Below are 72,089 nucleotides of genomic sequence, written 5' to 3'. Positions count from 1 at the left end.
AAGCGTCACTATAAATCACAAAATCTCATTTTCCTTCCGGCAACTCCAACACAGGGGCCGTCACCAATCTATTCTTCAATTATTAGAAACTGTTCTCGCATTTCTCTGTCCATTCGAACTTCTCAGTCTTACGAGTAAGTCGGGTTATAGGGGCTGCGATCCTCGCAAAATCCTGAACAAACCTACGATAGTAGCCGGCCAATCCTATAAAACTTCTTACCTCTGTGGGTGTGGTTGGCCTTTCCCAATTTGAGACCACCTCTATCTTGGAGGTGTAGACCAATACTCCTTCCTTATTGATCACGTATCCTAAAAACTGTACTTCATTCCGCCAGAATTCGTACTTCGAGAACTTGGCATACAACTATTCCTCTCTGAGTATTCCTAGAGCTATCCTCAAATGCTCCGCATGTTCTTCCTCGGTCCTTCAGTAGATTAAAATGTCATCAATGAAAACTATCACACACTTGTCCAAATACTTCTTGAACACTCTATTCATTAAATCCATGAAAGCTGATGGGGTATTGGTTAATCTAAAGAACATCACCAAGAACTCATAGTGTTCATACCTAGTATAGAACACAATCTTTGGAATATCTTCGGGTTTAATCTTTAGTTGGTGATATCCAGTTCTCAGGCCGATCTTAGAAAAGTAGACAACATTCTTCAGCTGGTAGAACAAATCATCTATTCTTGTTCAACTCTCGATAGTCAATGTACAGCCTCATATGCCCGTCCTTTTTCTTAACAAATAATACTGGTGCTCCCCACGGGGACACATTGGGACATATCATATCTTTCTCCAATAGTTCTTGCAATTGGGTAGCTAATTTCTTCATTTTTAATGGGGCTAATCGGTATGGTGCCTTCGAAACTGGCGTCGTCCATGGGGCTAACTCAATAGCAAATTCAATTATTCTATCGGGTGGTAGTCCTGGAAGATCTTGTGGGAATATGTCTTCAAATTTGTTGACTGCGGGGATCACCTGCAAGTTGGGCACCTCTCTCTGGGTGTCCCCCACATAGGCTAAGTAAGCCTCATTTCTTGTAGCATCTTCTTGGTCTGGGCCATGGTCAAAAAAATTTGTGTCTGTCTCTTTCCTCTGAAAATGACTTCTTTCTTCCCTGAGATATTCAACTTAATTTTCTTCCCTTTACATTTTATCTAAGCATCATTGCTAGATAGCTAGTCCATTCCTAAAATTACGTCAAATTCCCCTAATTTAAAATGGATCATATCAACGCTGAAAGATTGTTCCCCTATGCCTAATTCGCAAGTGAGTGAATCTGGTTAACAGGGATAACCTCATGGTTGGTTAATTCTATTTGTAAATATTCTAATAAGTATTTAGCTTTAAGTCTTAATTTATGAGCAAAGTCCCTCGATATAAAAGATTTAGCCGCTCCCGAATCAAATAAAATATTTGTACTAACTGAATTTAAAGAAAGGGTACCTTCTATCACATCTTAGTCTTTCATAACATCCTGAACTGGCATGTTAAAAGTCCTTGCAGTAGAAGTCTTATTGGAGGGAGCCCTGTTCGCTCCTGAAGCTGCTGGTTTGTTTATTGGGCAACCTCTTCATGTGGCCCTGGCCTCGACACTGATAACAAGTGGAGGTTGGGTTGACACTAGGGGTTTGCGAAGTACACTCGTTAGAATAGTGACCCTCTCGGCCACACTTAAAGCAGGTTACTAGCTTCCCTTTACACTCCTCGGAATGCATCCTTCCATAAGTGTTACATGATGATAATGGGGGTCGATATTGGTTGGAATAGGACTCTCATGATTTATGGCCACTCTGGCTCACATTCACACTCATGGATCTCCTAAACCCAGCATTCCTCCCTAGTAGGGACACAAACTCTGGCACGAATCTCGACAGCTCTATGTGACTTAGCCTCATAGTCAGCTACTGATAAGTTATTCTGCTTTAGCTTTAAGAACTTGAGCTCCATCTGGTTCTCCATAAACTACTTTCCCAGAAATAATTGACTAAACCTTTCCCAGGTTATGATGGCATTGGTCTCCATATTTTTCTTGGCCTCCCACCATTAGTTGGCCTCTCCCATTAGAAGGTAAGTAGCAAATACAGTCATATGTGACTCATCGATACTCAGAATCTCAAAGGATTTAATTATTTCCTTTAGCCATGCTCTTGCCTCAACCGGGTCAACTGATCTATGGAACTCAGTGGGCTTAAGGGACTTAAAAGCTCTGAAAGAGTTTGCCACAACATTGTTGTTTCTTTGAGGCGGTAGGTTCGGTTGACGTTCCAGGTTTTGCCTCAATAGCTGCATGAACTGCCCCATGGGATCCATGCCTAGGTTCTCTCTCTGCTACTCAACCTCAGTTCCCCCTTCTTCAGCCTCTATTTCAAATTCTCCAACATCAAAGGTTTCCTCATCTGCTCCATACTGGGAGTCATCCTGTTCAACATAATCCCCGTCTTCCTTTTTACTGTGTTCCTCGTTCCTTTCCTCTTGGTCATGGCTTCCCTGGTCCTCAAACCTCGGGTTCGCCCTAGTTCATAATCTTCTTGGTGGCATATTGCTGCTAATTTTTGGAAAAAATTAACATTAGGTCACAATCATACATATAAGATTGTACCACGCACATTCGCTACAATAAGGAGAACGTATCTTGCAGTTCCATATAAATTAGACAGTTTTAGTAGCAAGAAGTGCAGAACATAACAAGGATAAATTAGTGGTCTTGTCACCAAAGAACTAAACTGAACTGAAAGGAAACAAATATAAACTATTATTCCCAGTGGACTAACAATGAGATTTACAGAAAGGGGGTTGAATGTAAATCTCAAAACTTTTTCAAGTTTTGAGCAGTTTCTAAGGTTAAGTGTTTTAGTGAACAAATGTGTGTGAATTGCTTGAAGCTAATACAGACAGATATATATATTCAAACACAAATGTAAAGAACACAAAGAACTTAAAAACTTTTCTGGTGGATTTGTTGTTCCACCAGAGATGTGTTATTTCAGAAAATCTGTGATTCAAATAATTAAATCATAGCTGCGTCCTAGTACAAACTAGATGATTTTCTCTCTGGATTTTTCTAAACAGCTCTGAAAAATTCACCATCTAATTACTAGCTGCTACTTGGTTTATATATCACCAAGTTTATAAGTGAAGACAAAACTGTAAAATACAATTAAAAGATTCTTCACATGTTTCTTCTTCATTTCTCTATCCAATGCAATTTAGGTTTAGCTGTGAATCTTTGAATACTTCCTTGTTTGCACCAGAATGGAAATGCTGCATTTTCTTGATTCCTCCTAGAGGCTGCCACATTCCAGTTTGTCTCTGTCAACCCATGTGCCTCTGTCAGCTTATGAATTGTCACTATCAACTGCTATTGAACTAAGCATCCGTTGAAGCTTTCATCCGTTGATGACTTTATCCGTTGATGCATTAGCAGTTGAAGCTTTATTCATTGAAGCACTCATCCGTTGATGGATGTTATCCGTTGAAGCTTTAGAGACATCTGTTGAAGCTTTGTTTCTCATCCGTTGAAGGCCTTTAATATCAGTTGATACTACTTCACTTATACAAAATTACAAGGCATGAAATATTTACAATTAGCCCTTCTATTTGCATATCCACTAGTAGTCAACATGACTGATAATTTCCCACAACATCTAAGAATTACAACTTAAATACAGAGAATGAAATGTGCTACAATACTAAACTTATTTCTAAGTAAAGCTACTCCTTCAACGGATAGCCAAAATGGTCTTATCCGTTGAGGCTACAAACATTAGATTTCTACTTAAGTGTTTTGTTTAACTTATCATCAAACTAATACACATATTCCTAACAATCTCCCCCTATTTATGTGTACTAGAACTGTAGGCATAAATTTGGGTTTAACTTGATGATAACAAAACACTTATCAAACATATGAACTGAAATAAAGTAGAAATTCAAAAGTGCTGCAAAAATGTGTATACTGAGATAGAATTGAAGAATTACATTGTTTCCAAGGGTGCTCCTTAAGCCTGAGTAGATTAATTTCTTTTCCTTTGATCCCTTGTTTTCTTCCCTAGCCTCCTGTCATTCTCCTCTATTTGGAGTTGGAGTTGTCTGTAGAATTTAGCTTCATCTTCTTCATTGATGTCCAACTTAGATTGCATATCCTTGAGAGTTTCATTACTGGCAATCTTGAGCTGATCTTCAAGTCTGAAAAATCTTCTAACTCCTTTATTGTCTCTGAACTCCATCAACCAATGAGGTGATTTATGAACTGTAATTCCTCTCTCTGGGATGAGTAATGTTCTAGGCAAGGCATTGGGCTCCCATCAAGTTTTCCTTATGCTGGCAATCTTGTTGAGAATCTCAGTTTTGGCTATCCTGGTAAAGCCAGAATCCCTTTTTATAGCTGAGTAGACTCTAACCAAGGTAGAATAGCCTTCATCCAGAATTCTGTAAAGAGGGCAAGTCCTTTCCCCACTTCCTTTATATTTGAACACTAGTCTTTCTGGAAGCTGTCTGTAGGCATCTATTCCCCTTACTTCCTCCAGCTCATCCAGATAGAGTTCAATGTCTGTAAATTCCTTTATGTCACAAATGTGAACATAATCATCCTTTGAGGCTTGTGGCTTAGACTTATGCTTCTGAGTGAATTTGATTGAGGTTAGAGGAGGTGTTGATTTGATTTTTCTTTTCTATTTCTTTGATGGTGGAGAAGTGGTTAAGAAAGTAGGCAATTTGATGGTGTCCCAATCAATTGGTTCCTTCTTAGGAGTGATTGTTTCACCATGGATGTTTATGAAGGGGTCAGGCAAAATGGGTTCAGGAATAGAAGGTAGTGCTTTGGATTTTGATTGGGTTTCTTCAGTTTCATCTACAATCTTCCTTTTTGCATTGGCCTTCTTTCTGTTCCCTTTCTGCCATTCCTTTCTTTCCTTGCTTCTTTCTTCCAAATCATCATTAAGCATGTCCCCCATACCTACATCTTCATCCTTGTCTCCAATTTCTTTCTTTTCTTCAGCTTGACTTTAGCTATTTTTCAAGCTTTGTTTGTGCTCTTTTGTCAGCCTTTAGCTTTTTAGCTTCTTCTTTCAACCTTCTGGCTTCTTCCCTCTTGGCTATTGAGAATTTGGGATGTCCTTGTATCACACAGATACTCTTTCCCTCTCTAAAGATAATAGCCATGCTCATTCTTTCAACTGCATCCTTGGTCTCCTTGTGCTTCATGATATTACCACCCAAAAGCTTGTCTTCATCAGGCTTTGGAAGAGGAAAATCCACTCCTTTCAACTGAGCAAGGCTTAGAGGGTTCTTTGTAGAGTCCTTGTTGGATCTGTTGTTGGGCTTGAGAACCATATGTTTCAGATTCTTGGAAGAAGTCTCTCCAACCTTATTCCTCCTTACTGGCTTGAGCTCCATAATGATTGGCTCCACCTTTGTGTTATGCTTCACAGATTATGATTTTGAAGTTGTAGAACCAAAAATTTGTTGCATCCTTTCATCAATTTTCCTCCTTTGCTCTTTGACTTTCATCTCAGCTGCTGATATCTGGATTAGGTCAATTCCATCAAGCTTTCCTTTGATTTGAAGTGTTGGAGAAGTGGTGATGGCAGGAACTAGCACTTTAGATATTTGAACTTTTATTGATGGCTCTCCTTCCCTTTCCCCTTTATTCTCCCCCTTTTTGTTATCATCAAGGATATGGGTCAAGCTTTGTGCTTTTGCCAGCTGCAATAGTAGACTTGTCTGAGATTGTTGATTTTGAAGAATGGTGACCACAGAGTCTTCAATGACTTGAACTCTGTTTTCCAACTTGGCCAGTCTCTTGTCAGCATCAGATTCTCTCCTCAATCTCAGCAACAAATCTTGCATTGTACCATAAGGCATGACTGAATCCAACTTCTCAGAATTGTAGGATTTCGGATCAGCAATATCCTTTTTGAGTTCATCCACACTCAGATTATGTCTGATGTGCTGCAACTGCAAGAGATGCAGAGAGTCTAGATGAGCTTGAAGAATAGCCTTGGTACCAGCATCTGAAGTATCCTGAAGGGCCTTTTGAATAGCCATAACCTGCTTGACCAAAGCTACACCAAACTGTCCTGGTGTAAATTTCTTTGTCCATGCCCATTCAGGTAAATTTGGAACAGAACTTGGGCCTGCATCTCCCCCTAAGTTCATGCTCCCATCCAAAGAAATAGAGTCATCATCATTAGAATTTACTTCAAATTCTTCAGATGGCTCACCAGCTTGAGAAGGCATCCTATTAACAACAGCTTTATCTCTTTGAAGAGATTCTGAAGTGTGCACTATGTTCAAAGTCTGCTCTGCCTCCACATTGCCCTGAGCAGCCAACAGTTGATAGGATGAAACAGGATGAGTAAAAGTGTCAGCATCCAAGGAAATGTTATCAATTTCAGCTTTGTAATGTTGCTGAAATTGTCTTCCCTTTTCAGCATCATCCACAATCATTGACTCACTAGCAATGGCTGGATCCACCCTTATAGCTTTTGTACCTGCTTTTCTCTCATTTTCTCTATATTCTTGCATCAGGGGCTCCCCCTGGCTCACACACACCCTCACACCCTCACCCTCACCTACTAAGGAGGCACTCCCCTCACTCACTTTTGCCATGCTGGAAGAAATAGCATGCATATTTTGACTCTCAACCTCTCCTTTTGCCTGGGAGCAACCCAGCCTCTCACTCAAATTATCACTCCCTTCCCTTAATCCTAGAAGTGATTGTACAGTAACCATGTCTTCTACACTTGGAATTGATTCAGTTATATGTGTAGAGACCATCAACGAATAGGGAGTATCCGTTGAAGTGGAAACTGATGATATCAACGGATAACTGCTGTTAAGCTTATCCATCGAAGAACAACCACTTGTCAACGGATGAGAGATATCCGTTGAAGAAGGAAAAGATGTAGATATTGAAAGTGACATAATTGTTGAACCTGTGTGAATTGATTTTAAGTGAGGTGACACAGATTCTTCAACTAAGTCTGAAAGAATTGGCTAATGATCCAACAAATCATCTAAAAGATGATGATCACCAGGATTTGAGTGGGGCTCCTCCCTGAATTTTAAAGAGGGAGAATCAGGAATTGATGTGAATATCATATCCACATCCAGAGATGGTGATGGAGAATTTGGTGATTGATGTGTGTCTATTATGAGAGAATGGGGATGTGACTCCACATTTGTTGGAGCCACATCAAGCTGAATTTGAGAAGGCAAAGATACAGGTGGATGTATCTGTGCAGTGTGTGCCCCCTGTGTTGAAACTAGGGTTTTAGCCTTCTTTCTTCTTGAAAAGGCTTTGATAGGTGAATGTGTGGCTTCAGTGTCCCTCCCTCTTTTGTTCTGTGTCCCTGGTTGGGGACTATTTTCAATAGTTGTATCCTTTTGGAAGGATGAAACTAGGGATGTGTTTGACTCCTTTTGAACCACCACAGTCTTTTGAGAAACTGTGGCTTGGCTGGCTAGGGTACCACTCACCTCTCCCACCTTATCCTGGGCGGTTTCTTGATGTTCACCCCTCCCCTCACCACCCACACCCTGTTCACTCCCTTCAGGGTTTATGGTAGTTGTTACAACTGTTGTCTTTGAGAAACAACAGAGGTGGTTTTCTTTGACTTGTGTTTTGGAATTTTAGTTTTGGTGGCTTTGGTAGGAATCTGTTGGGACAAAGACACAGATTCCATTGCCACACTAGAAGGCCAAGAAATAATAGGGTTGGAAGAGGTAGGAGTTGCAGAAGTATTTACCTCACTTACCTGAGGTTCATTCATTATTGGTAAATATACCAATGGCACCGGGCTGTTGAGGTTAATTCTCAAAAGGTCTGCAAGGACCCTTTTCTCTTGTGCCCAGCATTTGAGTTTATTGCTCTCATTAGTTATGACCAAACCTTCAGCAACATGGTTAGCCAATAACATAAAGAATCTAGCATAGTAGATATTTTGAGGTCTATTAGCTTTGTTACCTAACCTGGAACCTAATTCTAGCATGACATAGTTGCTAAAATTAAAGTATCTATCAGAAACTAGCATATAGAGCATATTAACAAGAGATGAAGTTATGGCATCAAAATTGCTAATCTTCCCAGAGAAAACCTTGATAAAGGCATCTCCAAGAAAACTCCATTCTTTCCTAAGGCCCTTTCTTCTAATGCTCCCTAAACTAGCAGAATCAAAAGAATAGCCTATGGAATCTAACATAGCAGATACACCATTATCAGTGTGTGGTGTCATGGCATTATTCTCAGGTAGCTTAAAGCAAGACTGTATATCATCGCAGTTAATACAGTAATCCTTACCTTTGAGAGAGAAAGTAATGGTCATATATGTGGAGTTGAACTCTGCAGTTGTCCAAATCTCCTCAATTACCTCACAATAGATAGTTGGGGCTTCCAGCATTGCATAGCTTAGTTTGCAGTTCTTGATGAAGTCCATCATCTTGTGATAATCTGAGTGGGCTTCATTCTTTTCCACCAAGGCTATGAAATTTTTCTTTTCATAAACAAAGCCAGACTGAGACATAATCTTGACTACTGGTGCCATTGTTGTGAGTAGAGGTTGCAGAGAAAAGATTGAGAGTTTTGGGAGAGAAAGAGAGTAAAAATTGCAAGAAAGCGTAAAGTGAAAATAAGAATTCAATGGGCTTTTATACTTTCTCGAATTAAAATATAAATAGAATGATTAAATAATACTTTTAAGTAAATTACAACCGTTTGAGAATAAAGAAAACTGTAGAAATTCTGAAAACTGCCTTTAATATAAATACATACAACTGTGTATATATGTATCAACGGTTAAGTAAATGAATCAACGGTTGTGACTCACTTAAAGTAACTGATGTGACACTTCAACGGATGAGGTAAATAGTTATCCGTTTAAGATTAATACTGTTTTTATCCGTTGAAGGATAAAATTACCAGAAATGTATTTGTCTTTCAACGGATAATGAACATCCGTTGATAGAACAATTTTGGCTTTCAACGGATAGGGAATATCCATTGATAGAATAAACTTTACTTAAAGCCAACTTTGTTCTTGCCACAAATTCATTTCAGGCTTCAATGAAGATTATAATGAGGACATGAATTTATGAATAATTAAGCATACCTAGCTCACTTACTAATCTTGTGAATGTTGATTCATCAAGTGGCTTGGTAAATATGTCTGCAATCTGCTTTTCACTTGGAACAAAATGAAGTTCCACTGTACCTTTCATCACATGTTCCCTTATGATGTGGTATTTGATGTCAATATGCTTGGTTCTTGAGTGCTGCACTGGATTTTCAGTAATGGTAATGGCACTTGTGTTGTCACAGAATATAGGAATTTTGTCAACAGTTAGTCCATAGTCAAATAGTTGATTCCTCATCCACAGTATCTGTGCACAGCAACTACCAGCAGCAATGTACTCAGCTTCAGCTGTTGATGTTGAAACAGAATTTTGCTTCTTGCTGAACCATGACACAAGCTTATTCCCTAGAAATTGACAGGTGCCAGTTGTGCTTTTCCTGTCTATTTTGCAACCTGCATAATCTGCATCTGAGTAGCCAAATAGATCAAAACTAGACTATCTAGGGTACCAAATTCCTAGATTTGGAGTCTCTTTGAGATATCTGAAAATCCTTTTAATAGCCACTAAGTGAGACTCTTTAGGGTCAGCTTGAAATCTAGCACAGAGACATGTAGAAAACATTATATCAGGTGTACTAGCAGTTAAATATAAAAGAGAGCCAACCATGCCTCTATAACTTGAAATATCTATAGACTTTTCAGCCTTGTTTAATTCAAGCTTGGTGGCAGTGGCCATGGGAGTTTTTGCAGATGAACAATCCATTAAGTCAAACTTCTTTAAAAGATCATAAATATATTTAGTTTGACTAATGAAAATTCCACCACTAATTTATTTAACTTGTAAACCAAGAAAATAAGTTAGCTCTCCCATCATGCTCATTTCATATTTACTTTGCATTAACTTAGCAAACTTTTTACAAAGCTTATCATCTGTAGAACCAAATATAATATCATCTACATATATTTGAACAAGTATTGTAGATTCATTAACATTTCTAAAGAAAAGAGTTTTGTCAACAATATCTCTTGTGAAGTGATTATCTAGAAGAAATTTTGACAAAGTCTCATACCAGGCTCTAGTAGCTTGCTTTAGTCCATAGAGTGCTTTCAACAGATAATACACATAGTCTGGAAAATTTGGATCTTCAAATCCTGGAGGTTGGCTTACATAAACTTCTTCCTCCAATTCCCCATTCAGAAATGCACTCTTGACATCTATTTGATAGACCTTGAAATTGGCATGGGCTGCATAGGCTAGAAAGATTCTGATGGCTTCAAGTCTGGCAACTGGAGCAAATGTCTCATCAAAATCTATTCCCTCTTGTTGAGAATAGCCTTTAGCAACCAATCTGGCTTTATTCCTTATGACAATGCCATTTTCATCCATCTTGTTTCTGAATACCCATTTTGTGTCAATAGAACTCTTGTTCTTTGGCTTGGGTACCAGCTTCCATACTTTGTTCCTTTCAAATTGGTTTAGCTCCTCTTGCATTGCTAAAATCCAATCTGGATCCAATAGAGCTTCTTCCACTCTCTTAGGTTCCTCCTGTGATAGAAAGCTACTATACAGATATTCATCTTGAGTAGCCCTTCTAGTTTGCACTTTAGATATAGCATCACCAATGATCAGTTCAAAAGGGTGATTCTTGGTCTATTTCCTTTGAGGTGGTAGATTAGCTCTAAATGAGGTTGCCTCAGTATTGTCATGATGTGAGATAGAATGTTGATTGGTTGAAACTCCCCCTGAGTTGCTGATCCTTTGAAAGGAATTGGGAGTTCTATCAACTGATGAAGTGAAATGATTATCCATTGACAGACTGTGATCAACGGATGCTTCATTATGAACTTCAACGGATGATGCACTTTGTCTTTCAACGGATGATGCATTGCTTCTATCAACGGAAGCTGAATTATGACTTTCAACGGATGCAGCATTCTGTGCATTATCCAAAGGCAGATTTTGAATTCTTTTCGAGGTGTCTTCTCCATCATTCTCATCTTCACTATCATCACAATATATCTCAATGTTGTCAAATTTGAGTCCTTCATGATGTCCCTCATCTGTTAGTCCATCAATCTTTTTATCATCAAACACAACATGTACAGATTCCATGACAATGTTGGTTCTTAGATTGTAGACTCTATATGATTTTCCAGCAGAATAACCAACAAATATTCCTTTATCATCCTTGGCATCAAACTTCCCTTTGTGATCAGGTTGATTCCTTAGAATGTAGCATTTGCAACCAAAGACATGCAGAAAGTTTAAAGTTGGTTTTCTTCTCTTGAACAATTGATAGGGAGTCATGTCTTTTGCCTGATTAATTAGAGAAATATTCTAAGTGTAACATGCACAGTTAACAGCCTCAGCCCAAAAGTATGTTGGGAGTTTTGACTCTTCAAGCATTGTTCTTGCAGCTTCAATTAGTGATCTGTTCTTCCTTTCCACCATACCATTTTATTGTGGAGTCCTTGGAGCTGAGAACTCATGCATGATCCCATTTTCTTCACAGAACAACTTCATGGTTGTATTCTTGAACTCAGTTCCATTGTCACTCCTGATATTCCTTACTTTGAAATCTGGATGATTGTTGACTTGCTTGATATGATTGATAATGATTTCACTAGCTTCATCCTTTGATCCAAGGAAATAAGCCCATGAAAACTTTGAGAAATCATCTACAATCACTAGGCAATATCTTTTCCTTGAAATTGACAATACATTGACTGGTCCAAAAAGATCCATGTGTAGTAGTTGTAATGGTTCATCAATTGCTGATTCAAGCTTCTTACTGAATGATGCTCTCTTTTGCTTTCCTTTCTGACAAGCATCACACAGTCCATCCCTTGTGAATTCCACTAGAGGGATTCCTCTAACTAAGTCCTTTTTGACTAGATCATTCATTGTCTTGAAATTCAAATGGGACAGCTTCTTGTTCCATAGCCAACTTTCATCTGGACTTGTTTTGCTGAGAAGACAAGTAATTGATTCTGAATCTGTAGATTTGAAGTCAGCTAAGTACACATTCCCTTTTCTAACTCCAGTTAGAACCACTTTGTTGTCCTTCTTACTTGTGACAACACAGGCTTCAGAATTGAAGGAAACAATATTCCCTCTATCACATAGTTCACTGATGCTCAATAGATTGTATTTGAGACCATCAACTAATGCAACTTCATCAATGATGACATTTTCTTTTGAAATCAAGCCATATCCCATAGTGAACCCTTTGCTGTCATCTCCAAAGGTTATGCTAGGGCCAGCTCTCTCCTTGAACTCTGTGAGCAGGGTGAAATCTCCTGTCATGTGTCTTGAACAACCACTGTCCAAGTACCATAAATTCCTTATTTTTCCCTGCACACAACAAAATCAATCAAGTTGATTTTGGTACCCAAGTTTCCTTGGTTCCAGCCTTGTTAGTCTTTTTCCTAGACTTCATTCCTCCTGCATCTTTTGACTTAGGTAACTTTGGGTCAACCTTGGTCTCAGATGTAGTTGGTTAAAGTGTAGGGTTAGTCACAGAATCATTTAGCACATTTGGTTGAATTTGATAAGGCATGGATTGTGCAAACATATTATTCCACCTAGGCATGTTGTATGGCATCTGAGGCATACTGAATGCAGTAAAATAAGGATTATTAACATATGGCATGTTTGCAAAATGTGCATGAGGATTCTGATGAGACATAACAGGCATAGCATGCAGAGGTGACATAGACATGTTAGGCATGGAGGGAGTTAAAGGCATGGGAGCATTCTTAACAGATTTGTAGTTATCAGATAGATGATTAACACTTTTACAATGCACACAGCTTTTTCTAGGAGCATACTTATCAGGTGTGTAATTGTTGTGTTTGTTAATCCCTACCTTCCCATTTCTATTAGATTTTCTTTTAGTTTCCTTTTTATCCTCAACCAACTTAAGCCTATTTTTCAACTGATCTAAAGTCATGTGTCCTATATTCACCTTACTGGCATCTTTGGATGTGCTAGCTCCTTCTTTGACAAAGTTCTTGAAAGTTGAACCAACCTTCTTATTGAGATTTTTCTTTTTAGAATCACTTGCCTGTTTTAATTGATGAGCCTTCAACGGATGCTCTTTTTCTTCCTTCAACGGATAACTTTCATCATCCGTTGATTCCACATCCGTTGACAATACATCAATTAATTCTAACTCCTTTTTGTTTTTCTTCCAGGCATTCTCACAGAATGATTCAATTCCCTGAACCTTGACAATCTGAGCACTAACATCCCTAGATGTTTTCCAGGCCTGGATTACCTCTTGCTCACTTTCTAACTGTTTAGAAAGAATTTCTACTTTCTTAACAACTTCTTCTAGTTCACTCTCAACAGTCAAACATTTAATTTTAATCTTTTCAAGCTCAATTACCTGATCCTCTAACACAGCATTCCTATCACTTAAAAACACATTATTCTCTTTGATTCTTGTGTTTTCTTTAGCTAGTGATTTAAGGGAAACACGCAAATGATATAATTCATTGGACATATCATTTATGGCTTCATTGCATTCAATTTTAGAAAGCTGAGAGAGGTCAGTAGTAATTACCTGGTTGCTTGATGAACTAGTTTCATTTTCATCAGAATTAGCCATCAGGGCTAGGTTGACATATTCCATATCATCATCTTCATTGGTTCCATCTGCTGCCCAATCATCTTGAGTGAGAAAAGCTCTTTCCTTTTGTTTGAGCAAATCAAAATACTTCTTTTTGTAATCAACTTGCTCAAATTTCTTCTTATCAGAGGTTGGCTTCCTGCACTCATTTGCAAAGTGTCCACTAATGCCACAGTTATAACATTTAAACTTAGATTTGTCCACCATGTTTTTGTTTGACTTAGTGAATTTTATATTTTTCTTGAATTTCATCTTTGCAAACCTCCTGGACAGAAAAGCCAGATGTTCATCAACATCATCAGAGTCATCTTGACTGGAATTGTCTTCATCCTCAGCTACTTGCTCATTTCCCTTGCTTGATTCTGATTTGCTTGAGCCAATTTTGAGACTTGGCATTGTCTTTTCCTCATTCCTGGCTTCAATCTTCTCATTGTCAACTACAAGTGCAACTGATCCTCCTTTTCTCTTTCCCTTTTCCAACAGCTCATCTTGCTCCATCTCAAGTTCATAAGTCTTCAAAATTCCATATAATCTTTCAAGTGTGAAGTTCTTGTAATCTTGAGAATTTCTTAGAGAAACAGTCATAGGCTTCCATTCCTTTGGTAGAGACCTCAGAAATTTTAAGTTGGAGTCCTTAATTTGGTACACTCTACCATACAGCTTCAATCCATTTAACAGTTTCTAAAATCTGCTGAAGGTATCATTTAATGATTCTCCTTCTTCAAAATGAAAATATTCATACTGTTGAATGAGAAGCTACATTTTGTTCTCTCTAACCTGCTCAGTACCTTTATAAATAATTTGCACTGTATCCCAAACTTCCTTTGCAGTTTGGCTATTAATGACATTGTCAAACATATCTTGATCTAAGCCATTAAACAGAATGTTCATGGCTTTCTTGTCCTTGCGAATCTCTTCAATATCTTCAATAGTCCATTCTGCTTTTGGCTTGGGAATGGACTGTCCAACAGCAACTGTTGCAGTAGCAGCTGTAGCCACCTTGTGAGGGATGTGAGGGCCATTTTCAATGCAGTTGATGTAGCTTTCATCCTGAGAGAGTAGATGTAAATGCATCTTCACTTTCCAGTGATGATAGTTATCTTTTTCCAGGACTGGAATCTTTATACCAATATCCTTCCTACTTATGATGGTAGCAGGAGGATTCTTCTGACTCATGATGTTAGTAGAATAGATCTTTAAACTCTTTGTAAGTTAAGAGCTTGCTCTGATACCAATTGTTATTCCCAGTGGACTAATAATGAGATTTACAGAAGGGGTTGAATGTAAATCTCAAAACTTTTTCAAGTTTTGAGCAGTTTCTAAGGCTATGTGTTTTAGTGAACAAATGTGTGTGAATTGCTTGAAGCTAATACAGACAAATATATATTCAAACACAAATGTAAAGAACACAAAGAACTTAAAAACTTTTCTGGTGGACTTGTTGTTCCACCAGAGATGTGTTATTTCGAAAAATCTGTGATTCAAAGAATTAAATCACAGCTGCGTCCTAGTACAAACTAGATGATTTTCTCTCTGGATTTTTCTAAACAACTCTGGAAAATTCACCATCTAATTACTAGCTGCTACTTGGTTTATATATCACCAAGTTTATAAGTGAAGACAAAACTGTAAAATACAATTAAAAGATTCTTCACATGTTTCTTCTTCATTTCTCTATCCAATGCAATTTAGGTTTAGCTGTGAATCTTTGAATACTTCCTTATTTGCACCAGAATGGAAATGCTGCATTTTCTTGATTCCTCCTAGAGGGTGCCACATTCCAGTTTGTCTCTGTCAATCCATGTGCCTCTGTTAGCTTATGAATTGTCACTATCTACTGCTAGCATCCGTTGAAGCTTTCATCCATTGATGACTTTATCTGTTGAAGCTTTATTCGTTGATGCATTAGCAGTTGAAGCTTTATCCGTTGAAGCACTCATCCGTTGATGGATGTTATCCGTTGAAGCTTTAGAGACATCCGTTGAAACTTTGTTTCTCATTCGTTGAAGGCCTTTAATATCAGTTGATACCACTTCACTTATACAAAATTACAAGGCATGAAATATTTACAATTAGCCCTCCTATTTGCATATCCACTAGTAGTCAACATGATTGATAATTTCCCACAACATCTAAGAATTACAACTTAAATACACAAAATGAAATGTGCTACAATACTAAACTTATTTCTAAGTAAAGCTACTCCTTTAACGGATAGCCAAAATGGTCTTATCCGTTGAGGCTACAAACACTAGATTTCTACTTAAGTGTTTTGTTTAACTTATCATCAAACTAATACACATATTCCTAACATAAACATAATGCGAGAAATACATAGTCCGATATGTTCAAAAGCGCTACAGTGCTACAGCCATCTGCCCAAAAGTGAAATACATAAGTCTATCTGTCTAGTCAGAGAAAGGGATAACTATATACAAGTTAACTATCCCGAAATATTGGCACTTTATTATGGCCTCTAGCAACTAGATGACTAGACTACTACATCACCGATTCTGAATCAATCACGAGAGCGGGTCAACTCCCACACTCTCTCCATCACGCGCCTAATGTTGTAATCAGCCTGCCTCCGGGACACTCTGTCGTGCCTGTCTCCATGAAGTCCTTGGATCCTCACGCGAGTCATAAGCTCGATCCTGGTCAACTCACGCCTCACAGATCACGAAATGACAGCTCTCTCCTCGATGATAGGTGCACACCTCTGAGATCTCTCTGCCTCTAGATCCCTCCTAGCCTCATCTAACCTGGCCTCAGCAACGGCTAACCGTGAACTCAGTCTGTTCTAAACAAAGTCATGAACTAACAAGGATTGTCTATATGCAGGTTTGAGGAGTGGGGAATCTGGATCTGCTAGGGGTGCGTTCTCAGTCTACAGGGGCTCTGGAGTAAGAATCTCGGAGCCATCATCATAAGGACTCAAGGGAAGTGGTGGAGGGGTAGGGGCTTTGACCACAGGGAGTGGGGGTAGGTGGGTTCCAGTGTACTCCACAACAGCCTCAAACGGCTCCTCAACAGTGGCCTCAACATCTACATCATCCAGGTGCTCAATATCCTCAGCAACTGGGACCTCCTCCGGGTCCTCATCATCAGAAATCTTGATAACAACTGGCTATGTCTCCTCTAAGGGGTCCTACTCGTCATCCAGATCAGCAAATGGTTCAGTGTCCTCCATAGAATCCTCCTCATCAGTCTCCTCATAAACAAGGGGCTCAGTATCCTCTGAGGGGTCCTCCTCATCAGCGACATCCTCATCAGGCTCAACCTGATCCTTAGCACGTAGCAATTCCTCATCGTGCTCCTGCTCATACATCTCTAGATCCTTGACCTCATGCTCTATTGAGTGGCATTTATGACACTTTATTACGCTCCGTAAAACTTTGAATTGGTGTATTTGTACTCAAGTTATTGGTATTTTAATGTGTTTTCTAGTGTTTTTGCATTTTCAGGCATTATCCAGGTAATCAGGTGAATTAGCATTGTTTTGGTGCTAATTTGGTGTTAGGGAGGTATTGGAATAAAAACTCTTGGAAAACCAGCTAGAATCAGCAAGGAAAAATGAAGAAGTCGGAATTTTTATCAGGAGGTCAGCGCGCCCGCGCCCAAAGTCCTAAAACTCAGCACGCCTGTGCTGGTCAAGCGTGCGCCCGCGCCAGGTCGAGAAAATAAATCCTGATTCTATTGGGGTTTTTAATCCAGAAGACTTCTACTATGTATGGGGCTGCTATATATAAATAAATAAGCTCATTTTTTATAGACAGACAAATGAGAGCACAAGAAGGCGTAAGAAGACCGTTTTAGCACAATTCAACCAAGGTGAAGAAGATCTAGTTTAACTTGTGATTCTTTGTTTAAGTTGTAATGTTGGATGCTAGTTTCTAATTCTTGAACCTATACTCTTATTTTATACTTTGTTTATAATTCGTTTATAAAGACTATGTTTATTATACCATGCTTTCATCGGAACCCACGTTGATGATGAGTCCGATCATGGGCTAATCGTTATCGTGGGGTTCTAACAGATTTATTTATGGATTTCTTTAGTTGATTTGTTTCGATGCTTTAGTGTATGGTGATTGTATGATATCCTAGTATTGGTTGTGCTTATTCGTCTTATGAGTGTCGCGAACTTATAAGATAATGTGTCAATTCTTAATGAAGCGGAAGTGAATTTAAGGGTTTAGAACTTGCCATGCTAGCATAGGTTCATGTGTTACTGTTATGCATGATGCGTAGGTAATTTTAACCATCTTACTTGCCCTATGTAATCATGATAGATAACTTGTGCATTAAACCGTTATGTTGTCAAATTTTATTGACATATAGGGTCTCAATATAATTGGTGTCTATTCAGCTTCTATCTCTTTTTTGGATGCTGGTAGTATGGTATTCGTGCAACGAAAGTTGGCATTTATCAGTTTCGTGTTATCTGATTAGTGTCATCACCATTACATGCTAAGGTTAAGAACGAAAAGGCTATTGAATGAAGTATCTAATGAAGTTAGAATCCCAAGTTTGTCATATATATTAATTTAATAATTCTTATTCTCTTAGTTATAATTGTTAGCTTAAGTTAGTTAAAACAATCCCAATTTATTAATCGTCTTAGCATTGGATAATAACCATATCATTGTTGCATAGGTGCATATTCTTAAATTAACGAAAGAGTCTCTGTGGGAACGAATCTGATTTATATCTTATAGTACTTGCGAACGAGTATAATTGCGTGTATTTTAGCGGGTGTTTAGCGACTAACATGCTCCCACACATTAAGCGAGCTAAGTTACAATCATAAGACTTATAAGAGTTCCTGTAAGGGTTTTAACTGTCAGCTCTACTTTAAGTAGCCCGGTTATGAATATAACGACCCGTATATTTTTATTATTATTAAATACGTAATTATGGAATAAATAATTAAATAAAATAAAATAATTGTGTGGGTTCAGTCATTGGGTTATTACTCTGTCACTATGTGTATGTGATTACTAGTGTATGGAATTAAATTGCATGATTAATCATTGAATTGCATGATTTTGTATCATTGTTAAAATGGTGTTATTGCAGTTTTATTTGCATAAATACTTGGATTGTCTCTAAAATTGTTTTTATGACTTTATAATTTCAATAATTATTTTTAGGACTTTATAAAATCGAGAAATCAATATTTCATTAATTATTTATTTATAAATGATTTTCTGAGTGTGTTTAATGGTAAAATCTATATTTAATTATGGAAATCTTCAAAAATTATGAAACTCATATTTTATTAAGTTCATAATATTCTAAAAATTTTAAAATTACTTTGGTAATTTTCAGGATTAATCTTAACTGTGAGTTGTTTCGTTTAATCGTTAAATGCGGATATTAGTTGCATTTCAAAAATGGTTTAAAAATTGTGAAAATTTTATTTTATTAACTTTTGGATATTTTGAGAATTTTGGTGTGAAATTTGTAATTTTTCGGTGAATTTTGTCGAGCAGCTTGCGCGTCATTTTAACCAGAAATGAACCAAATATTTATAAAACCAGAGCCAGGGACACGTGTAGTATACCCAGGATGCTGTGTTGATACGTGTCCAAGCCTTATTCTTTTTCCTCCTTCTCTGTTATTTCCCCAAAAACGAGCCATGTTCTCTGTCTCTCTCATTCACATCCCTCCCATCTCTCTCCTGACCTCACAATCTCTCTGTTTCTCCTTCTTCCTCTCGCTATTCCCTCTCTCTCTTCGTCTCTTTCTCCCTCCTAGTTCTGTTCCGATCGACGCCTGTTTTCCGGCCATCGTTTCCGGTTGGTTTCACCGCCTCTTGGTTGTGCTATCCTATTGTGTATGTATATATATCCATATGTATATATGGTATATGTGTGTGTGCATTGGGTTTAATTGTGTCTCTGTTTCTCTAAGTTGTGGCTGCCGTTTTGTTGGTTTGCCGGTTGTTTGTGGTCGGTGGTGTTCTTGTGCGCATGTAGCGCGTGTTGGCTCTGCTAGCTTGCAATCTGTTGTGCGTGCTTTGATATGAAATTTTTGGATTTTTGTTGAGGAAATTAATAATTGAATAATGTTCGTGATATAAATTATAATTTCGTGCAGGGAATCATCATAATTAATCGGCGAAATTTATTTGGAAACCCGAATATGTTCGGGCACCAATAAATTTTGCCGCCGTCGGCGATGAGCCTCGGCGAGCCGACGGTGATGACGTTGTTCTGAGTCCTACAAATTAATAAATATATATGAGTATAAATATAAGATTTAATAATAGTAATTAGTTGGTTAAATCGGTGTTTGAGATTCGTGAACTGGATTTCAGTTGTATTGGTGGAATAAATTGTTGGATTGTTTGTTGTGATTTGACGTTGAGTTGTTCGACGGGTAGGCCCATAAACAGTGGAAGTGCTGCCCGAATTTTTTGAAAATTAAATTCAGAAATTCGGGACATACCCTGTAATTATCGGAACGTCGAACGAGTATAAATAAGTATATACATATATTATGTGTGGAACATGATTGTATGTTGTGATGAATGTTCTGTTAAAACTCAATAACCCTAATTTCATAAAAATGACGAGTATACGTATTTCCTGAAAATGAACACCGAACTGATTTCCGAGATTGTGAACCCTAATTGATGTGTGTGTTATTATAATATATATAATTACGAGTCGGGTTTGAATATCGGTGGGTAGAATTGGTATCGAGGATATGTCAAGCATACCTAGACGTCTAACATAGGGTATTTCGGCTCTGTAGGTTCTAGTCGAAGGACTCAAGAATTGAAGTCGAACTAAAGATAACCTAGTGATCTGTCGACAATTGCAGCGAGGTTCCTAAGCGAAGGACCTGAGCGTTGAGGTCGGATCCAGATTAGTCAAATTGTAAAGCGATAAAGCCTGAGCGTCCGAGTCGGCTCAGAGTCAATTAATATTAGTTGTAAAGCTCTGCAAGGCAAGTACCCCTGACCATTCTTTTATGGGTTAGTGCATATGAATAACTAAATGTTTTATTCTCGTAATGGAACAGAAATGTTTTAAGGTACGTATCCCTCGTATTTGAAAATGTTGTTAAAATTATGTTTTGGGGAAAATTAACTTCTGAAAACACCTATCTCTAAATGTGATTTAAATGAAAAGAGGACTTGAATAGTATGTTGTGACAGAATTGGTTTTGAAAATATAAAAGAGATAGGTGATAATGATTTTGGAAACTGGATAAAGAGAATGTTTTGATCCACCTATGTCGTGGAATTTTGGAAAAAGGCAAAAAGGGAATTCAGTTGATCTATTGGAGTTGCGTAAGAGGCTCGTTATTCGGTAACGGCCCAGCATGAGGTTGCGTTAGTGGCTAATTGGGTTGTGCAATGTTTAACCGATTAGTCCAGCGTGGGGGAAAGACCTAGCTAGTCTTTTCCCAAGTTCCGGAACACATTCTATTTCTGGATGGCCGCTAGTCGCTGTCCGGTGAGGGTAGACTGATCAGCTATCTTCACCCGTTAAACGTCCAATAGATTTGATTGATTCAGTTTTGAAATTGTTTAATAAAGCAAAGCGATTTTGAGGTTCCCGGAGAGGAACAAGTTTCATAGGTCCTGTGATGGGACAAGTTTATGGTTCCCGTAACGGAACAAATGATTTTGGGTCCCCGTAATGGGACAGATGGTTTTATGGTTCCTGTAATAGAACGGAAGGTTTGAAAATGGAAATAGCATGCTAGAATTTAACTATGGTTTTTATACACAGCACACAACTGTTGATCTTGTTTTACAGAGCATGCTAGTTTTGATATCCAGTTTACAATTGTTTTATATGTTTCTGGCAAGTTATGAATTATGTTCCTGTAACAGTTTTACTTTAAACAGTTTTACTTGTTATTCATATAGTGGTGCTGCTGAGCAAGCAATTGCTCACCCTTGCAGAATGTTTTATATATATTGCAGATGCCTTGGAGATTCTTCGGTGATAGTCGGGCAGAGTTCCAGTTCCTTTCGTGTCGGACTCCTCTGAGATAGTTGTGCTAGACCAAGGGTGGTCTGTTGAGTTGATGTGTTAAGTTAGCTGCGTCGAGATGATTGTTGTAAGTTTGAGTTGTGTTAGTTGATTAACCCGAGTCATACTTAAACCTGGAAAAGGTCTTGGTAAAAGGGTCGTAGTTATGTTTTAGATTGATTTATAATTGTTATTATTGTTGTTGATGACGTCAACTCCTGACCCCGGAGTTGAGGCCGTCACAGTTGGTATCAGAGCTACAGGTTTGAGTCCCTGATTTAGGTTAAGAGTGGAGTCAGAAGAGTGCAAGAAGGGTTATGTGTAGATGTGAGTCAGCAACTCAATCAGAGGAGCGAGTCTATGAGTTTAGTCAAGGGTTTCGGAAGCGTAACCCTGATGTTTGTTGAGGATTGACTGGAATTGCCCTAACCTAGAGTATATTTCCTTCGTATATCTATTATTAATAACGTTCGGTAGAGATTTCTAGTTTTCCCTCAAGAAAACGAGTCTGATTGCGAAAATTCAGCATTGAGCGAGCTCTTGTTGTGTTAGCTGAGAAGACGCCCCCGTTATTTCTAAATATCGCATTTTCTGTAGCAAGGAATGTTATTGGACTGATTATGTGATCTTGGTGAGTTCGGATAGCGTGAAAATAGTTAGGGGCTGTTATGACGACTACGTTTGGTAGTGAATGTGGATCAGAATGGGAGGTGACATCATTGAAGCCTTTTATTTCTTTCTTTAAACGTATTTTATCTCCAGAGTAATCATTTCCTATTCCATAAGTTATTTATCTTTCTTGTGAGAAAGTTGTGAACCCGAGGTAAGCTACTTAGGGTCTTGTTGATCTCCTTATAAATCAGACTCTTTCTTTTCTATTTGTGAATTTCTTACCTGAATATTGCTCTTTCCCTTGGTGACTTTTCGGGTGATTGGGGCAAACAATGCATATGAATCGGCCATTTGTTTATGTGACAAAAGGGTCTGGTGGGACGCCACCGAGTTATGTGTTGTGACCGTATGGTACTAAGACTGGCCATCTTATGTACTTGTATGGTTGCTCTCAGTCATACCTACATTATCTTCTTCACTGCTTCTTCTTATTCAATTTCCTTGAGCCGCAAATTTCATCGGATATTCTATGGAAATGAATTTATGCGATTAGATGGTTCTCGTTGTTAAAAGAAAGCGAAAGCAACTGTTAAGAAGAACGGAAGTCCTATATCAGTATATCATTTAAGAATAATGGTAATCGTGAGAATTCAGGACCTAACAATGGAATTATAGCCTCAGGAAAAGTAAATTAATGGTTGATGGGCTACTTTCGGGTGACAAGAAATCATCCTTAGAAGAAGGATTGGTTGAAACATGGACGATGATGCTTAGTGGAGTCAGTGAGCTTGACTCGATTTATTGGCTTGTTCTACATAGTATATGACTAATATATTCAGCTGACTTTTATGGTATGTTGGAGAAATTTAGATGTCGTACTTGAGTAGTGATGGGAAGTTGGTTAGTTGTTGTTACACTGAGGAACCGTGCTACGGTATTTAGTTTCTTTGTATTTTGATTTCTTGAACTGTTGTTGATTCTGTTACTGCTATTGTTGCTAATGCTGCTAATCTGAATTTCTTTTGTAAATGGACCCCGATATTAAAGACATGGGTACTGTGATTGGGCAGCATTTTCCTGATACAGGTGCACCGTTTAAACGGTGATACCTTTTGTTAAATACTTTTGTTATTGAATAAACTCATTTATATATTTCAGGAAGATGCCACCCAAGAAAGCTACCCAGTCTAAAGGATATAATAGTAGTTTTACGGAGAGTCCAGCTATAAATGAAATTCTAGACTTGTTGTGTCAGCAGCAGCAGCAACAACAGTTGCAGTTAATCCAACAGGTTCAGCAACAGCAACTACTGTTGCAGCAGCAACAGCAAGGAGTGAACCAAAGTGGTAGTTTCAAATCCTTTCAGAATATTAACCCTCCTGAGTTTAAAGGTGAACCTAATCCAGTAGCTGCTGGAGCATGGTTAAAAGAGATGGAGAAAGCTTTTAATCTTGTTCAAGTAAATGAGAATCTTAAGACTGATTATGCAAGCTATTTCTTGAAAAATGAAGCAAATTACTGGTGGGAGTCAACCAAAGCGTTAGAAGGAGAAGGCCCTGTTCCATGGGCTAGGTTTACTGAGTTATTTTTGGAAAAATATTTTCCTGACTGTGTAAGGAACCAAATGGAAATTGAGTTTCTAGAACTGAAGCAAGGTGACAGAAATGTAGCTGAGTATGAGGCTAAGTTCACAGAGTTGGCTAGATTTGTACCAGATTATGTGGGCTCTGAAGCTCAGAAGGCAAGGAGGTTTCAACAAGGATTGAAGCCTGAAATTCGTAGTGGAGTGGTGGCATTGCAACTCAAGTCGTATCCTTCCGTAGTTCAGGCCGCCTTAGTAATTGAATTTGATCAGAAGTTAGCTGCTAGAGAACGAGAAGATAAGAAGCGAAAGATTGATGATATGGAAGAAGCATCAGGTCAAGAAGGATCCAGTCAGAATTCTCATAAAAAGGTCGGAAGGAGTAAGAATAAAGAATTTAGAGAGAAAAGTATTTCTTTAAATAGAATTAGTAACACCTCAGCTAGCTCTACTCAAGCCAACTCGGTTAAATCGTCTATATCGGAGTGTAAGCAATGCGGTAAGAGGCATGGTGGAAGGTGTAAAGCAAATACTGAATGTTTTAGGTGTAGTCAGAAGGGACATTATGCGTCAGAATGTAAGGTGGAAAATCCAGGAGTCGTCTGTTATAACTGTCGCAAGATAGGGCATGTTGCCAAGAATTGTAGAAGTACTTCCGAGATAGCATGGGAGGTAGTGCATCAAAAGGTTTGACGTCCAGTACAGCCAAGGCTAAGACTTGTAATGTGATTAAAAGTTTAGCTGCTCAAGACCCTGATGAGGAACCAGGACAATAATTGATTACCGGAAGAAGCAAACGATAATATCTACGGAAGCTAATATTAGGATAAGTATTCAAGGACATAAGCAAGAAGAGAAGGTGTAACTAGCACATATAAGGGATATTGAGAAGGAAACTTCTGAATTGGGAAATGAAAGAATAATGAGACAAGGTGTATTCTGTGTTGTGTACTAATGTGATTTATAGGAAAGAAGGATGAATGTATGAAATTACATGATGATTATCAGAAATTAGAAAAGTCGACGAATAAGAATAAGTAACCCTGCATAGAATGGGTTATGAGTGCTGTAAGTTTTGGTAATAATAGGCGGAGTAACGAGTGTATTAATTGTCTATAAGAAAATAAGGAATATGATGTATCAGGAATGCTTTCATGGTATAATCGTATTTATTGATAACATCCTCGCCCATCTGAGGGCTAAGGAAGGTCAAGTTGAAAGCTTAAAGAAGTGTCTATGAAAGGTTGAGAAGTAGGAATTGTATACTAAGCTTCAAAAGTATGAGAACTTGATTAAAATTGATTATGAACTATGGTTGTTTAAGTGACTACCTACCAGGAAGGGTCCATTCAGGGATAGATGTCTTGAGTAGAAAAGAAAATTTATTATTATTAAGATCATTAAGGAGTTGATAGAAAAGTGGAAGTAGAGATATTACTAAATCCTGAATTAGCTCAGTACCTCAGGAGTGTAGTGGAGTTGGTTCGGAAGAGAGTTGAAACCACTCGGATTAGACAAAGAAAAAAAGCGGATTTTTATCGAAGCAATATGAATAGATAGAATAAGGATCGGGGTATAGATAAAAGTTTTACCCTAACAGAGATTGGTTAAGTTTGAGCGGAATGGGACAAGTTGAGTCCTCAATTTAGTGAGTCATTCGAGATATTGATAAATATAGGTATAGTTGTCATGAGTTGTCGTGGCTGCTGCAGTTGTATATATATATATATATATATATATATATATATATATAATGATATAAGTGTCAATGTTAAAGCGATATGCTTCTAATTTGAATCAAGCCATTGATTAGGAGCCAGCGGGCTCTCATCCAAATTTGTTCAGCGTGAAATAATCGATCCAATCCTAGATCGTTAAAAGCGAGTCCTTAGTAATGAATTTATATTTATGGTAAGTATGCCTTGAATAAATCCCTGAGTCGACGAGTCTACCTGAAAGTTAGAGTCGGAATTGCTTGACAAATATCCTCACTTATTTAGTTAAGTCAGATTCTGAGGACAGAATCTTTTTAAGTGGGAAAGAATATAACGACCCGTATATTTTTATTATTATTAAATGCGTAATTATGGAATAAATAATTAAATAAAATAAAATAATTGTGTGGGTTCAGTCATTGGGTTATTACTCTATCACTATGTGTATGTGATTACTAGTGTATGGAATTAAATTGCGTGATTAATCATTGAATTGTATGATTTTGTATCATTGTTAAAATGGTGTTATTGAAGTTTTATTTCCATAAATACTAGGATTGTCTCTAAAATTGTTTTTATGACTTTATAATTTCAATAATTATTTTTAGGACTTTATAAAATCGAGAAATCAATATTTCATTAATTATTTATTTATAAATGATTTTATGAGTGTGTTTAATGGTAAAATCTATATTTAATTATGGAAATCTTCAAAAATTATGAAACTCATATTTTATTAAGTTCATAATATTCTGAAAATTTTAAAATTACTTTGGTAATTTTCAGGATTAATCTTAACCGTGAGTTGTTTCATTTAATCGTTAAATGCGGATTTAGTTGCATTTCAAAAATGGTTTAAAAATTGTGAAAATTTTATATTATTAACTTTCGGATATTTTGAGAATTTTGGTGTGAAATTTGTAATTTTTTCGGTGAATTTTGTCGAGCAGCTTGCGCGTCATTTTAACCAGAAATGAACCAAATATTTATAAAACCCGAGCCAGAGCCAGGGACACGTGTAGTATACCCAGGATGCTGTGTTGATACGTGTCCAAGCCTTATTCTTTTTCCTCCTTCTCTGTTATTTCCCCAAAAACGAGCCCCGTTCTCTGTCTCTCTCATTCACATCTCTCACATCTCTCTCATGACCTCACAATCTCTCTCTTTCTCCTTCTTCCTCTCGCTATTCCCTCTCTCTCTTCGTCTCTTTCTCCCTCCTTGTTCTGTTCCGATCGACGCCTGTTTTCCGGCCATCGTTTCCGGTTGGTTTCACCGCTTTTTGGTTGTGCTATCCTATTGCGTATGTATATATATATCCATATGTATATATGGTATATGTGTGTGTGCATTGGGTTTAATTGTGTCTCTGTTTCTCTAAGTTGTGGCTGCCGTTTTGTTGGTTTGCCGGTTGTTTGTGGTCGGTGGTGTTCTTGTGCGCGTGTAGCGCGTGTTGGCTCTGCTGGCTTGCAATCTGTTGTGCGTGCTTTGATATGAAATTTTTGGATTTTTGTTGCAGGAAATTAATAATTGAATAATGTTCGTGATATAAATTATAATTTTGTGCAGGGAATCATCATAATTAATCGGCGAAATTTATTTGGAAACCCGAATATGTTCGGGCACCAATAAATTTTTCCGCCGTCGGCTCGCCGAGGCTCATCGCCGACGGCGGAAAAATTTATTGGTGCCCGAACATATTCTGGTTTCCAAATAAATTTCACCGCTAGTCGCTGTCCGGTGAGAGTAGACTGATCAGCTATCTTCACCCGTTAAATATCCAATAGATTTGATTGATTCAGTTTTGAAATTGTTTAATAAAGCAAAGCGATTTTGAGGTTCCCAAAGAGGAACAAGTTTCATAGGTCCTGTGATGGGACAAGTTTATGGTTCCCGTAACGGAACAAATGATTTTGGGTCCCCGTAACGGGACAGATGGTTTTATGGTTCCTGTAATAGAACGGAAGGTTTGAAAATGGAAATAGCATGCTAGAATTTAACTATGGTTTTTATGCACAGCACACAACTATTGATCTTGTTTTACAGAGCATGCTAGTTTTGATATCCAGTTTACAATTGTTTTACATATTTCTGGCAAGTTATGAATTCTGTTCCTGTAACAGTTTTACTTTAAACAGTTTTACTTGTTATTCATATAATGGTGTTGCTGAGCAAGCAATTGCTCACCCTTGCAGAATGTTTTATATATATATATATATATATATATATATATATTGCAGATGCCTAGGAGATTCTTCGGTGATAGTCGGGCAGAGTTCCAGTTCCTTTCGTGTCGGACTCCTCTGAGATGGTTGTGCTAGACCAAGGGTGGTCTGTTGAGTTGATGTGTTAAGTTAGCTGCGTCGAGATGATTGTTGTAAGTTTGAGTTGTGTTAGTTGATTAACCTGAGTCATACTTAAACCTGGAAAAGGTCTTGGTAAAGGGGTCGTAGTTATGTTTTAGATTGATTTATAACTATTATTATTGTTGTTGATGATGTCAACTCCTGACCCCGGAGTTGAGGCCGTCACAATGAACTTGGCAAGCGTTCTAATTATCTTTGTGACTTTATTATTATATCGTCGCATCATCTCTGAGGTTTATAACGCTTTCCTCTGATACCATTTTTGTAACACCCCCAAATCCGGGGTCGGGGATTCGGGTCGTTACGGTATTTATTCTCATTCATAACACTTCACTTTAATTAAATAAATAACTACACAATGTGACCCCACAGTAATCCTTACGCAACAACACGTTAAAGTCTTAGAGATGAAATTGAAATAGGTAATAGTCATTGAATCCACAATTTAAAAGTTATTACAACCCAAAATGATTACTTATTAGGTTTACAGTTCTTTGCCATTATCCAACATAAGTTATAATTATACATAATTTGATTCCCAAAAACTGAATGTCTAAGCTACTGATAGAACTACATGTGCGGCAATGGCGGCTAAAATATCAGCGGGTAGACGCAAGACGCTTTCCATGCTCTTGTGTTGGGTCTGCTTGAGTCTGGCCATCCTTCCGAACTGTTGTTGTGTGATGAAGAAATGAAGTAAGAGTGAGCAATACAGATCGCAAGATAATATAGTTTAATTAGTAAGGCAAATATCTGAATTGAGAACTTACTGAAAATCTTTATCAAGTGTAAGATGATTACTCACTATATATAAGTTTAGAAAGATGAAGTTACAAAATACTCCCGTATACTTATATCTTTTTAGAAAAACTACTTGAACTACTATTGTTCAAAGTATAATAAGTTTTCAAAAGTTCATCATATAGATGAGGTTACAAGATAAAGCTTGTATAGAAACAATCTTTGAAATATCATTTAAAAGAAATGAAGTTATGAGATACATCATGAAGTCCATATATATATATATATATATATCATACACTCTTTGAAAACCTCTATTATGAAAAGTATAAACAGAGTTGTAATATCCAAAGATTTTGCAAGAAGGAAAGATTTGGCATAAACCCGATACCTTGCTGATCAGGAAAAAATATCAATCAAGTCACTTCTCTACTAGATGGATGAATTCCTCGTTGGTCATCAACGAGGAATAATATATATATATATATATAAACGGTGGAATATTGTCTAAATGTCTAAATATTATGAATCTGATTCACGCTAATAAAAAGTTTTCTTTTTTATTTTTAGATACACTTTTTCCTTAATTTAAATACACAAATTTATGAATGACATTAAATATTTTTTCAAGAGTTTGTCGGCATAAACTTTTGTGTAAGAATAAGATATATTTTTATGCATGGCAGGTAATTTGAAAGTATAGAAAAATAACATTTATCTTGATTTTATGTCGACTCGGTATTAGAGCTAGCAGAGGAATTGTAATAACCCCAAATTTTATAATCCTGATGAATAGTAACTTGTATTGATTTTGCTGATTAATAAAAACTATCAGACCACCCTATATAGGAATTCTGTTATGGATATTATGAGATCATATTAATACTCTATTATGTAAATGAGTGAATGTAAATGTCGTCAAAATTCGAATTCGAACATTTTGATTTTTCCCGAAAATGCACCAGATACCGAAAGAATCAAGTATAAGATAACATGATTAAAATGAATTCAATTCAAGGATTTTAATAGAGGAACATTAAAAGAATATAAAATATCCAAGTAATAAGATCATGTATATGATCACTCAAACGATTAACGAGAACGAGAGTTAAGCGAACCGTAAAACAAATAAGCGATCAAGGATCAAGCTTATGAAAAACAAGGATATTAACCAAAAATTTAGGTACTAATCAAGAGGATTAGAGCAAGATGATGTCATCACGCCAAAAGGAATTGACAAGTGGCAAGGAGGTGACACATGAATGATGATGTAATCAAAGAAGAGGATATTTGTGCAAGGATTAATTGTGGCCAAGTGATTTAACCTTAATTAAACCAAGATTAAGATTAGCCAAGGCCTAAATCACCACACAAATAACAAGACAAGAAATCAAGAAGCATTCTCTTCCCCCTTGTTCTTCAAGCTCTCGGATTTTATCAAAAAGTGAGGAACAAAAATTCCAAAGTCAAGCTCCACTTCATGATATTTTGCAAGGTAATTATATAAGATTCTCCATGGTAGTTATAGACTTCCTAAAAGTTTAAGCCTCTAATTCCATTCCAATTTTTTCTAGTAAATTATCAAAAGTGATGAAGAATAGTACTTTCCAAGAACTAACTTTCCTGATCTTGTTTTCTTGGATGATAGTAAGGCTATACAAGGATCATAAAAGACTTAATAGATACTCATACACTCCAAGGAAGTTATAATCTCTAAAACCCTAGCCTTGACTTGTAGTTTTGATGAGTTTTATGGATGAGTTAGTGATGAAAAGCATGATCCATGTATATTTAGTTAGTTAAGATTGTTTAGTGATGGTTGTTGTTGATTGATCTAAGTTAATGCTTGAAATGTTGATGATCTTGAAAGTTTTTACTTGGGCTAGTATTGATTAAGTGAGATCTTATGTTGTTGGTGATTGTTGGTGATACGATATTTGGAAATCATGTAAACATAGTCGTCGTAATTCCTGAATTTCTAAATGACCATATTGTTTTAGACAGTAGGCCCGAGACCTTCACTGTCCAAACTTCACCACTTCCATATTTAGCTAGATTATGTTGTAAGCTTCGTTTTGATATATGGTTCGCTTAGATCCGATTTACGGTTTAGGAAAAATAATTGTTTTAAGTAACGGCGTTTCGCGAACGAACCCTTACCCCTCACGTAACTTTGAGATCATGTTTAAGTCCCTTAAAAGACTAATTGGATCACGAAACAATTATGTAAAGTATATTAGACAGTTGGTAAAGCCCTCGCGAAAGAGTCGCCTTAAAATGTTTAACGGTTAATTTTATAAAATGGTGGAGCCGAGTGTACGCGAGCGACTAATGTAAATCTTTAAGTGTAGAAGCGAATGTTAGAGTATGAATGAATAAAGTCCAGTTTCTTAAGAGACCGATGATTAATTCCGGTTTATGTGTTGTTTATAGGTTACCGAACTCATCCTAGTCCCATTTCCACCTCAGATCGCTCAGGCAAAATTTATACCCGTATTACTGTTATTGTGATGATATATATATATATATATCATGGTTGTCACGTCGAGGAGTCGAAGCGAGTCGATGGACCTCCCGCTAGTCGACTAGTCGATTAGTCGTAGACTAGTAGTAGACTAGTTGATAAAAAAATAATATATTATTATAAATTATATATTTGTGATTAAATATACACACATATATATTTGGATTATGTAATGTAGATTTCTAAGTTATAACCTCTTCCATAATGTTTTTTTTAGATTCCAAGGAATACAGTAATCGTGCAGAATGGAGATTGCAGAAAAACTTTAAACTTATCTATTATCAGTTATCACATATGTATAGATACATTTATATATAACTATACATAAAATATACATACATATATTTATATGATGGTTTGTATATATAATTATACATATAATATACATACATATATTAGATAGAGAAGAAGAAGGTAGAATTAAAGATTTGTAGAAGGAAGAGAAGAAGAATTAGAGAAGAAGAAGATTTCTTACCCGTTAAAGAAGCAGCCGTCGTTGGAATAGAGAGAAGGTTGTGGCTGGTGGGTAATAGGCTTTTATTAGACCCGTTTCTTTTTTTATTAAAGATTGACCGGGTTTGGACCATTTTTAGTCCGGGTTTGGACCGAGTTATAAACCAGTCGGTGATCCAAACGACTTAGCAGCCCGACTAGTCGACCGCTTAATCGACTAGGCGACCGAAATATCAACATTCACCGAGTCGAGATGTTGAGTCGATAACTATTCACCGCTTGGTCGACTAATCGACGACTAATCGACCGACATGACAACAATGATATATATATATATATGTATTATCTTGAGATAAGTGCATGAGTATTGTTAGCAAATCTGGTGATTTATTGTTGCATGTATATTTTTGGGAAGCATGTTCAGAAGATATATATATATATATATATATATATATATATATATATATGTATATATATATATATGTATATATATATATATATGTATATGTATATATATATATATATATATATGCATGCATGTTTTGAAATCTTGATATTTCATTGTCAATACAATTGCTTATAAGCTACATAATATCTATGCTAGAGATAAGCAGTAATTGTTTAATTTAGCCATGCAAAATGATAGAGCTTACGCACAGAAATATATACATGGAAATCCTATGCAGAAAACGTGTATACAATCATGGAGAGCAAAAGATATGGAAAAGAGGGAAATAAGTATGTGCTACTGGTGTACTGGTCCACAAATAAGAAAAGAAATAAAACTTATAAAAGTAGTCTACCAATAAGCACAAGCTCTGCAATGGAATCTTTAACCATGCACCTTTGTTAGCAAGAACTATGTAGCTAGTATGAGCCTCAAATATCATCACCAAAGGGCAAACAAAGGTTATATACTAGGAAGTTGTAACCAAGTCTCGTAACTTTTTGGGTTATATATTTTCTGCTGAAGTATTCAGGAGATTTGTTTGTTACACCAAGAGCTTAAACAAAGTGTGGAGTTTTAGCTAAAAAAAGAAACACAAGACAGGGAGCAGGTAAGCAATATAGCAGGAGCATCAAAGGTGCAATATATTTGTGGGAGCATACTACTATTTTCCTACATAGATAGAATTGTAATTGTAATAAATTGAGTTTAAAATTAAGGATACTTGGAGAAGGATTAAAATCATATCCACATACAAGTCAATTCAAGCATTCTTATACCATTTACGAGAAACAACTAAACAACATTTACAATAAAATTTACTTCAAGGATCAGCAATAAGAAAATAGGACAAATCAATGACCATTTTTTGAGTTTCAAATCAGACTTTGTGATCAGAAACTTGTGCATGTTTCAGCTTGCTTACTCCGATTGCTCTTCCTCATTAAGGTCAGTGAAGTCTTCTATAATGTTGGTCAGCCCGGTTTGCTTACTCATAGCTATCATTTCTTCAATTTCAATTCGTAATAATGGGTCACAAACCACTCTATCTGCCCGCAATAATTTTGGGCAACCTGGAATAAAATGTGAAATTTGAGAAAATCAGACTAGCATTAACGGGGAAGTTCTAAAATTAGAATATCAACGCTCAAGAGAGAACCCTCTTAACAAGGGAACGAGAGAACCTTTTTTTAAAGATTAATTTTAAAATTCAAAAAAGGTGTAAATGTTTTTTTTTATTTTCGTAGTGCTTCCATAAAATTAATTACAAACAATTTGTTTAAAAAGTTCAAAAAAACCATGAAAAAAAATATAGAATCTACTTTTGAACCTCATAAAATTTAAAAATCAGTTTTTGAATCTAATGAATGCTGATTCAAATCTTAATTTTAAAATTTATGTAATGACTATTATAACATTAAAAATAATTATTTCTTAAAATAAGCTAAACAATATTTAGAATCTTGTTTTAGATCCAAGGTTCTCTCGTTCCCTTTTTAAAAGGGTTCTCTCTAGAACCTTACTCATATATATATATATATATATAGGCAAATTATCCACAGGGGCCCACTTGGCTGCGATACACAATGAAACATTGCGGCAGGTGAGAGCTGCCGCAATGAAACAAGTGCCGCAATGTTTCATTGCGGCTGGTGTATCCCATGCAACGATGGCTGGGGATAAGTTTCCATATATATATATATATATATATCTGTGTGTGTGTCTATATATTACCTGTAATGGGACATTTAGCTTGCTGCCCTTTTGTGGCCTTTATGAATTGCATTATAACCTTCTTGTCATATATGTGCTTGCAGTCCACACTACACCAATCAATAGAAAATAATGATTAGTCACTGAAACAAACTCAACAACGAGCAATGTGACTTGACATGTTTAATTACATAAGCGGGCTTATAAATTACTGTTTGTGTAACACATACACAACAAAATAAGTAACACAAAGCATAAATCCTAACATCAACCGTGGTTTGAGATTAACCAGAACTTAATTTATAACGAGAAGACAATAGAAGTCCCCTGAAGCCTAACAAATTCATACCTTAATTCTTTACATTAGATTTTCTTTAGTTCAAAGAGGGTGAACAAATAAACGAAAGCTAAAAAATAAAGAAAGAAAGTAAAAGTCTGAACTGGAAACATAACTAGATGTACAGTCAGGCCCTACCTTAGGGATTGACTCTTTCATAAAGCTATGTAATTAATTTTTTTTCTTATAGTAAGGACGAAGAAACATAGGAAATACATCAACGTGAAAATCTTTCGATCACTGTAATAGGGCCGTCATATTAACTGACTCCGAATCATCCAATTTCCTCATCCGATATATTTATTGAATAAGAAAGGTAACGAGAAATGTATATTAGAAGTTTTTAGCAGTTGATGATAACTCTACCTACAGGTTTTCTCAGTTTACAAAGCAGCATTTCACCTTGTTGACATTGGTTATAACTTTTACGATTCCACATTATGACTACATGTACAAGGCATCATAAAGAAGATGCACTATGTGTACTAATACAGGAAGAAAATTTATTTAGATTATGTGACCAACTAAATTTTAAGACATTATTCAACAAGTAATGCATCTGATAGAAAATTTCTTTCCTTAAGAAATGAAAGTGCCTATCAAAAATTAGCAAAAAAAAAGTGCCAACCAATTCTAAAGGTATACCTTCGGACCGGGTCTGACAATGCAATAATAGGCTTTCCGCTAAGTGGGCATGTAAGATTCAGAAGGTTGGACTGTGTACTAGTCACTATGATATCCTCCTCCTCTTCACCTGGCATAGGCTGTCCAGCATGATTAACATTCTGAAAGAAGACAGGCAGAACCACAACAGAATTAGAAGACAACCTCGAGAAGATAACATGACTAAAATTATATTAGACAAGTAACCAACATCGGCAACAGAGAGTAGAATAGTAAGAAAGCCAATGGTCGATAAGTGGTTTAATTTATCAATCCCTGTCCCAGAACACTTTATTTAATTGAAACCAGAAAGCTCGGAATTATGTGTCTTCAACAGTAAAAAGGATAATTACCTCAATGAATCTAGAAAAGAGGGTATGAAACACTACATAATTAAAACAGAAATAAGGGCTAAAAGAAGTGGATAAACTTTAAGCAATGTAATTATGTGTGTGTGTTTTGGATTTCAATGCTATCACAGAGCTATAAGCTTCATTTAAAGTATAGAAACAACCATACCCATATGGCTGCAGTAAACTGACGAAATAAGGGATCTTTTTCGGGAACAATTGACGTTCTAGCTTTTTGCCTTTCAATTTCATCATCAAACAGCTTCTTAAAATCTGCTAGCTGCATAACAAATGTTACGACAAAATTATTAGCTTAAATGGTGAAGGAGAATGTTTTAGAGCTGAAACATTGTATTTACCCCTTCTTTAGGTTCGTATCCTTTCCCAACTGATTCGATTGCGGATGAAAAATTCATGCAATCTCCAGTACTTTCCAACAATTGAACAAAACCAACTTCCAACTCCTTCACCTGAAACAACATTCATGTAAGATTTTGCAAGGAAATAGGAAGCTCAAGTTACGTGATGTTAAAAAACATGGTTTCATCATGTTGATAACAAAACATTTCATAAACTTTTCCACGAAAAGTAGTTCCATTATTTGCGGCTTCAACATCTCCCAGCTGAAGTAGCCTACAATGTCCTGAAGTTGGTCTCTGCGAGCATCTTTAATATAATTTAAGGGTATAAAAAGATTATTGTTCTCAGCAGTCAGCACTTGCAATTTTGGTGCCTGTGAAGCAGCTATGGAGGGAGAATGGTGATGATGATGTAACATATCGTTAATGCAGGATTTAGGCCTATTGATAAGTGCTTGAATCCTTACTCCCCATATGGTCAAGAAAGTCTAGGTCATTCCTCCTACATAAATAAGTACTGTATGTAAAATACTCCAAGTAGAGCTTGGCAAATTACATATCTAAGTGAGTCGTATTATGATGTCTGGCCCCATTTCATTTGAGTTAAATAGCAGGAACATTAGGTTTTGACGAGAAAAATATGAAATACCTTTAATTTCAGATGCAATTGCAGCGTGTGGCATCTCAGTGAATACTTAACACTCAGTAAAGGATCCTTCTAAGGGCATCTCCAATAGAGATTGCTAACAAAATTGTCAAACCATGACAAATCATTAAATATATTATTTTTTAATTGTCTCTCACATCCATGTCACTCTTGGCAACATTTATTAAAATTTTACTCCAATAGTTAAGCAACTTTAAAAGTTGTCCATGTGGTCCCTCAATATTAATTTTATATTTAGTTCAATATAAAAGTGGGTTGAGTAATATACACTTTAAATGTTTTTTATGACTTTTTGTTAATTTAGGAAGTTGTCAAGGGGTTGCCAAGTCCCATGTCACATAAGCTTTGCAACCTACTTGGCAACCCCTATTGGAGATGCTCTAAATGGTACAAAATTAAAAGAATGAAATGTCCTAAAAGACCAGATGACCTTGGATGCAAAGCAATTGAGTATGTATTAAAAGGAACTAAGTAATTAGTAGTATTGATTAGTTAGAAAGAATGGGGGGCACACCATTTGAGATTGGTTATCAGCTTCTAAATCAACAGCAATATCTTTGAACATAAGCATAGTTTTACGAATGTCCTGAAACAAATACTAGAGAATTAGGGGTTTGCAAGGAAAGAGGGAGGGGGTGTAGAAAGAATACATACAGAAATGAGAGATTGATTATCGGACTCGAGACTCATTGCCACGCTATTCATTCTCGACGCCATTTCCCCCAACACTACTTCTTCTCGTTTCAATTTGAAAATCCCTACATACACACACACCCGCTTCTTGCTGTCTAATTTCCGATGCTCAACGCCTGCTTCAAGCTTAAGCGGGGGTAATATTCAATTATAATTTTAAAGCCCTTTCTTTAAAAAAAAAATTAATTTCAGAAATATTTTTTATATATCTTGGGGTTAGAGTATTTAATCATAATTTTAAAACTATAAATAAAACCGTTCTTTGCGGCGGCGTTATTAATATTTTATAAATTCTGATTTCAACTAATTTTATAATCTAGATAAAAATTACTTTAAGCCGTCCTTCCGTCGAACACAATACTAATGAATAAATATTATAATTTAGATAAAAAATTAGCTTGAGCTGTCTTTCCGACAACACAATATGAATAAAAAAAATTATAATTATTTACATAAAAAATATTTTGAGCCGCTTTCCCGTCAAATACAATTACTAATAAATAATTATTATAATTTTAGATAAAAATTAACTTGAATCGACTTCTCGTCAAACACAATATTAATAAAAAAAATATTATAATTTAGATAAAATTATATTGAGTCGCCTCCCGTCAAACACAATACTAATAAAAAATTATTGTAATTCATATAAAAAATTATAATCTTTTTATATAAATCCAATTATCTCGCTTTAATAAATTAGGATACCTAATTTGAATATTTCTCGTTTCCAAATTATGATACCCATTCTATTCTCAACACATTAAAAATAATTCGAATATGAAATCCTCTACTTTATAAAATAGGTTCTGTTGGACCAGGACAAGACGGCCCAAAGGAATTATAGTTAGAATAATCACAATACATTATGTAAAGCCCAAGAAGGCCCAGATTGTAAGGATTGAGCCCATTTGAGACTTAGTATAAATAAAGGACAACAATCTCATTTGAAGGGGTTGGCTAATTAAGCAAAGAAGATCATCTCCTAAAAATATAGACTAATAATAATATTATTGGTACATCATTTGGCGCTAGAAGGAGCTTTGTTTTAACAAGATCCAACCAGAAGATGATTGTAGAAGAGCTTGATCCGGGAACCGCCGGACCAACTCAGGTAAAGAAGTTGACGGCAGAAGTTGCCACCGACCCCTCGACCCACGACGATCGCGAGCTTCCAAAACAACCGGCATTGAAGCTGAAGTGTTTGTTCCCTCCACCTGAGGCTCCTCCAGAAGATCAATTTCTAGGATTGAAGGACTCTCTCCAAAGGGACAGAAAAAGAAAAGCTGTGTCAGACCAGCGTTTTAGGGTTCAAACATCTAAAGGAAAAAAAGTTCTCTCGAGCGACGTTCGGCTACATTTGGAAAAGAAAGAAAGGCTAAAAGCCCAAAACCAAGGAAATCCGAAAGATTCCCTTGATTCAGATGAAGAACTCGAGTTTCTAGAGCGCGAAGCTCAGAGATTGCAGGCTAAACTTGAGCGAAAACGTGAGATCCACCGTCTCCGTCGAGAGCTCCAATAAACTACAATTCAAAATGAAGGACAAGATGATGAATTTTATGATGAGGATGATGCGGAGTACGAATATGAGCCCTCGGCGGAGTCAACATATTCGCAACCTCGCGAACGTCGACAGAGGACAGTGTCATCTGCCGATGTCTCACATCAGACAGAATCCACAGAATCTATATCTCACGAGGAGTTCACTAAAATGCAGGAAGAAATCGCCCAGATGCGTACCTTGATGAGAAATCAGGCAGGGTTTGAAACCGTTTCTGAGAGCCCCCTATCATTAGTGCTTGAGAAGGCGCGCATCGACAGGACGTTGAAAACGCCTGCTCTCGATCATTTCGACGGATCCTCGGACCCGTTAGCATTTCTAAATACATTTGACGGTCGCATGGCTTTCTTCGGCCACTCGGAGATCGCTAGGTGTCAGTTCTTCTCCACTTGCCTTCAAGGCACGGCTCTCCGATGGTACAGTAACTTGCCACCTCGGTCAATCGACTCGTGGACAACTCTGAAAAGCAAGTTTCAAGCCCGATTTTCCAGCAACTACAAAGGAATCAAAGTTACTGCATCCTTGATGACAATGCATCAACGCTCCGGCGAAAGTCTCAGGAGTTTTCTATCCCGATTCAGGGAAGAGATAACAAAAATTCCAGACTTAATAGAACAGATGGCTGTCAATTTCCTGACAGCGGGCATCGATAAGTCTAGGCATGGCCTCCTTTTAGAAGAGATCTTTGAAAAAAGGCCGAAAACACTACAGGCTGCGTTCCAGATTATAGAACACCGCATGATGCTTCAAGAAGCGGTAAGCTGTATACAATCTCCACGGAGGTCGTCAAAGTACGAACGACGCCGAAGCTACAGTCCACGATCCCCTGCGAGGGAAAGGCGCCGAGAGCGACATAGGTCGTCCCCGCCTCGCACATCGGACCTCCCCCCGAGGGATAGAAGAGAAAGGGATTGGCAACCCCACAATCGATCTGAAAAAGAGTTCACGAAACTCAATACTGAGAAAACGACAATTTTGGCGGTTTTAAAAACGGAACCGGACTATCGCCCTCCAAGACCCATGAAACCAGGAAGACCCCCAAGCTCCAGATATTGTGAATATCATGAAGATACCGGCCATACAACAGAGCAATGTTTTCAACTTAGCAATCTCATCGAAGGAAAAATTCGTCGAGGGCAACTAGTCCACTATGTGCAACACGATGATGAACCCAGACGTTAGCATCGAGGCGAAAACGACCGTGTAATCGACGTTATTTTTGGCGACGTAGCCGCCGGGGGTCTCTCCCACAACTCTCGCAAGATTTATGCTCGAGAAGTCTTTAATGTCAATCCCTCGACAGCTAAACGCCCTCGAGTGAATCCCTCCCCCGTCATTTCTTTCTCTGATGACGATTATCGTCCCGGTTTCATCGAAGGTCATCAAGATGCTCTCGTCATCACAACACGTGTGGGAAACAATACGGTTAAGAAAATGTTGGTCGATAATGGTAGCTCCGTCGACGTGTTATATCACCATGCTTTTGCCCGAATGGACATAGGAGATCGAAGACTCGAAAACTCCCGAACCCCGCTATACGGGTTCACAGGCAATGAGGTTCACGTTGTAGGAACCATCGATATGCCAGTGCTTTTCGGTTCCCCTCCCTGTCAGATTTGGAAAATGGTCAAATTCCATGTGATTAGCGCTTCCTCAAGCTTCAACGCCATTTTGGGACGAACAACGATCACCGCACTCCGAGCTATAACATCTATCTCCCACTTGAAAATGAAGTTTCCCACAGATTTCGGCGTGGGAGAAATGATTGGTGATCAAGTAACAGCAAGACAATGTTATCTAACCACCGTTTCTCCAAGAAAAAAGACAGAGGAAGAGCTAGAAGTCAATCAAGTACTAGATATCGACCCAAGAGAATTGGTTGACTCATCCACAAGCAATTCATGCTCCCCTCTCGAAGAAACAGAAGATATAGAAGTATTTGAAGGAAACCCAGATAAAACAACAAGAATTGGTAAAAACCTCTCATCAGATCTCAAAAGAGATATCACAAACCTCATTCGGGAATTCTCCGACATTTTCGCTTGGGTCCCGAGAGACATGCCTGGCATCCCAGAGACCACTGCTCGATATTCGCTGCACATCAGTAAAGACACCAGGCCTGTGCGCCAGAAACAACGTATATTCTCGGCCGAGAAAAGAGCAGCCATCGACCAAGATGTCGACAGACTCCTCGACGCCGGTTTCATCGAGCCCGTGCAATTCCCCACGTGGATATCAAACGTAGTTCTGGTTAAGAAAAGCAATGGGAAGTGGAGAATGTGCATTGATTATTCAGATGTGAATATGGCGTGCCCTAAAGATTTTTACCCTTTGCCCAATATCGACCAACTCATCGACGCCACAGCGGGAAACGAACTCCTGTCCTTTATGGACGCCTTTTCGGGGTATAATCAAATTAAGATGGATTCCCATGACTGGCAACAAACTGCTTTCATCACTCATAGAGGGGTCTTTGGATACAAAGTAATGTCCTTTGGATTAATCAACGCGGGTGCTACTTTTCAGCAGACAATGGATAAAATATTCTCTTCGCAGATAGGAAGAAACATGCTAATATACGTCGATGACATGATCACAAAGTCAAAAGCTACCTCCGACCACGTGACAGACCTTCGAGAAACGTTCACCAATGCAAGGGCAAATAACATGCGACTGAACCCGGCAAAGTGTTCATTCGGCCTTACTGCAGGTAAATTTTTGGGATTCCTTGTTACCCAGAAAGGCATCGAGGCCGATCCAGCTCAGACAAAAGCCATCCTAGAAATGAGCAAACCAAGATCCATTAAAGACTTACAAAAACTCACAGGGTGTATAACCGCACTTCGAAGGTTCATTCCTCAATCTTCAAAGAGATGCCTCCCGTTTTTCTCTGCAATGAAAAAAGCTTCCAGATCATCGCAGTTTGAATGGAACGAAGACTGTGAAAAGAATTTCACGGAGCTAAAGATGTTTTTGACAAATCCTCCAGTTTTAACACGACCCTTAACAGGTGAGCCGCTACGGGTATATCTCTCAGCTTCCGACGAAACGGTCGCGGCAGTATTGGTCCGTGTCGATGAGGGAAAAGATATTCATGTATATTACATCAGCCACTCACTACGAGACGCGGAAACAAGGTACCCTCAAGTCGAGAAACTCGTATACGCTCTCGTTGTCGCAAGTCGTAAGCTACGCCATTATTTTCAAGCGAGAGAAATCCATGTCCTGACCAATCTTCCTCTGAAAAGAATCCTGCACAAGCCCGACATAACAGGCAGGCTCGCAGCTTGGACCATCGAGTTAAGCCAGTTCTACATCGAGTATAAACCTCGAACGGCGATCAAGGCCCAAGTTCTCTCAGATTTCGTCGCCGAATGCCAGTTCCAATCCAAGACGCACAAACCTGACGAGGACCAGTCTCGTCCGTGGCTTCTGTTCGTTGATGGTTCCTCGACGTCCGGCTCTGGAGGAGCAGGGGTCATATTAATCAGCCTAGGAGGATTCAAAATTCAGCAGGCTCTCAAGTTCGGGTTCTCCGCCACAAACAACGTGGCCGAGTACGAGGCACTCATTGCCGGTCTAAAACTCGCATCTGATCTCGAAGCAGAGGTCATTGACATATTTGGGGATTCTCAGTTGGTTTGCAAACAAATAAGTGGCGAATTTAAGACGCATAATGAAAGGATGGCCCGATATTTAACAAGAACACAAGAGCTTCTTAGCAAATTCCCTTCATGGAAAATGTCAAACGTCGACAGGGAGAAAAACCAGTGGGCAGACTCTCTAGCCAAACTAGCCTCTTCCAGTCTCCCCACTAATCTCAGCCCAACATACGTCGACATTTTGGAAACCCCCTCTATCGACGAAATATCAGTCAATCAAATCCAGGCTAGGTTCGATTGGCGCCAACCCTTCCTTGAGTACATTATTGACAACAAGTTGCCTGAGCATAAGTCCGAAGCCCGCACTCTCATGTTCAAAGCCAGGAACTACTGTGTTGTGGGTTCGGAGTTATACCGACGTGCCCTCTCTGAGCCTCTGCTCCGTTGCTTGTCTCCAGAAGAGGCTCTCCAAGCGATCGTGGAAATACATACGGGAATCTGTGGAGAACACCTAGGAGGAAAAACATTAGCCCTCAAAGTTATCCGACAAGGCCTGTTCTGGCCTACAATCCGGAAAGATTGTGAAGATTACGTCAAGAAATGTCAAGCATGTCAGTTGCACGGAAATGTAAACCGTCGACCCACAACTGAGCTGAACTCTATTCTCAGCCCATGCCCCTTTTTCCAATGGGGAATAGACATTGTGGGTCCCTTTCCAAAATCCAAGAATCAGTGCCAATACATCGTAGTCGCGGTGGATTACGCAACCAAATGGGTCGAAGCAAAGCCACTTGCTAAAATACGAGAAAAAGAGATGATAGAATTCTTTATGGAATACATCGTCTTTCGCTTTGGGATCCCCAGAATCTTAGTTTCTGATAACGGCACTCAGTTTGTAGGAAAGCAATTTGAGGAGGCTCTGCTCGAATTAAAAGTCCAGCACATCAAAGCATCTGTAGCATACCCCCAAGCAAATGGACTAGCAGAGGTAACAAATAGAACCATCCTACAAGGCCTGAAGAAAAGAATTAAAGAAGTACCCCGATGTTGGGTCGACGAACTACCGAATGTATTGTGGTCGTATAGGACGACTCCCCGAAGTGCGACGGGCGAAACTCCCTTCCGACTTGCATATGGAGTCGACGCTGTCATACCTGTCGAGATAAGTCTCAGCTCACCACGGATCGACGTATTCGATCCCGCTCTATCTCTCGTCGGACTCCGCCTTCACAATGATCTGTTAGAAGAAACAAGGGAAGAAGCCCGAATGCGGATGGTTGCCCAACAAGAAAAAACTGCAAGGTACTTCAACAAAAAAGTCAAACCCAAAGACTTCAAGGTTAACGACCTTGTCTTAAGAGATTCCGCAGCGTCGCAACCCACTGTCTCAGGAAAATTCAAACCAGCTTGGGAAGGCCCTTATCGGATCTCGAGACTTGTAAGCTCGGGGACCTATGAGCTTGCGCACCTCGACGGGAAACCCATCAAAAATGCTTGGAATGGAATTCACCTCAAAAAGTTCTATCAGTAATTTAATCTCAGTTGTAACTTGTTATCTTGAGGCAGTAAAATGCCATTTCAAAAACAAACCCTCGATATAATAGGGGTCGCTACGAGGTTATGATGAACAAATTTCTTTAACTTGGAAAAAGCACAGATTTTCACTTCCTTCACTCCTTAACTAAAAATAATCATTCATTTCTAAACAAGTGTTTATACAACCACTTCACGACGACGGTCTGGGCAATAAAATCTCTCTCATAATGTAAACACTCGACTACGAAGCTAACAAACGACTTAATGTTTCAAACTCGAGACAAATAGATAGCAAAACCAGCCAATACGTAACTGCTTACATCATAGAAATAAGTTTAAACAATGGATCGCATACCTTATACTTCTTACAAATCCAGGACCACAGTGATTACTACACTTCTCAAGTTCTGGGACTTCCATGATGTTGGTATCAATAAAGCTCTTAAACACTTAAAAAATGTTCAAATACGATTACAAAAATCACAGGGCATACCCTGCCTTCACGCGTTACCACCCTTCGATGCCAGGTCACGAAGATAGTCATCAAAGGCATGACCCTCGACGGCAAAACCAGCCTCTTCCATCCGCCGAAGGCATCGTCCATAACCGTCGCCCAGAGCACCAGCGATATCTTCAACGGCTTTCTCTACCTCTGTCTTCAAATCCGCATTTTCTTTCACGATCAACTTGTAGGAGCCATCCATTCCTTCGACCTGTCGAAGCAAGCCTTGGCGCTTGCCTTTTTCCTCTTCAAGCTCCCTTTCCACCTCGAGCAGTCGACCCTCGAGCTCCTGTATCCTCCCACTCGACACCTACTCTGTAGCCTCCATCTCAGCAACCTTTTTCGACAGTGCGGAATTTGCCTTAGTCAAATCAGCCACCCTGTGCTCGAGTTCCGCAAAACCCACCGCAATCTTCTTCTTTTCCCCCTTCAAGGCAGCAAGTTCAGCTTCGAGCTTGGAACAAGCCTCACCATCAACATCAGCCTTGTAATCCTCCAGTATATGCATAAAATCGGAAAGAAACTGCAAAAAAGGGGGGGAACATGAAAACAGGGTCGACAACTATGACTATAAACGACCATGACCGAACACGAAAACAAAAAAAACATGCACATTAAAAAGAAAGAGAAGGGAATGAACGTACCCTCCCAGCCCGGCTCTTACATCGATCAACAAGGTCCTCACGCTTCCTCCCATCATAAGCGACCAAGTCCTGAGGTAAGTTAAAGAGGTTAAGTGCCCTCAAGGGCACAGTTGATCCCCCCGTCCATCGCTCCGTGGGCTGAATCTCGACCCTCATCACCTCTTTCTTCGACCGAGGGTCGACGGTCTTCCCATAAACCCTTTCCCCGGCAGTGGCCACATCTTTGTTCACACCCTCGAACCCGACCCCCCGGCCTCCAACAACCACTTCATCATCCTCCCTCCGAAACCGCTTTCGAGGGTTGCCCTCCACGCGGACAAGATCTGAAACAACCCTCTCATTGTCTTCAATTACCTTGTTTCCCTGGTCATCAAGCAATTCAATTGAAACTGAATGAGGAACCCCCGACGGTCCAGCCCTGGCCGCATCAGCAGGCCTCCTCGCAGCACGCTGCAATAACAACATCATTGCCTTGTCCATTCCTCCTCGAATTCCTCCGTCTAAAACCTTTTTAAGTGAGGCGCCTTCCACTACAAAGAAACAAACAAAACAATAAGTCAGCCATCCTATATATAAGCACTTACGAAAATTAAAATAAGCAAGAGCCGACAATGACAAGTACAAAAACTAAGTACGTAAGCAAAATAAGGGCAATAACAATTAATACATCCCCCTTACAATCGTGCATCCCCAAAAATCCAGAGTCCTTCAAATCTAAGTGCGTATACCATGTCCTCGACCCATGAAACTCATCGAGGTAGGCAGTATCGTGCTTCTCCATGTTATTTAAATAATCAATCGTGCCCTGGCTAACTTTCCCGCAAGGCTTTACAAATTCCAAGTCAGGACCCCCAACGTACAACCATTGCGAGTGATAACCAGAATTCGATGACCTAACACTAACAATCTTCATCCGTCGATGTCGGGAGTCGAAATATACTTGGCCACCATAGTACCGCACACCATAAATAGAGAAAAACAACTTCAAAGTCGGTGATCGACCCTTATCACAGCACAGCGCCACGAAACCACTTAACTGAGCAACAGAATTTGGTGTCAGCTGTCCTAAACCACAACCGATAGCCTCATACATCGTCAGGAAGAACGGATGCATGGGCAAACGAAGACCAAACTGAAACATTATCATCGCAACCCCATGCATCCCGAACTCGGGCATCATCCAAACCCTCTCATCTGCTGTCGGCACTCGGTAACGGTAGCCGTTAGACAGGTCGATGTACTTCTCCAACTTACTCGCAGGGGGGTCGACGGTGATGTAATAACTAAGATAGTTTAAACTAGGTTTGCTCTCAAATTCGATCCTACCTAGTCGAAGACTTTCCTCGACCGTTCTATTCCTAAGTTCCAGGGTACGAGGACTTAAGGGTGGAGAGGGCATAGGACCTGGAGGCACCCCCCTCAAAAACTCATCGCTTCTTAAGAAATCAAAAGATCCACACTGACCTAGGTCCGGGATCTCTAGATTATCCAAGTTCAAAACAGACTCCTCGTCACCCTCCTCTAACGGTCGCTTCCCGGGGTCCCGGTTGGTGGCACTATGCGACGACGACGACGAAGGAAAGTCGGCCATTATAAATCGGTAAACTATAAACACGACCGACCCGCAGATAAAAAGGAAAAGGAATAGAGAGAGAGAGAGTAGACGACTTACAGTGCGAGCCCAGAACGCGCTGCAATCCCCTTTGAGATACCTGGAGAGGAAGTCGAAGAGGTTAGCCTGGAAACCTGCAAAAACAAAAAAAAACCTGGAAAAATAAATTCAAAAACACACATGTGCGGATATATACCTTCAAAAAAAAAAAAAGCATTACGTTTAATTTCTTTCTTTTTTCGGACACACACATTTGACTCCTATCTCGAATTAACAGTTATTTTTCTTTTGCTTCGTTCGTTCATTTTTTCACTAATTTTTCCCTTCATTTCATTATCATGTCCGGTCACTAACTTTATTCAGGTATCAAGACAAAAACCTCGGAATTCAAAGCGCAAGGGTGGAGAGCACGAAAACATTAGATTTTTCTAATGTTGGACCAGGACAAGACGGCCCAAAGGAATTATAGTTAGAATAATCACAATACATTATGTAAAGCCCAAGAAGGCCCAGATTGTAAGGATTGAGCTCATTTGGGACTTAGTATAAATAAAGGACAACAATCTCATTTGAAGGGGTTGGCTAATTAAGCAAAGAAGATCATCTCCTAAAAATATAGACTAATAATAATATTATTGGTACATCAGGTTCTTAATCCAAATCTTCTCCTTTATAAACTACAATAATTATTCTATTTACAATATGGTTAAAGATAATTCAAATCTCGACCCTCTCTTTATGAATTGGAAAATGAAAGATATTTTAGTTATTCATATTTACAATTTTAAAAGTTAAAAAAAAATTGAAACAATATTAGAAGTGTTGTCGAAACTCCCATCACAAATACTTGGTCACCAAATATATTTGAGATACTTTAATTTGTCGTTGATTTTGGTACATCTTTTGTGATATTTTCATGTGATGGCTTAATTTGACACAAATATAAATACGAATATAAGCTACATGAGAAGATAAATAAATTTGGTTAAAACTAAGTATTAACACAAATATATAACGAAAGACGGTAGATAATGTTGTTAGCACCTCTAAAATTAACTAATCCCAACTATTTGATGAATTAATTCTCAACTAAAGCCTATCTAGATAACCTCAGTCTCAACCAAATCCAAATCCTACAAGTTTTCCAGAAATATTTTATTAAACAATCATAACCCCGAATCCAAAGTAATCAAAGTATATATAAAAACTAAATAAAAAAGGACTAACAAATAAATGAAGTTGATCTCGTTACAAGATTTGGGTGATAATACAGGCTCCAGTTTTGAATTCCACTTCTACACAAATACGAATGCATTTTATGTCTTGAATATAAATAAATGAATTTTCTATTCTACTACAAATAAAATTTTAAGTTATCAGTATTTCTTATAAATTCAATTTTTTTTGCTAATTTATAATTTCAAATTCTTCTTCTTTATATATTTAAACACATATATAATTAAACTGTTAATTTTATGGAATTCCAATTATTATCGTATATAAACTCGAACACTTGTTCTATTTGTAGTATGACTTTTTTATAGATTTCTTCTAGTATGGCTTAAGTTTCGAATTCCCTTTTTTGTTTGCTAAATAAAGTTTCGAATTTTACTCCTACACAAATACGAATGTGTTTTATATTTCGAATATAAATAAATACATTTTTTATTTTCATATAAATAAAACTTTAAATTATATGTTTCTTATAAATTTGAATTTTTCTCCTTTACACATTTGAGCACGTATTCTAATATAATCAAACTGTTAATTATATTTAAGTTCGAACCATTCTCCTCTTTAAACTCTAATCTTATTCTACTTCTAAATATGTCAACCGGACACTTAACTATTTCTAATATGTTAAAAAATATTCTTAATTTTTTATTATTTAAAATTCTAAAACTTTAAAAAAATTAGAAAAATAAATCATTAAACTTTGAAGATGAAAATCTTGGCTTTAAAAATTATCATCGATGTAAATGAATAAAGTACACCTAAGTTGGCAAAGATTTATTCGCGCATATTGTTGAACCCTGCGAAGACATATATGCACCGCAAAAAAAAAGAAAAAAAAAAGAGTAAAAAAGGACCAGACTTCTCCTTTCATTAGAATATCACTCTCCTGCTTAAGACAATATTTTAAGTCTTTAGGGACGTGAATATTATGTATATTTAAGTATTATAAGTAGAAAATACAAATACATAATATGTCTTGCCTACGAGCAAGTTTTGTCTTGTTCATGTGACAAGGGTATAGGTCATTATTCCGTTCTTTCATATTATCTGTGTGTCTAAGTCAAGGTTTGAAAGGAAATGTCGGCACCGGCAACAAGCTTGGAGGATCTGTATGCACAGCTCACGGTGGAAGATGAGGGGGAAGGAGGAGTAATTGTTGCGGATGGAGAAGTCAGAAATCAACAAGCCACATATGTCTTGGTAGGACGTTTTCTTACAGAGAAAAATATTAACTTTAAGGCCATGCAAAATGTTCTTGCTTCGCTGTGGCGTCCAAAGGAAGGAATGGAAATCCATGACATCGGAGGCCATCGATACTCGTTTGTTTTTTACCATATCTTGGATATGCAGAAGGTTGTAGAAGGGGGGCCATGGACGTTTGAGCAGAGCTTATTAGCATACCATAGGCTTGAAGGTAACGAGGATCCACATCTGGTTAATTTGCATACAAGTGATATGTGGGTTCAAGTATATGATCTCCCAAAGGGTTTCAACTCGGAGCAAATATTTATGAATATAGGAAACTTTGTTGGGAAATTTGTGAAATCTGATCCGGCAAATTTGAGTGGAGGATGGCGAATGAATGCTCGAGTACGGGTGACAATGGATCTGGATAAACCACTTAAAAGACGTATGAGGATTAAAAGAGAATGAGGAGAATGGAGCTGGGTGAATTTTAAGTATGAGAGACTTAGTAGCTTCTGTTTTGTTTGTGGAATAATTGGTCATTCTGACAGAGACTGCAGCCTGGAGTATGCCAATCATGAAAAAGAAATACCTCGGGCATATGGAACCTGGTTAAGAGCACCAACAAGAAACATGAGTTCCCAAAACTTGGGAGCAAAATGGCTTCGAAATGGAAATGAGGGCAACAAGGTATGGGAAGAAACAGGAGGAAGATCAACGGCAGAAACCACCGTGCAGGGCAGGGATAGGGTGGAGGAGAGATTCATGGAAGTGGATGGGCAATCAAGCGAGATTTTAGGGGATGATGGGGGGATTAGAATTGTGCAGAAAGATCTTGGGAGTAAAATCCGGCAAAATAATTTATCAAATCAAATATCTGGGAGCGCGGGAGGAGTTATATTGGATAATGAGATAATTGTAACCGACCCGAAAAGGAGGCGTGTTGAGGGGGAAAATATCACGGATGACAGTGCAGAGATTTTATCAAATGGGCCTAAACAAATTACTGGGCCAAAAAACTTGCGAGAGGCGGGACTTGCGGAGCAAGCCCACCTAGAACAATGAGTTTACTAGCTTGGAACTGTCGTGGGCTGGGCCAACCACGTACAGTTCGATTTCTGAAAGAAATCACAAATCAATTAAAGCCCAGTTTTGTTTTTCTTTCTGAAACGTTAACCACACAATCTAAATTAGAAGCAGTTTGTAAGGAGATTCATTTTGCTGGCTGTTGGGTTATTGATGCGGAGGGTCACAGTGGAGGTTTAGCTTTATTGTAGAAGAATGAGGGAGGGTGTAAAGTAACTGCAGCTAGTAAGAATTTTATTGACTTTGAGATAGAGAATGATCAGGTTGGGCGTTAGCGATATACTGGTTTTTATGGATGCCCGGAGAGAGGAAAGAGATATGAGTCATGGAATATTATACGTACTCTGGCTGGTAAATCAGATCTCCCATGGTGTATAATCGGAGAATTTAATGACTTAATGTTTGCAGATGAGAAGAGAGGAGGTAGGGACCATCCACGCAGTTGCTTAAATGGTTTTGGGGAAGTTATAAGGGACTGTGAGCTTGTGGATTTGGGGTTTGTGGGAGAGAAATATACTTGGGAGAAACCGAGGGGAAAGGCTAACTGGGTGCAGGAGCGGCTTGACAGGGGTTTAGCCACACAGCAATGGAGGAATTTGTTTCATTTGGCTGAAGTTCGGGTTCTTGAAGTGGCTACCTCAGACCACTTACCTCTATACTTACAGTTAAATAAACAAGTATATGTGCCAAGGCGTAAGCGGTTTCAGTTTGAGAACATATGGATAAAAGAGAAGGATTGTTTTAATTTAGTAAAGGATAGCTGGGAACATACAGCAGGGAAACCAATCTTGGAGAAAATGAGTTATTGTGCACTCAGACTGGAGGAATGGGGAGGGGGTATCAGTCATGAATTTAATCAACAGCTTTTGGAGTGTCGAAAGAACTTAAGGAAATTCAGAGCTCATCGAGATGTACCAGGGATTCAAACGTATAATGCAGTGAGATGGGAGTATTTGAATTTACTGGAAAGGAAGGAGGTGTATTGGAAGCAACGTGCGAAGCAAATGTGGCTGCAGCATGGGGACCAAAATACGAAATTCTATCATCAGTTTGCATCAGCAAGGAAAACGAATAATGGGTTTAAACGTATTAAAGATACAGGGGGTGAATGGAAAGAAACTGAGGAGGAAATACAAGGAGTAATTACGAATTATTATGCAGAAGTGTTCCAAACTTTGGGGCTGAATGGCAAGTTATCAGACCGAGAAACAGTGAATCAGGTGACAGAAGATGAGAATGCAAACTTAGTGGCTGAGATTACGTATGAGGAGGTCAGAAGTGCAGTGTTCTCCATGCACCCGGATAAGTCACCTGGGCAAGATGGTTTAAATCCGGCATTCTTTCAAACTTATTGGTGCATAGTTGGAACAGATGTGGTCCAATTCTGCCAGCATTTTCTGAGTACGGGAGAGCTCCCAAGTGGAATAAATCAAACGCTGGTATGTCTAATTCCAAAAGTTAAAGAACCTCAAGCAATGACTGATCTACGACCAATTTCATTGTGTAATGTGTTAGTTCGCATACTTTCTAAAGTCATGGCGAATAGATTAAAACCTTGTTTGAAATTGTTGATTTCGGATAAGCAAAGCGCATTTATAGAGGGGAGATTGCTTAATGATAATGCATTGATAGCGTTTGAAGTTAATCATTATATGAAAAGATTGTCTCAGGGAACTAAGGGAATTGCAGGGTTTAAAATAGACATTTCAAAAGCCTATGATAGGTTGGAATGGGAGTTTATTCGAAACATGATGATAAAGTTTGGATTCACTGACTTGTGGATTGAACGGATAATGGGTTTGATCAATTCAGTTTCCTACAGTTTTATTCGAAATGGGAATGTTTTTGGAGAGGTCATTCCATCCCGGGGGGTGCGACAAGGCGACCCAATATCTCCGTATATATATATCATGTGTGCGGAGGGGCTTAGTTCTATTATTCGAAGGAATGAAGAGGTTGGTTTATTGCACGGGTGTAAAATTGCTCGGGGTGCACCTACGATATCACATTTATTATTCGCGGATGATTGTTACTTCTTCTTTCGAGCCACAAAGACAGAAGCTAATATTATGAAGCGGATTCTGGGTAGGTATGAGAGTATATCGGGACAAATGATTAATTACACAAAGTCATCAGTCAATTTTTCCTCGAATACTATTGGACGAGATAGAAGGGATGCATGCCAGCAGTTGGGTGTAAATGAAGTTCAGAATCCGGGTAAGTATTTGGGGATGCCCATGTGTGTAGGAAGGAGAAAAGCTGCAACTTTTTCTTTTCTATCTGACAAGATTAACCAAAAATTACAGCTTTGGCAGAATCAGACCTTATCTAAGGCAGGTAAAGTGACCTTACTAAAAACAGCAGCTCAGGTGGTTCCAAATTTCTGGATGAGCATGTTGTTGATCCCACTGGAGGTGTCTGACAGAATTGAAAAGAGTATGAATGCGTTTTGGTGGGGGAGTGGAAATTCGGGTAGAGGGATTAAATGGATATCTTGGGAGAGACTATGTACGGTTAAAGAAGATGGTGGTCTGGGCTTCAAGAGATTAAGGGAATTTAACGTGGCAATGTTAGCAAAACAGGCTTGGCGCGTGATAAATAATGCAAACCCATTACTAACAGATTTACTCCGTGCTCGGTATTTTCCCAACTCAAACTTTCTGGATGCAAAGCTTGGGAGCAGTCCTAGCTATGTATGGCGGAGTTTAATGGAGGCTCAAGGTGTGATAAGGCAAGGTTACAGACGTCGTATTGGGGACGGAAAAGATACAAAAATCTGGAAGGTGCCATGGTTACCTTGTTCTTTAAACGGGTATCTCACAACTGATATACCTGAAGAATTGCAGGATATAACGGTGGAGAATTTGATGGATGAGAGTAAGAGAGCATGGGATGACGATGTGTTACAAAATATTTGTAATGCTCGAGATTGTGAGCTGATAAAGAAGATTCCAATTCCAAGGATTAGGAAAAATGATTCTTGGTTCTGGTATTTTGATGAGAAAGGGGAATTTTCAGTTAAGTCATGTTATAGACATATTCGAGGAGAGCGGGAGTGCCTAGAGAAGGTGTTCTGGAAAAAGCTATGGGGTCTTAAACTACCAGGAAAGGTTACAAATCTTTTATGGCGCACTTGCAGAGGGGTACTGCCTACAGCTGTTGCTTTGGCTAGAAAACACGTAGAGGTAAGTACAGTGTGCTCATGGTGTCAAAGGGCTGCGGAGGATGATATGCATATTCTTTTTCAATGTTGTTTTGCTAGGGATTTGTGGGATAAAGTTGGCCTTGCAGAGCTGGTAACTGTTTCACCGAGTGACACTGTTATGACAATCTTAAAGCGCGTATTTCAGAATGGTGGACATCAACGAAATGGTTTAGTTGGAATGTTATGCTGGAATCTGTGGTATAGGAGAAACAACTGGGTTTGGAACCGTATAAACACTTCAAGTTTTGGAGTAAAGTCTAGGACGGTAAATATGCTAGCAGAATGGAACCGTGCCAGGGAAGATATGCAGAAACAAACAGCTCGGACTCAAGCGAGTAATCGAATATGGAGTAAACCTCCTGAAGGGTGGGTTAAGATCAATGTAGACGCTGCTTGTATGTTGCGAACTGGGCAGATGGGAGTGGGGTGTGTGATCAGAGATGAGTGTGGCCGTTTTATGCGAGCTAGGAGTCAGGTGGTGCAGGGATGTCTGCAGCCAAGGGAAGTTGAGGCAATAGGCTTAAGGGAAGCTTTATCGTGGACAAAGAATTGGAGACGAAGTAAGTGTATCTTTGAATGTGATGCTAAGGCTTTGGTGGAAGCTGTTAATGGTGAGGGTGGTCAATCCTATTTCCATACGATTGTGGATGATTGTAAAGATATTATTAAACACTTTGATGAAGTGTTAGTGACTTTTGTCCCTAGATCTGCGAATATGGTAGCACACTTGTTAGCAAAAGCTACGTATTCTATGTCAGGTCTTCAGGAGTGGGTATCTACTGCTCCAGATTTTATCATTTGTAATATTGCCTCTGAGGAGGGTTAATTTAATGCAAGTACGTTTTGTTTCAAAAAAAAAGAGTAGAAAATACAAACTTTTGTTGACCGTATCATATCTAGGAATATAATAGAAATGACATGTGTTAGTATAGATCTCAGCAACCTAGTGTTTTACCGGGACTCTTTTTTAAGATTTCTTAAAAAATGTAATTAATAACTTAAAATTGAAAAATATAAATGATATAAATTTCATAAATTATAAGTTAGTTAGGTGTTTCAATAATTTAAGATTTTTTATAAGTTAATAACATGTTTGGTAAATCATAACTTATAAGTAATAATGTTTTAAAAAAAATTGAATTTTAATATAAGAATTAAATATATGAATATATAATTGAAAAGACAAAATGTAAAATACAAATATTGAAATTCACTAAAAATGAAAGATTAATTCTAGGTAAACCAAAATTTATATTAAAATAGTTGTAAAATTACGTCGCATGATACCTGTTGAAATTTAATTCGTGAGCGTATACGAATGCACGCGTAGTCACATAATATTATGAGAAAATTTACCATTTATAAAGTATATGGGAAAAAAATTATAAAAGTATTTAGAATTTTTAGCATTTTTCAAAATAAAAAAAGGTAAAAATTATAAAATATTTACTTAATATGTGCGGCAATATCATTCCATTCTGCATATCATAAATAAGGGGCATAAATTAGAATAATACCAAAACTTCTTTCGATTCAATTTAAATAAAACTGAACTTCTAATTATAAATTTTGAAATAATGAAAATGAGAAGTGAAATCAAAAAATGAGAAGTGAAATGTTAGCACTTTTCTAGTTTTAAATAACGGTCATATAATTGCTAAAATTTTATAATAAATAAAGTATCCAGCAGTTAATATATATATATATATATATAGGCAAATACTCAATTACAAACCAATATTAGAATATAAACTACAAACACATGTTTAATCACTTTCCCATTCATTTTTAATTTTACTTTTCCCGTTAATTGGTTAACTTTTTAAAAAAAATAATTTCACCGTATTTTTATTCAGCTCCCACTCATCAATTTACATAGCATATTTGCTATATTTTGATGACAAATTAGTATTTAAACTTACCCGAATCAGTAAACTGAAATTAGTACTAATTCCAAAACCAGTACTTTTAGCGATTCTCGTAGACATAATTAGTGATTTATCGTCGAAACATATCAAATATGGTATTCATGTTGATTGTTGGATGATGTAGAAAAATATAGTGAAGTTAGATTTTAAAAAGAGTTCATTAATTGACGGGAAAAATTCAATTAAAAATGGAGGGAATTATGTATAGTTGTATGTGGGAGGTGTAGTTTATAATTTGTATTTTAATTTAGTCTGTATTGGAGTAATACTCTATATATATATAGGAGATATACAAAATTAATATATTTATTTTTTTAATGAAAATTACATGGTGAAAAGAATTTTGCTCCATTGCGTGTACACAATATTTGGGCAATTAATAAAGGCTGTGTAGTGTACTCTGTAATCTGAAAATTTTGTACAACATGATAAGCCTTTGGTTTGTACAATTTCATTATACAATATCTTGCTATCTTATGTGCCATCTCTCATGTTTTTTTAGAAACACACATAGTTCCTGTCTCAATATATTTAAAGAAAATAATCAAATCCGATACCTTGAATCTGGGGAGACTTTGTCATTTAAATTGATAGGTGCGTATAATTAAAATAGAGTACACCACTTGGTAAAAAAAATACGGGACACTAACCTTCTTTGTACAGAAATAACTTGCGACCATTAAATCACGTCCATATTTTTTACTATTATTAAATTATCTATGCATCATGCATCATGCATCATAATAAAAAATCAAAACAATGAAGATCAGGGATAAGAGTTCATATACCGGAAGAATAAATATTTTATACAGAAGCAAACATAAATTTATAGTTAACTTAAACATATGGAGAGAGTAATTAGTTTGTTTAAATACGGACCCAATTCTTTGTAGAAAAAATCAAAACTGAACTCTTTTTTTTATAAACTCAAACTCCTATTTTATTTCTAATATAAACATTTCATATAAATTCGAACTCTTTTTCTCTATAAACTCGAACACCTATTTTACTTCTAATACGTTAAACAATTTTCTATAAACTCAAACACCTATTCTACTTCTGATATGTTAAACAATATTTTTTTATTATTAAAAATCCTATAATTCTAGAAAAATTAGAGAAATCCATTGAGACGATATTAAAGCGTCACCTAATCTCCCGCATATCCTCCTTTTATATATATATATATATATATTGATAATATTTTAAATTATGTTGCCATTTAAACAAAGGTAGCGTAAGAGTCTGTGTGAAATATATATGCGTGAATAATTTTTTGAATAAACTTATATATATAGGGGGCTATTCAAATGAAAACTTTCAAGAATTTTCCTTTTCAATTTGCAGAAAAATAAAAACTAGAAATAAGATAGCCCAACATCAACTTTAAATACATAACCTGACACCTAACTCTTACATGCACCATATTCACAACGCACCATTTATTCTCTCCATTTTTAAATTAATTTTTTCTCTTATTCAATGAGTTTTTTTAAAATTTGAGTTCGCTGTATTTTAGTACATCCTTCAACGATCAATATTAATACCATATGTGTTATATTCCAGCGATAAATTACCAATTATACTTACGAGAATCACTAAAATTTAGCTAATTTAACTAATAATATAAAAGGAACAGAGAGGGATTTTGAATTTTGTTGGGTCTGGTCCAATTATCTGGGCTATGGTTTTATTAAGCCCAAATAAATAAATGAAAAAAACACAGGAGAAGGTCCGAAAGCAGAAAAAGAAATTAAAAATGGGGAGACAAAGCGTTGTTGTGAGTATGATTCATACTGATATACTCTTCAATCACTAAATCGTATGACGACAATCACTAAACTGCACATAATAATCACCAAATTACACATAGTAATCAATATATTGTACATAGAAATCATATTTACATGGTCTGGTTTCTAGGCCCTAAACCCTAGACTGAGTTAGGGTTTAGGGCCTAAATCCTACACCCTAAATAGATGGAATATTTTTCAACTAATTTTTTATTATTAGAAAAAGCTAAATATTTTTAAAACCTATTTAAGTAATTGGTGAACCCTAAAAACCTAACAACTACTAAATTAAGTTCCAATTAAAATTTTAGATAGTAATTTCTAGATCTTGAATCACTAATTATGCTTACGAGAATCACTAATTATGCTTACGAGAATCACTAAAATTAAGAAAGTTCTGAAATTATAGTAATTCCGGTTTAGTGATTATGTTAAGTATAAATTGTAACACCCCCAAATCCAAGGTCGTGAATTCGGGTCGTTACGATCACTTATTAATTAAATAATTCTCTTTTCACAATATTACTCGACCTTTTATTCAAACTCACATACACACAGGTTATATGCTTGGAAACATTATCAACTAAATCATTTCCACTTATCTACCTGACGGGGCTGGCGCACAAAAAGCCTACGGAACTCACGAGTGTTCCTTACCTGCCTACGGACAGCAGTCCTGGTCTGATCCATACTGGTAGTCTGTTGTGATATGATATATAAAAGCAAGGGTGAGCATTAAAGCTCAGCAAGGTATATATCCCCATAATTAAGTATGTAAGGATAAATAAAACCAATAATTATAATTTGTATCTCCAAAGCGTTCTGAAAGTTTATATGCTTATCAAATTTATAATATTCTCAAAATCAACTACAATAGTATATCCACTGAATACTTGTATTCATCTCTTTCTCAAAATCATTTTATACTCGTACTCATTTTATTTCAAAATCTCAAGATGTTACTCGAACCAAGATTCTCATATGGGTGTGATATATATTCGTCAACATCCCAATTTAAAACTCAGCCTTATCGGCAGATTTCTCAAATGGATTTGATATATAATCATCAACGTCCTTATTTAAACTCAGCCTTATCGGCAGATTTCTCAAATGGATTTGATATATATTCATCAATATCCTTGTTTAAAACTCAGCCTTATCGGCTCTCTGTTGTATATTTCACAACAGTTTCTCCAAAATGGAAGAAAGGGACTATACTGGAATAAACCACGTATCGGTGATCAGCCGAATACGAAATTTTCTCTACTAGTAGAAGGAATACAAACCTAGCCACCTTTGGGCTCATCAAGACACTACACGGTGGTTGCCCATTGCCGTGCAAGTCCGAAAGTCAATGGTCACATAGACCATATAACCGTACAATGCGCCACTCCGCGCCTGGTCACTGCCCGATACCACTCCGTGCCGGGCAGGCCACATTCCAGTCCCAAAACAGTTATATCTTTTGCTCAAAATCCTTTTTCGAAGGAATAGGTCGTTAAAAGTTGACCTGTAAATAAGATGTTTTATTCATCACTTTTAACTCAATTGATCTTTGGGAGTTGTTGGAGTTTTGAATTTAAAATCATTTTTAAATCCCTATCTGTAGTAGGGTGACACATATATTACTCACTTGTTCTTTATTGAACGAGGAAGCAAAACTCTTATGCTTCTAGACTAAGTTCCCTAAGGTTTTGATAGGTTTCAAATGATTAATCTCTTTCAAGAGTTTTGAATAATTTAGAAAGTACCCTTGGGAACTATGTCTATTTTTAAATAAGTTTTTAGAAGTCCGAAGATATTAAATATCTAAGGTCTCATAATAATCTAATAGGGATTCAATGAATTGATAAAATCTTATAAATAAAACATATCTATATAAGGTTCAATGAATTGATAAAATCTTAAGTACAAAGTATTTCTAATTAAGGTTCAATGAATTAATAAAAAACCTTAAATACAAAATATTTCTGAATAAGGTCCAACGAATGGAGACACCTTAATCAAATAATCAAAACAGGATTTGGTATCCTATAATTGCTCTTTGAATAGTTAAATCTTTATTAAATAACGTGAAATGATTTATAAACTATTCAGTATATTTTTAAATACTTTCTTTATATTTAATAATCCCTTAAGTATCGCTTTATAAAATAATCAATCAAGTAAGGGTGTCCCTTAAATGAATAAACCAATATTTCTCGAAGTTTAAGTCAAAATCTCAATCGTTCGCTTGATATATATATTACGCGAACGTACTTTGTTTATCGAAATAGAAATCTTTCGCGTTCGGCTCTCTCCGGAATTAAATCGTTATTAAAATATTTCCGACTCCCATTATCCTATATTATATTTGAAATACGTTTCAATTTCTCATACTCGTGTAAAACGAAATTTGTTTTCGTAAACAATCGCATAATTCGTATGCATTGATATCATAGACAAGCATATATACTTAAACTGTAAATCATGACATCAATATCACAACAGTATATATATAGCATGGATAGTATGAGATAGGGTTTCAAAAACTTACCTCGAGTAATCGAAGTGGTATGGTCTCTGGTATTTGGTTGGCGATCTATAAACAAGAACCAACGGTCTAAGTTAGTACGCGATTAACGTCTCGCTCTTATTAAGCAACTTTTGCAACTACTCAAGTATAACGAATCTCCGATCGTCACATTATCAACACTTATATTCTCACTTTATAACATGGTCGAGTTTGGAAATCGATCGTTCGCTTTAGAAAGTCCATTTCGAGTTTTAAGCTCGAACGTGAGAAAATGCGCGTCAAAACTAGGTTTTTATGCGTTTCTCGCTTGCGCTCACTTTACCAAAACATTTTTATAAAATCGAAAATTAATATTTTCTCAAAATTCTTTTTGGACAGTCTTCTCTACTGTCCCCCATTTTTCATAAGTTTTCCAGAATCTCGAAATTATTTTAAGTCCTTCAAAATCACCATGCAAGTGGACTTAAGTGCAGTTGGCTAATCGCAGAAATGTTTTACACTAAAATGACCATAACTCCTAAACCGTAAATTTCCTCATGATGATCTACACATGTATAGAAACTATAAAACAATCTCTATCTAGTCATGGCCAGGGGTTTTCAAATTTTAACCATTTTCATGGCCGAATGTCCTGCAGAAAATAGATCAAGTGCAAGAATGCCCAAACTCAATTTCTACTACTTGATCTTAACACAATCACTACCTATAACCATCATAAACACAAGTACTTCTCAAGATCCACCCACATGAATCTTATATGCTCTATATAGTACCACATACATGGATTACAACTCAACATCTCAAGTCTTTAGCAAGAACATAATCAATACAAACTCAAACAAACATAATCCTTTGGATCTTAACACTACAACAAACATAACTCTTAAATCCAACAATAAAACCTTAAAAGGTTGAAAGTTATACCTTCTTGGATACTAGGAAGGTTAGTGCTAGGATGATTGAGGCTTGGTTTGCTTAGAAAATACTTAGAAGGGCTAGATCCTTAAGAAACAAAACCAAGAAACAAGTTAAAATTTCGGAGTTAACTTTCAGCACCTCATTCAAACATTTTTATAAAATTGAAAAAAAATAATTTGAGGCTGAAATTTGGTACGAATCTTACCCATAATATAGAAAAGCTATGGTAAAAATTTCATGATATTTGAATGAGTATATTTTGAGTTATGAATTTTTCTTTCTCCCTTGCTCAGAAAATCCGAACTGCTGGAATGAAAAATGGGAGAGCTTTAAGTGAGGGAAAAGGGGTTGTTTTCTTTTGTGACTAAAGTGTGGGAGTGTATAATGAATATATGGGATGTATGCAGCAGATTTGACAATAATTTGGCAAAGGTATGGGTTGGTTTGATTGTGTGGTGAAGTGAGAAAAGGGAGAAGTATGGCTTGTGTACTTGTTTGTCTCACATCACTATTCAACACTATTCCACTAACTATTCTAGTTAGCTTCTAATCATCTAGTTACACTCCTAACTACTAGTTAGGACTTGGTTATGCATGGCCAACTTGCATGGGATTTAATTTCTCATTCGTTTATTTATCGTAAATGCAATCGTCGTTCCATTCCGATAGTTTCCACGTATAACGACTTGTTTCGTAGCGATTTCTTTTATCGCTTATAATCCTATAACCAATTCCATTCCTTCTCTTGATCATAGAAACATCTTGATATATTATTTATTTCACGTAGTATTCCCGGTTCTACGCCATTCTTTATGGATAGGAAAACACGTAGTATAATTGTGAATCTTCGAATTCCGTCGGCTTTTACATTCACTTATTTTCCTCGATACACAAGAATATGATCTCGGATTCTCAAAATTCCACTATTCATTTTATGATGATCCCCATACGTATTACTTAATTAGCTCAAGTTACTATTCACAGAAGTTTTAAAATATTACAAAAATCAGGGTTCTTACAGTCTCCCCCCCTTAAAAGGATTCCGTCCCGGAATCAACTCACAAATAGATGGGGGTACCTTTCTCGCAGGTGGCTCTCTAATTCCCAAGTCGACTCTTCGACCTTGGGATGTCTCAATAAGACTCTGAATAGCTTGACACTCTTGTCCCTGAGTACTTGCTTTTTTCAACCAATGATTTCAACTGGTTGCTCAATGTAGGACAGATCTAGTACTTACTCATGTTTCACTATATTCTTGGTATCCGCATTATACTTTCTCAACATTGGCACATGAAAAACACTATGAACCTGTTGAAGGTTTGGAGGTAAAGCCAATTCGTATGCCACGGTTCTATTTGTCACAAAATCTCAAAGGACCCATATATCGGGAACTCAACTTCCCTTTCTTTCCAAATCTCATCAGTCCTTCCCATGGTGACACTTTCAAAAATACATGGTCACCCACTTCATACTCTCTGTCTTTTCGTGCTAAGTCGGCATATTTACGTTGTCGGTCTTGGGCTGCCGCTAAGCATCCTCTGATCAACTCAACTATATCCCTCGTTCTTTACACCAAGTCGGGACCTAGTAACTTTCTTTCACCAACTTCATCCCAGTACAAGGGTGAATGGCACCTCCGACCATACAGCGCCTCATGTGGGGGCATTTCTATACTCGCATGATAACTATGATTATAGGCAAACTCTATCAAAGATAGATGTTCATCTCAATAACCTTAAAAATCAATTACAAAATTTCTCAACATGTACTCCAATGTCTGAATGATTCACTCACTTTGTCCATCGGTTTGGGGATGGTATGCAGTACTCACATTCAGTTTGGTTCATAAGTATTCCCGAAAGCTCCTCAAAAAAATCTGGAGTTGAATCGGGGATCTCTGTTAGATACGATAGCTACAGAGACTCCATGTCTTATCACAATTTCCTTGATGTATAGCTCTGCTAATCTATCCACCATGTAGGTTTTCTTGATTGGAAGAAAGTATGCTGACTTGGTCAGTCGATATATAATTACTCATATTGCATCACGGTTAGCCTTAGCTCGGGGAAATCCTACCAAAGAATCCATGGCTATTTGTTCCCACTTTCACATCGGAATTCCTAAGGATTGTAGGAGTCCCCTCGGTCGCTGATGTTCCACCTTCACTCTTTAACAGGTCAAACACTTACTGATCCAATTGGCCACGTCTCTTTTCATGTTGGGTCATCAATAATATTCCTTTGGATCTCGGTACATCTTGGTACCTCCAGGATGAATTGAATATCTAGAATTATGTCCTTCGCGTAAAATTTCATCTTTTTATTCTCGAACATTCGGAATCCAAATCCGGTTCGCATACCTCATAATTCCCTTCTCATCTTTCTCACATTTGACTTCTTCTCAGTCAAAGATTCTCGCTCTTCATTCGTCTTCTCTTCCTGATAATGTCCCATCTTTTCTAACAATTCCAGTTTTAATTTGATCTCAATTAGTCTATCAGTCCCTTTACCAGTGACTTCACCTCTATCTCCATCTCCTCGAGTTCTCTCACTAGTTCCTCCGGCGTTGTCAACATCTTGAGTCTCTCTTTACTACTAAGGGCATCGGCCACCACACTGGCCTTCCCTGGGTGATATAAAATCTCACCGACATAGTCTTTCATTAACTCTAACCATCTCCCCTGTCTCCTATTGAGTTCATTCTGAGTAAATATATACTTAAGGCTCTTATAGTCAGTGTAGATCTCACAATTTTCTCTGTATGGATATTGTCTCCAATTTTTCAAAGCAAAACTATTGCTGCTAATTCTAATTCATGAGTAGGGTATCTTACTTCATATTCCTTCAGCTGCCATGAGGCATAAGCAACCACTTTCCCATGTTGCATGAGCATGCATCCTAATCCTTTATGTGACGCATCACTATAGATCACAAATCACCCTTTCCATCGGGCAATGCCAGCACGAGGGCTATTACCTAACTTCTTTTCAATTCCTGAAAACTTTCCTCACATTTTTCATTCCACACAACCTTTTCCGTTTTGCAAGTAGGCCTAATCAAAGGTCCTGATATCTTAGCGAAATCCCGTACGAACCTCTCATAAAACCGGTTAATTCCTAAAAAGTTCCTACTTCCGTAGGTGTGGTTATTGTTTCTCATTGGAATACTGCCTCAACATTGGTAGGGTCAACTAACACTCCTTCACTGCTCATCAATTGTCCTAAGATCTGAACTTCATTTTGCCAGAATTCGCACCTTGAGAATTTGGCAAACAACTTTTCTCTTCTCAATGCTTCTACCACTATCCTCAGATATTCCGCATGTTCTTCTTCCATTTTAGAATAGACTAAAATATTATCAATAAAAAAATAATGACGCACACGTCCAAATACTTTTTAAACACTCGATTCACAAAGTCCATGAAAGCTACTGGGGCATTCTTTAGCCCGAACGACGTCACCAAGAACTCATAATGTCCATACCTCGTGCGAAATACGGTATTTGTTCCCTGTTTTAATCTTCAGTTGGTGATATCCCGTTCTTAGATCGATTTTCGAAAAGTGTACAACTCCTTCAAGTTGGTCAAACGAATCATCATTTCTAGAGAGAGGGTATATGTTCTTAATAGTCAGCTTATTCAGTTCCCTATACTCTGTGCACAATCGCATACTGCCATCCTTCTTTTTGATAAACAACATTGGTGTGCCTCATGGTGACATATTAAGTCTCATCATTCCTTTGTTCAACAGTTCTTGCAACTGTGAAGTCAATTCTTTCATTTCAACCGGGGCTAGCCTATATGGGGCTTTTTGAAACTGATGCCGTTCCTGATGCTAATTCGATAGCGAACTCTATCTCTCGGTCAGGTGATAATCCTGAAAGGTCTTTGGAAAACACATCCTCAAATTCGTTAACAACTGGTATGTCACGTACATCGGGGCTTCTCTCTTGGTACCCGCCACGTATGCTAAATACGCTTTGCTATCTTTCCTCAATAATTGCTTCGCTTGAGCAATATTCAAAAATTTCTGGGTCTGACGCTGACCCTTAATCACAATTTCCTTGCCGTTCGGCATTCGGATTTTAACTTTCTTTCCTTTATAATCAATCTGAGCACCATTGCTCGATAACCAATCCATTTTTAAGACCACACCAAATTCTCTCAGCCTGAAAGGAATTAAGTCCAACTTAAAGTCCTTCCCTCCTAGTTCCCACTTGCAGATTAGATGAATCTCATTAATTGGAACAACCTCTCGATTCACTATTTTTATTCGCAATAATTCTCGCGTTGGAATCACATTAAGTTTTAACTTGGCCAAAAATCTCGCGATATAAAATACTTAGTTGCTTCAGAATTAAACAGAATATTTGCAGTAACCAAATTGAGTAAAAGGTTACCTGCTATCACGCCCTAGCTGGGTTGGGGCAGTTGCTAGAATAATGTCCTGGTTGGTTGCAATTAAAGCACCTCAGTAGCTCTTTTCCCACATTACATACCTCAGGATGTTTCTCCCCACATGACTTATGATCTGGTAGGGGTGACCGAAACTGGTTATGAAACGTAGTCCTATATTGACCACCTCCCTGGGTGATACTCTTGCTTACCGGTTCGCTAAACCCGGTACCATTGCGCGTTTGGACACCGCTCCCCTCTCAGTCCTAATCAGAAACTTCTGTTATCGCTCTGCCGCCTTGGCTTCTGAACTCCTCTTCTTGCTCTCTTCCTCTTTTTGACCTTGCTCACTCTCTGCCTCTACAATCGAGGCCTTTTTGCACATAGTCTGTTATCTCAAGTAATGACACTCGGTCCTGAATTCATTGTTTCAGCCCTTGCTGAAATCTCCTTGCCTTTTTCTCTTTCGTGTTCACAAACTCCGGCACGAATCTCGACAGTTCAATAAATTTGGCTTTGTACACAGCCACTGACATCTTATCTTACTTAATCTCTAGAAACTTCAACTCCATCTGAGTCTCCATAAACCTGGGAAATACTTTTCCCCATATGGTAATCACATCAGTCTCCAGGGTTCCTTTAGGTTCCCACTAATAATTTGCTTCTCCTTTCAGCATATAATTGGTGAACACAGTCTTTTGCGTCTCTTCTATGGGCACTATCTCAAAGCTCTTTTCCATTTCTTTCAGCCAAGCTCTGGCCTTAACAGGTTAGCAATCCATTGAAATTTCTGGGGGTTTTAACAACTTAAAGGCCTTAAAGACATTAGTAACTGGAACATGATCAACCTGGGTTGAGGGTGACAATTTAAATTCTATCGAAGAAGATTCATAATTTGGTCCATGGGGTTTCCGCTCTGGCCTTCCCCCTCATTAGTATCCATAGTTTCTTCTTCATTGTAATCCTCTAAGTCGAATTCATTATATTCGACTTCCTCGTGTTCTTGGTTATTTTGGTTTACCAATTCAGCAGGGTTTGCTCTAGTTTCCCAATATGTCGGGGTGGCATCGTTATGCTAATATAAAAGATCACCAATATAACATTATTCGCGTCTCTACTCATTATGTTAAAGTCGCTTAATAACTCGCTTTGTCACAAATACATTCTTCATTCCTCTTTAGTTACTCGCAACGTTGTGCCCACGCACCTGATTTGACGTGTTAACAAAAGACGACATCCTGTCGAGAATATACACGTAGCTCCTAGTGACATCCCAATCTTGAAATTCTGCGTCAGACTTATTGGTCTTCTCCTCCAGTAGTTCGGAGCTTGCTGCGTTGATTGCAGGAGCATGAAACTTTTCAGAAATTATTCTATCGATTCTCGCTTTCCGTGCCAAACCATAATGGCTTAACGGACGAAATGATTTCATATTATCCCATAGCATTCTCATCTTGGGACACGCTAAAATCTTCCTTATAGGACATAGATTCCTCAATGGTATAGCGAATACCCTTCTTGGTAGAATCGCTGTTCGTCATGTATTGAACCCTTATTATCGGAACAATACTTTCAACCAATTCAGGTAACGTAATAACCATAATAGTAAAAGAATTAAGAATCTTGATTCTTGCCTAATATGTCTCCTCAAGGACACTCTATAAAGAGCTATGAGTGGCAAGACTCGGGTTTTCCAATCAACACATGGTATTGGGGTATCGTCTTCATCCCGCTTTCTCCGGAGACTTAGCTCCACTTCTATATCAACATTATAAAAAAATCATGTACAATTTTCTCCTTTCCACATTCTGTCGATCTTAAACGATTCCATCAATTTCTGTATAACACTTCACATAAACACTTCAACATAACTCCTGGTAGTCCATCAACAAACTCTATTGGCTCAACCAATGGACTCTCTTTCGCATATAACTCTTAGAAATCTTTTCTATGAGTGCTACAACTCATTCTCTTCCCTTAATGTTGGCTTTTCAATCGACTGTTAATAACTCAACCAATGCCTCAACTCTTAAGGCTAAGGTCCCCTTGGGTACTACCGTCGCGACTACTCCATAGTAATCCGACTACGAACTCGATGAGAGTTCTTGTTAACTTTTAGATCCTCAGTCTACCCATTTTACTCTTACTGTTTCCAAGACTTATAACCTTTGGCTCTGATACCATTTCTGTAACACCCCCAAATCCAAGGTCGTGAATTCGGGTCGTTACGATCACTTATTAATTAAATAATTCTCTTTTCACAATATTACTCGACCTTTTATTCAAACTCACATACACACAGGTTATATGCTTGGAAACATTATCAACTAAATCATTTCCACTTATCTACCTGACGGGGCTGGCGCACAAAAAGCCTACGGAACTCACGAGTGTTCCTTACCCGCCTACGGACAGCAGTCCTGGTCTGATCCATACTGGTAGTCTGTTGTGATATGATATATAAAAGCAAGGGTGAGCATTAAAGCTCAGCAAGGTATATATCCCCATAATTAAGTATGTAAGGATAAATAAAACCAATAATTATAATTTGTATCTCCAAAGCGTTCTGAAAGTTTATATGCTTATCAAATTTATAATATTCTCAAAATCAACTACAATAGTATATCCACTGAATACTTGTATTCATCTCTTTCTCAAAATCATTTTATACTCGTACTCATTTTATTTCAAAATCTCAAGATGTTACTCGAACCAAGATTCTCATATGGGTGTGATATATATTCGTCAACATCCCAATTTAAAACTCAGCCTTATCGGCAGATTTCTCAAATGGATTTGATATATAATCATCAACGTCCTTATTTAAACTCAGCCTTATCGGCAGATTTCTCAAATGGATTTGATATATATTCATCAATATCCTTGTTTAAAACTCAGCCTTATCGGCTCTCTGTTGTATATTTCACAACAGTTTCTCCAAAATGGAAGAAAGGGACTATACTGGAATAAACCACGTATCGGTGATCAGCCGAATACGAAATTTTCTCTACTAGTAGAAGGAATACAAACCTAGCCACCTTTGGGCTCATCAAGACACTACACGGTGGTTGCCCATTGCCGTGCAAGTCCGAAAGTCAATGGTCACATAGACCATATAACCGTACAATGCGCCACTCCGCGCCTGGTCACTGCCCGATACCACTCCGTGCCGGGCAGGCCACATTCCAGTCCCAAAACAGTTATATCTTTTGCTCAAAATCCTTTTTCGAAGGAATAGGTCGTTAAAAGTTGACCTATAAATAAGATGTTTTATTCATCACTTTTAACTCAATTGATCTTTGGGAGTTGTTGGAGTTTTGAATTTAAAATCATTTTTAAATCCCTATCTGTAGTAGGGTGACACATATATTACTCACTTGTTCTTTATTGAACGAGGAAGCAAAACTCTTATGCTTCTAGACTAAGTTCCCTAAGGTTTTGATAGGTTTCAAATGATTAATCTCTTTCAAGAGTTTTGAATAATTTAGAAAGTACCCTTGGGAACTATGTCTATTTTTAAATAAGTTTTTAGAAGTCCGAAGATATTAAATATCTAAGGTCTCATAATAATCTAATAGGGATTCAATGAATTGATAAAATCTTATAAATAAAACATATCTATATAAGGTTCAATGAATTGATAAAATCTTAAGTACAAAGTATTTCTAATTAAGGTTCAATGAATTAATAAAAAACCTTAAATACAAAATATTTCTGAATAAGGTCCAACGAATGGAGACACCTTAATCAAATAATCAAAACAGGATTTGGTATCCTATAATTGCTCTTTGAATAGTTAAATCTTTATTAAATAACGTGAAATGATTTATAAACTATTCAGTATATTTTTAAATACTTTCTTTATATTTAATAATCCCTTAAGTATCGCTTTATAAAATAATCAATCAAGTAAGGGTGTCCCTTAAATGAATAAACCAATATTTCTCGAAGTTTAAGTCAAAATCTCAATCGTTCGCTTGATATATATATTACGCGAACGTACTTTGTTTATCGAAATAGAAATCTTTCGCGTTCGGCTCTCTCCGGAATTAAATCGTTATTAAAATATTTCCGACTCCCATTATCCTATATTATATTTGAAATACGTTTCAATTTCTCATACTCGTGTAAAACGAAATTTGTTTTCGTAAACAATCGCATAATTCGTATGCATTGATATCATAGACAAGCATATATACTTAAACTGTAAATCATGACATCAATATCACAACAGTATATATATAGCATGGATAGTATGAGATAGGGTTTCAAAAACTTGCCTCGAGTAATCGAAGTGGTATGGTCTCTGGTGTTTGGTTGGCGATCTATAAACAAGAACCAACGGTCTAAGTTAGTACGCGATTAACGTCTCGCTCTTATTAAGCAACTTTTGTAACTACTCAAGTATAACGAATCTCCGATCGTCACATTCTCAACACTTATATTCTCACTTTATAACATGGTCGAGTTTGGAAATCGATCGTTCGATTTAGAAAGTCCATTTCGAGTTTTAAGCTCGAACGTGAGAAAATGCGCGTCAAAACTAGGTTTTTATGCGTTTCTCGCTTGCGCTCACTTTACCAAAATATTTTTATAAAATCGAAAAATTAATATTTTCTCAAAATTCTTTTTGGACAGTCTTCTCTACTGTCCCCCATTTTTCATAAGTTTTCCAGAATCTCGAAATTATTTTAAGTCCTTCAAAATCACCATGCAAGTGGACTTAAGTGCAGTTGGCTAATCGCAGAAATGTTTTACACTAAAATGACCATAACTCCTAAACCGTAAATCTCCTCATGATGATCTACACATGTATAGAAACTATAAAACAATCTCTATCTAGTCATGGCCAGTGGTTTTCAAATTTTAACCATTTTCATGGCCGAATATCCTGCAGAAAACAGATCAAGTGCAAGAATGCCCAAACTCAATTTCTACTACTTGATCTTAACACAATCACTACCTATAACCATCATAAACACAAGTACTTCTCAAGATCCACCCACATGAACCTTATATGCTCTATATAGTACCACATACATGGATTACAACTCAACATCTCAAGTCTTTAGCAAGAACATAATCAATACAAACTCAAACAAACATAATCCTTTGGATCTTAACACTACAACAAACATAACTCTTAAATCCAACAATAAAACCTTAAAAGGTTGAAAGTTATACCTTCTTGGATACTAGGAAGGTTAGTGCTAGGATGATTGAGGCTTGGTTTTCTTAGAAAACACTTAGAAGGGCTGGATCCTTAAGAAACAAAACCAAGAAACAAGTTAAAATTTCGGAGTTACCTTTCAGCACCTCATTCAAACATTTTTATAAAATTGAAAAAAAATAATTTGAGGCTGAAATTTGGTACGAAGCTTACCCATAATATAGAAAAGCTATGGTAAAAATTTCATGATATTTGAATGAGTATATTTTGAGTTATGAATTTTTCTTTCTCCCTTGCTCAGAAAATCCGAACTGCTGGAATGAAAAATGGGAGAGCTTTAAGTGAGGGAAAAGGGGTTATTTTCTTTTGTGACTAAAGTGTGGGAGTGTATAATGAATATATGGGATGTATGCAGCAGATTTGACAATAATTTAACAAAGGTATGGGTTGGTTTGATTGTGTGGTGAAGTGAGAAAAGGGAGAAGTATGGCTTGTGTACTTGTTTGTCTCACATCACTATTCAACACTATTCCACTAACTATTCTAGTTAGCTTCTAATCATCTAGTTACACTCCTAACTACTAGTTAGGACTTGGTTATGCATGGCCAACTTGCATGGGATTTAATTTCTCATTCGTTTATTTATCGTAAATGCAATCGTCGTTCCATTCCGATAGTTTCCACGTATAACGACTTGTTTCGTAGCGATTTCTTTTATAGCTTATAATCCTATAACCAATTCCATTCCTTCTCTTGATCATAGAAACATCTTGATATATTATTTATTTCACGTAGTATTCCCGGTTCTACGCCATTCTTTACGGATAGGAAAACACGTAGTATAATTGTGAATCTTCGAATTCCGTCGGCTTTTACATTCACTTATTTTCCTCGATACACAAGAATATGATCTCGGATTCTCAAAATTCCACTATTCATTTTATGATGATCCCCATACGTATTACTTAATTAGCTCAAGTTACTATTCACAGAAGTTTTAAAATATTACAAAAATCAGGGTTCTTACATAAATAGTGATTATCATCGGAATATAACAAATATGGTATGCAAATGGATCGTTGGAAGATGGAGAAAAATATAGTGAAGTCAGATTTTAAAAAAGGTCTGTCGATTAATGAAAAAATTAAATTAAAAACAGGAATAAAATTATTTACGCAATGGTACAGGGTACAGAGGGAGTCACCTAAAATTGGAGGGAGGAGAGAGAATGAGTGGATAAAATTTGTGTGGTGGAGATTTAATTCAAGCTATATAATTAGTGGTGGTCATTGGTTTCTAGTTTTTAGAATAAGGTTGGTTTCTATTTGATCATCTCCCTATATATATAGGCAAATGACCAAATAGAAACTAACCTTAAAATAAAAACTAGAAACACCCTTGTTATTCCCTAACAATACAACAAGAATTACAGAAGGGGCGGTTGAATATAATTCTCGCTACTTTTCAAGATTTTAAAAATGTTTTAACTTAATACATATAACAGTGTTTGATTTGCTAAAATGTGGAATGGAAAGATAGTTGAAATCAAAACACTAAGTAATAAAATACAAGGCTTTAAAACTTTCTGGTGGATTTGAATATATCCACCAGATATATATATATATATATATATATATATATATATATATATAACAAATTGAGAACTCTGTGAAGCTTTGAATAGTTCACAGCTGCTTACAAGTTTGAACAACTAAACTTCAGAGAAATACTTACAGAATACAGCTTGATATGTTTCTCTGAAAAATTGTATTTTCTTAGTTAATTATTCTACTTGCTACACTTGGTTTATATATCATCAAGTTTACATGACAATAAGATAAGATAATAAAACAAAACATATCTAGTCTAACTTCATGCTACTTCACTACTCTATTCCAGCATCTTTGAATATCTCCACATTTACATGAAAATGGTAATGCTTCTTTGTTCTCAAAATCCTGCTTAACAGGCTGTCACATTCCTTTTGCAAACACACAACGCATGTGACTGTGTTCTCACTGTCAACAACTATTTGAATTTGATCATCCATTTGGACTATGTTTGTCATCCGTCGGGAGCTTTGTTGATCATCCGTCGGGAGTCTTGTAGATCATCCGTCGGGAGTCTATCTACCACTTGACTCTATTTCACTTATACAGAATTAAAAGACATCTCATATTTACAATTAATCAACCTAATCTGCATATCAATCTAGTAGTCAACATGACTTAGAAAACCCTACGCAATCTACTTGACTAATATATGTTATTTGCA

General features: G+C 37.2%; 3 protein-coding genes across 4 annotated transcripts; 2 read left to right on the top strand and 1 right to left on the bottom strand.

Annotated features, from left to right (window-relative positions):
- Positions 1 to 32,834: 32,834 nt before the first annotated feature.
- On the bottom strand, positions 32,835 to 37,062 carry LOC141707981 (E3 SUMO-protein ligase MMS21). Of its 2 annotated transcripts, XM_074511437.1 has the most exons (7): positions 36,892 to 37,062; positions 36,752 to 36,823; positions 35,571 to 35,681; positions 35,381 to 35,491; positions 34,844 to 34,983; positions 33,883 to 33,971; positions 32,835 to 33,221 (listed from the first exon to the last, which is right to left on the bottom strand). In XM_074511437.1, exons 1-7 carry the CDS (start codon positions 36,952 to 36,954, stop codon positions 33,070 to 33,072), a joined length of 738 nt encoding a protein of 245 aa, XP_074367538.1. In that variant the 5' UTR covers positions 36,955 to 37,062; the 3' UTR covers positions 32,835 to 33,069. The 2 variants fall into 2 exon arrangements, with proteins under 2 accessions (XP_074367538.1, XP_074367539.1); XM_074511438.1 differs by lacking the exon at positions 36,752 to 36,823.
- An 11,638-nt stretch (positions 37,063 to 48,700) lies between these two features.
- LOC141695383 (uncharacterized) lies at positions 48,701 to 49,276 on the top strand. The gene has a single exon (XM_074499632.1). It carries the CDS (start codon positions 48,701 to 48,703, stop codon positions 49,274 to 49,276), a length of 576 nt encoding a protein of 191 aa, XP_074355733.1.
- A 1,016-nt stretch (positions 49,277 to 50,292) lies between these two features.
- LOC141695374 (uncharacterized) lies at positions 50,293 to 53,925 on the top strand. The gene has a single exon (XM_074499625.1). The coding sequence runs from the start codon at positions 50,293 to 50,295 to the stop codon at positions 53,923 to 53,925; it is 3,633 nt and encodes a 1,210-aa protein (XP_074355726.1).
- Positions 53,926 to 72,089: the final 18,164 nt, after the last annotated feature.

The sequence above is a fragment of the Apium graveolens genome, chromosome 2 (assembly GCF_009905375.1).
Source record: "Apium graveolens cultivar Ventura chromosome 2, ASM990537v1, whole genome shotgun sequence".
Classification (NCBI taxonomy): Eukaryota; Viridiplantae; Streptophyta; class Magnoliopsida; order Apiales; family Apiaceae; genus Apium; species Apium graveolens.
The sequence above is the reverse complement of the archived record's forward strand: the minus strand, read 5'-3'. Positions and strand labels throughout refer to the sequence as shown.

Excerpts from the sequence above, each read along its gene's own strand:
- LOC141695374 (XM_074499625.1), top strand. The coding sequence starts at position 50,293 with ATGTTTGCAGATGAGAAGAGAGGAGGTAGGGACCATCCACGCAGTTGC.
- LOC141707981 (XM_074511437.1), bottom strand. The coding sequence starts at position 36,954 with ATGGCGTCGAGAATGAATAGCGTGGCAATGAGTCTCGAGTCCGATAAT. Across the intron at positions 35,492-35,570 it reads GATACGAACCTAAAGAAGGG|CTAGCAGATTTTAAGAAGCT; the intron begins GTAAATACAATG and ends TTTGTTATGCAG. Across the intron at positions 33,222-33,882 it reads AGCTAAATGTCCCATTACAG|GTTGCCCAAAATTATTGCGG; the intron begins GTAATATATAGA and ends ATTTTATTCCAG.
- LOC141695383 (XM_074499632.1), top strand. The coding sequence starts at position 48,701 with ATGTCGGCACCGGCAACAAGCTTGGAGGATCTGTATGCACAGCTCACG.